This window comes from Strix uralensis, chromosome 5 (assembly GCF_047716275.1).
Source record: "Strix uralensis isolate ZFMK-TIS-50842 chromosome 5, bStrUra1, whole genome shotgun sequence".
In the NCBI taxonomy this organism is placed as follows: Eukaryota; Metazoa; Chordata; class Aves; order Strigiformes; family Strigidae; genus Strix; species Strix uralensis.
The window spans coordinates 75449229-75521317 of record NC_133976.1 but is presented as its reverse complement, the minus strand read 5'-3'; the positions used below and the strand labels follow the sequence as shown (position 1 = coordinate 75521317).

The 72089-nt window shown below is 42.2% G+C and overlaps 1 protein-coding gene across 1 annotated transcript; it reads left to right on the top strand.

Moving 5' to 3' along the window:
* Window positions 1-44107: 44107 nt before the first annotated feature.
* FAM180A (family with sequence similarity 180 member A) lies at window positions 44108-69801 on the top strand. Its single transcript, XM_074869467.1, has 3 exons — window positions 44108-44334; window positions 68391-68491; window positions 69448-69801. The coding sequence occupies exons 1-3, from the start codon at window positions 44259-44261 to the stop codon at window positions 69799-69801; spliced, it is 531 nt and encodes a 176-aa protein (XP_074725568.1). The 5' UTR covers window positions 44108-44258.
* The last annotated feature ends 2288 nt before the right edge of the window (window positions 69802-72089 follow it).

Below are 72089 nucleotides of genomic sequence, written 5' to 3'. Positions count from 1 at the left end.
ATGCCAATGCATCATTCATGCTCTATGAGCTTTACTTGAGTCTGCCTTATTTCATCAGCTTGGCAGAGTCTAGTTGCTTCATTAAGCCTCTTTCAGTGGACAAAACTAGATCTCAGCATGGATCTAACTCTCCATCCTGCAAACTGGCCTGAGGTCAAGGATCTGATAGTTCTTCTTTGTGTTTAAGCATTTTGTCTCTAAAATCCTATCACAAAGAGATTTCCTTCTTATATTATGTTATTAAAAGCAGCAAGGTGGTCTGGAGGTTGGCTTCCCGCAGCTGCAGGGAAATTACCAGGTCCAATGTCACAGATACAATTGATGGCCTCAAGAATTGAAGCCCCTGCTACCCACTGTCTTGGATGAAACCCTACAACTCTATGTTTGGCATACCTGAGGGCAGATGTTAACAGTTGCTCCTTTCACCCTGCTCCTCTTCTTGAACTCAGTGGCTCATTTAGCCCATTGTTTCCTCCTCCCTCTCAAGCTGACATCAGTGATTCATCAGGAGAGCCCAGCTCTGCTTCCTTGGCCCTAGTGGGAATCAGCCTGGTGAGCTGATACAGCCTCTCAGGTGGAGTTGAGGGGCTGCCTCTCACAGTCTCCTTGAATAGCCAAGGGTTGACAGGGAAGGCAGGCTGGTAACCAGGGAAAAGGTGCTGTGGAAAACTGTTTCTTCACAGCAGAGAGTGCTGTCTACTGCAAAGGCCAGCCTTGCTGCTGGCCCTCCTGTAATATCATCTGTGTCCTACACAGTCTTGCTTTCCTTGGGCTTGGGTAGGTATGGAAGGAAATCAGAAAGAAGACTGCAGTGTGGCAGCATGGGGAAATGACAAGGACTAGCGGTGTGTGCAGAGCTGGAGTCCAGGGGTTCCAGGAACACAGGGATTTTCAGTGTGCCTGACAGGTCCCCCATGCAAGAAAATGAAATCTCTTCTTATCTTCCCCCACCCTGAAAATAATAACCTTGCTCAGGAGGAAGCTCACTGCTTGTGCTTGAGAGACAGGAGAACAATATTACAATCACATTCATTCTTTTATCTCTCCATGACTTGAATACATTTAAATCCCAAGTGATTAGGATGAAGAAGAGCAGGAAGGAAAGACTGATTAAGGCGACTTAAAAAAAAAAAAAAAAAAAAAAACAAACAACAACTTCTCTTAAATTCAGATATTTTGAAGGAAAGTTGAAAATGGCATCTTATCCTCTCCACAGCCACTGTTCTCCTCCAGAGCTTGCTGGGAAAAATCATGTAGTAGCTTGTGTGGGTTGACTACTTGTGGTGGGTTGACCCAGGCTGGATGCCAGATGCCCACCAAAGCCGCTCTATCACTCCCCCTCCTCAGCAGGACAGGGGAGAGAAAATATAACGAAAGGCTCGTGCGTCAAGATAAGGACAGGGAGAGATCATTCACCAGTTACTGTCACAGGCAAAACAGACTCACCTTGGGAAAAATCATTTAATTTATTATCAATCAAATCAGGATAGGATAACGAGAAATAAAACCAAATCTTAAAAACACCTTCTCACCCACCCCTCCCTTCTTCCCTGGCTTAACTTTATTCCTGATTTTCTCTACCTCCTCCCCTCCCAGTGGCACAGAGGGATGGGGAATGGGGGTTCTGGTCAGTTCATCACACATTGTTTCTGCTGCTCCTTTCTCCTCCGGGGGAGGACTCCTCACCCTCTACTGCTGCTCCATCATGGGGTCCCTCCCACAGGAGGGGTTCTTCATGAACTTCTCCAACATGAGTCCTTCCCATGGGCTGCAGTTCTTCACAGACTGCTCCAGCGTGGGTCCGTGCCATGGGCTGCAGTCCTTCAGGAACAGGCTGCTCCAGCATGGGTCCCCCACAGGGTCACAAGTCCTGCCAGCAAGCCTGTTCCAGTGTGGGCTCCTTTCTCCATGGGTCCACAGGTCCTGCCAGGAGCCTGCTCCAGCATGGGCTTTCCATGGGGTCACAGCCTCCTTTGGGCACCCACCTGCTCTGGTGTGGGGTCTTCCATGGGCTGCAGGTGGAGATCTGCTCCACTGTTATCCTTCATGGGTGCAGGGCACAGCTGCCTCACCATGGTCTTCACCACAGTCTGCAGGGGGATCTCTGCTCCAGTGCCTGGAGCACCTGCTGCCTCTCCTTCTTCACTGACCTGGGTGTCTGCAGAGTTGTTCCTCTCACATATTCTCACTCCTCTTTTCATCTGCAGCCGTGCAGATTTCCCCCCCCTCTTAAATATGTAATCACAGAGGTGCTACCACCATTGCTGATGGGCTCAGCCTTGGTCAGCAGAGGGTCCATCCTGAAGCTGGCTGGCATTGGCTCTGTTGGACATAGGGGAACCTTCTAGCAGCTTCTCACAGGAGCCGCCCCTGTTACCAAAACCTTGCCATGCAAACCCAATACACTACTGATCCATATGACCTTGCCACAGATGCAAAGCAGGAGATCATAAACTGTTTCAGTGATGCCTGTATTAAAAATCTTATCCTACTATTTATTTTCATTTCATTACTCAGAGAAAAAAAAAAAATATGTGGCCATAGCTTCGCATGCTCTTTTCTCTGTTTTTCATAACATGTCACTGCTTATTGATATGCCTCTCTCTCCTGGGTCTAGAAAGAGTGTGGGATAGAAACAGTAGATGAGGGATGAAAGTATTGCTGAAATTATATGTGCAAGAGTCAAAAGCATCTTCTGAACATCCTTTTTTTTAAACTGATAGCTAAAAGAAATTTTAAATGGACCTTCTCTCATCCCCACCTCCCTACATCTTGCCAATGAAGTCTGGAAAAAGGAAGTAGTCTGAGGTCTATGACCTCAGATCTGTTTTGAATACATAGCTCTGAAGATCCTGGGATATGTCCACACTTTTTTCAGAGGATACTTGTCCTCTGCTTTTCCATATTTCATACAAACTTGTTCACTCCCTGGTTGATGGTTAGATTCGGTCAATTTGTTTCCTTCAGAAGAAAGGTAGAATGCAACTGAAAGGATCATTTGCTTCAGGCCCTTTCCTGTTAGAAAGATTTAACATTATCCAGACAAGTTTGGTTTCTTCCTCCAGCACCGTCCCTGTAGATATGTGTGGCCTCACATATGCCCTGCTATACATCAGGATACAGAACACACTTTTATCATGCTGTGAAGAGAACACATTGTTGGCTGCATCACCACCCTTTCATCACTTTGGACACAGGACCAACAGGGGCACTAAACAGAGGGATAATGTAGACCAAGGCTTAGACAGCATGTACATAGCCAGTGTGCTCTAGAGGCTGTGAGCTGCTAGTCTTTAACAGCCCTTAAGGGCTGTGGTTGTCCTTAACAATGGAGTAGGGGAGACAGGGCCCAGTTTGGTGACGCTCCTTTGTCTTTGAAGTTAGCTCAGCTCTCCTGAAAAAAAAAAAAGTCATGGTTGGTCTGTGAGTAAATGCATAAACCAAAGCCTTGTAACAGAAGAAAGGCTGGAACAAAGACAGACATGGAATTATTCGGTCAGTTACAGTTACCCAAAGATTTCAGACAAAAACACCAACAGGAAAATCTATAAACCCTCAAGAAAATACAAGCAGTGAGTCAGATGACAACAATTTAGCAAGACCAAGGATTAGACTGTTCTATGGAGCAATCAATAAAGGTCAACACTCCCCTGTCCCATTGACTTCTGCCTGGCTGGCAGTCTTGTGAGGGTGAGGGAAGGATGTTGCATCTCTCTTAGGCTGCTCAACCATTATCATTCACCTCAGAAAAAATATTCAAGGGGTTATATGGTGGTGGCTAATGCCTATATAAGTGCCAGAGATTATTAAAACCTGGACTGCTGATGTCATAATGTGGCATTACGCACAGTCAGTTGGCGACTTTGATACTGTCTTCTGTATTTGACCCTCAGTAGTAGAGGGCTTGAACAGCAGGGCTTTTTAATATTCCTTTCCTTCATTTTGCTCAGAAGGTCTTTTTCTATCTCATTCACACACTGATTCCCTTTTATAGATAGACTAGACTGTGAATCACCATTTGCATTCCAGAGGAATTGCTGATATTTTATCATTTTTTTGAAATAATATTTTGGAAAGCTGACATATTTTGTTTTAACATTTTTGACTGAAATGAATAGTGTTGATGTTCCCAAATTAGAATGTTTGGTTTGCTGAATTCAGCTGAAACTTTATTTGAAGTCAATTCAAAATGAACATACCTCTGCCAGTGGTACTGCAGGTCCCTGGCTGCCATTTGCTTTGAGATGAAGTAGCAGTGACCTAGGGGAAATACAGGGTGGGATAAAGGAGGTTGGCATGTAATGGAGCGTGAGAAATAAGTCATGTGAATTCTGACGTATTAGGGTTTGAAGTGTTCAAGTAGAGCATATTTTTGAATAGATGCATTATGCCCTATAGTCATTCTGTCTGGGAGACAGGATGCAGTGACGTGACAGAGGCAAAGGAATGGGACATTCCCACCCAGAGAGGAGCAGCACTGAGTCTCTTAACAGTGAAAACTGTTGCAGCAGGTTGGCATGTGTTTTGTTCCAAAAGGTATCCATAGCAAACTTTAAGGAAAAAAAGACAAGTTCATGGTGTGCAAGAAAAAAAGAAAAGAAAAACAATGCTACAAATAGCACCGACAGTGAGCCTGCTTTTCAGCATCTGTTACCAGTTCTGAGGGGAAAAAAAGACTTGCAAACAGTAAGGGAGGAGCTGATTAGCTGGCTGCTTCTCCCAGGTCCTTCTCCAGCTACTGAACATATTGATTCAATGTACTTATGCACTGGGTAGGGTGGTGCTGAAACATTAACTCCCTCTTACTCTCTCTCCTTCCATCTGATCTGGTTACTATAATCCTATGTAGCAGTTGCATAGATTTATTAGTATGTTTATGATGCTGCAAGCATATGATCAAAAATATTTCAGCTAAGTTAATAAGGTAGGCTAGCAGCTTATTTTATGATTATCTCTATTAAACTGGTATCAGTGAGGTCTGTCTTTATTTTCTCTGTACAACAGAATGCCACATATTAAAAACAGAGATATATGCCCAGCATATGAGGAGTGTGTACAGTAGAAACATACCTTGCATTATGTTTAATTACATAATATAGAGACAGAGCTATGCTGAGCTCTGTCTCTATATAGAGATAGGAAAAAATATTGAGGCATGCTGGTTGGCCATCTCCATTACATAAAAAAACTAAAGAAAGTGACCAGACCAACCCTCCACCCAAACATCTTAAAACATCTTTTTAAGACTTAAGGTAGACTTTAAGATCTAAGCTAGTTCTTTCTCACACAATGTAATTGACTCTTTTTGTCAGGGAAAATTAAGTGTTTCTTGAGACTAAAGGAGGAGAAAAATGTAATAAACTGTTTATGTAAGTAGAAGGACTGGGGGATGTAACAGCTTTCTCTTGAATACTGATACTATTGCAGGGTTCTGTATTTACTGTAACAGGGCTACGCAGTGTGCATGACTTTGGTTAATAACTTGTCCAGAACAGTGTCAAAGACTCACAATCCTATGACACATTCGGACTAATTTTGTCCCATTCCAAAGGGAAAAATAGTTTCTGAAAATTTCTGTGAGCATTTTCATGTTACTAGCACAATGCTTATTTTTTAAACTTTTAAAACTAAGCTGAACCAGGGATTTCACGCTGTGAAGTTCCTTCCTTGTTCACAACCCCGAGGACATCTAAGGTGCTAGTAACCAGTCCAAAAGTATATCTATGATGATGCATCATAAGATGTGTTCGTAGGGTGGTTCAGAGTATTAAGCCAGAAAAAAACAACTCTGATGGATGCTTCATAACAGAAACTAAAAGTCATTTCAAATCTATTTTTGTTTAAAGTAGACCATACGTCAAAAAAGATTCCAGTTCTCTCAACCAAACTGTACATAGATCATTGGTAAAAATATTGGATGCCAGTACCTTCCTGTGCAGACTATAACTAGTTTGTCAGTAAGTCTGGAGTATGTCAAGTACATTGCCACAGATGGGAAATAAGGGATAACTGGTGGCATGTTTTGCACCAGGAAAACCCCAAACAACCCCAAAACCAAAAAAACCCCAGAAACTACTTCCAAATTTTCTAAACATATTTTGATGAGGAACATCCTTGTTTCTGCTTTTCTCCCTATGCTCAGCATGGAGCTCAAAGTATTCGCTTCATTGAACACCAGAAATGGTTTGTCCTTTACCTACAAGAAGAAGCAGTCATCAAGCTAAAGGGCATGGTTCCCAAAATGTGTTCTTCAAGTGTCACACGGTGAAGTTCAAGCCTATGGGAAGCCTACCTTGTGATGGCATGGACATAGGTCCTCTGAGGCTGCAAAAGGAAGCAATAGGATGAGAACAGGAAGTTCAGAGAGAAGGCAAGTTTCTTTAAGACAACTAACCAGGGTAAATCAACTAATTATGAGCAAAATAAAGCACTGAACTTCTACAGAGTATGTTAATTTGCTGTATTGCCGTCATATGCAGAAAGCATTACTCTATGTGTTTTAGCATGCACTGAACAGTTATCGTAAGAAAAGCGTGCCATCTTGTGGGAAAACGGGGAAAATATCAAACCGTGCCTTCACATACATTTTGCATACATTATGCAAAACCAAGGGCAGGTGCCTCCATGAACAAATGTTTGAGGGAATATTCAGGAGGTCACTATCCAAAGGGAAGTCCCCAGCCTGAAGACCAAGACTTTCAATAGACAAGTTCAACTTTCTGACCTAAAGACTTAATTGGTCTTTGTAATTCTAAGACTGTGAAGATAAACGTAACAAGATTTATTACTGAAAAATATGTTTAGAAAATTTGATGTACAGTATACAGTACAGGTATACAGACTTCTCCCAGCCAGCTGTGGACTTCCACAGCAGGCTAACTTTTACCCAGAATAAATCAGCATAGCCCAGCTAACTCATACCATTCTTATCTGTGAGCTTTTTAAGGAAAGAATATGCAGGTTGATAAGAGATGGAAATGAAAACTAAGAGAAAAACAAATTCAGAACTTGCAGAACAAAACTTGTATCACCAGGCCCTCAATCTCCGTGATTCTTGGCAAAGAGCAAGCCAGCAAGACTCCATATCCAAAAGAATCCACTTATATTAGCAGTACAAAATGAAAACTAGACAATAGCAACAAATGTTTTGGTCAAAGATCAAATGCTCTACAGCTAATCCTTGGATTATTTATATAGTTTGGAAGAATGATGCTTTTCAGACATTTGGATGTGAGTATTACCGAGCTGCTGTTGCTGAGGAGTCCTGCTGTGAGGCATCACCAGGCAGAGAAGATGAGAGAAGAGCAACATACATCTGTGGGGTCAGGGCATAGAGGCAGAGAAGAAAGCCAGGGGAAATTGTCTTCTACCAAATAAAAGAATAGGTAGTAGAAATCTGTGAGAGAGAAGAGCTGTGCTTCATCCTTTCCCTCCCCAGTGGCTGGACTAAGTGTTTTGTTCTGTTTTGGAGTCCCCAAGGCCCTGCTGTTGTGGAGGGAGCTTGAAGCCACCTCTTAGCCCCTCTGCTCACAGCTGGTTCAATAATTGTAGTACAGAGCTTCTAAAGTATGAGATTAATGAGCTCTGTATAGCCCAAGCTGCTCACGCTTCGCAGCTGAGCTTACCCTTTGACAGGAAGAAGTGTCAGATGTGTCTCATTAGCTGCTCTGCTTTCCCATAGCCATTTAAATAACACAAAGAATGGAATAAAATTCGACTGATTTTAAAAAAAAAAAAAAAAGCCCCACAGGTTAGGACAAGATGCATTGCCATAAAATCGTATTTGGCACACACATGCTCTAAATTTAAGAATGACTGAGAGATGCTAGACAGTGGAAGGAAAAAGGATATTAAAAAAAAAAAAAAAAGACTATCAGAAGTCTTAATAAGCAGCAAAAAAGGAAGTCTGAAAACTTTTCTTTTTTGCTGCTTGGAAAGCTTTTTTTTTGTTATTAACAGTCCCTTCAGATATAACAGTGTCCAATGTAGCAGGGAGGTAATTTGTAGTCTGGCTTATTATTTTTACATTAAAAATGTTAATTACAAAATAAGGAGAATGTCAAGCATGAAAAAAACCAACAAGTTCATGTGATATGTCCAGAACGTTGGCAGAACCTGGTTTGAGTGCAAGTAGGTCCATGGAGTGGGGCAAGATCCACACCACTGAACTTTAAGCTCAGGTGCCAAAGTATGGAGCTCGGTTGCATTCTGTTCCCTGGAAGTCAATAAAGAGAGGGAGGCTCCAGAGAAAGAAGTTAAGGACTTCTGTTCAATGTCTGAAGTTTGGAAGGTTGAATCAGAACTTTACTGTGGCCATATTCACATCAGGGATGTTTGATTCAGGACACCAGACTATATCTAGTCCAAAGTAAAACTGCATGTAGTATAGTTAGAGTGCACCCAGCAACGTATTTTTCAATCTATTGATCTGCCCTGATTGTGCCAAACTGTTGCTTGTGTAAACATTAGCTGATGCAGCACTCAACAAAGTCAGCCTGGACAGAGTGCTGAGTAGACACAGTTATACTGTCCCCAGGCTGACTCATGCAGAGATAGCTCAGAAGATATTATTTTGCAGAGCACCTCCTTTGCCTGGGATTTCTAGGAAGAGCAGGGAATGCCAAACATCAGTCACGCTGTCCCCTCAACTTACCCAAAGCAGTTGTCCAACACCCTGCCTTGTGGCATGCAGGCTTACCCACTGACTGACATGCAGGAAAAGCAGGGCCAGTGATGGCAACAAGGCTACCCACAGTTGCAGCCTTAATACTCAGGGCAACGATGAAGGCTATTGCTTTTGCTGGTGCAGGAGAATGTCAGCCTCTACCAGCAACAAGTCTGACAGAGCAGAGTGCAGAAAAGCTTTGGTAAAGCAGATGGAATGGAAAATGAGCTATAAGGTTGGGATCTGGCCCTGATACTGAGAAGAGAGAGACAGACTACTTGTTGACTACTACTAGCTGATACCACAAGGAGTCAACATCAGCGCTATGTTGCAGTAGGCTTTTTTGCATGTAAAGATGGATTATGTAAATGTATGCTGATCACATCATGCCATTGGTGATCTTCACTTGAGAAGGCTCAGGCTTTAAGTTTTATTAATAGGGGCTTCCTTTGATAACAGCATCAACTTCAGTGAAGGAAAGGGGACTGTATTTGAATAAAGGCCTAATCAGGCCAGTAGGAACTTCATATTCCCACTGCTGAATGGCCTCTTTGTCAATTCAGCACAGATATTTGATTGTATCCTGGTTTCTTGTTTTCTTTTTTATGCACAGCTTAACTGGTGTCCTAAAAAAATTTGCAATAACATTCTTGCATATTTACTGTAAATTCCTCCCAGTTGGTTTTGACGTTTCTAAAAATATAACTTACATGTGAGTTTTGACTAAGGAACATATTTAATTCCTGCAGTCCCTGACTAGAGCAGGACATTGTGATCATTCACTGAACTTAGGGAGCCTATGGCAAGCTCTAGGAGTGCTAGGGAGCAGACAGAAAGATCTTTGGAGGAAAAAGGATATTTACCAGATGGGAACATATCCTTCCTTCCATTAGCATAAGCTGTCATAGCCCAGTAGGTGATGTGCACTGGCTACACCATGTATCTCTTGTTCTTCTTTGTTTCTCCTGGCAATAGATATTCTACTGGCCCCTTTCCCAGTCCAAGCTATTCAACTTGAGACAGCTCCAAACCACCAGATTTGATCCAATTTTAATTTCCCAAAGCTTGGAATAGGGCTTTAGTCCTATATCTTGTTAGAAAGTTGCTTCTCATAACAAAATTATTTCTTTCAAATATCTAGAATATACAAAATGTTACTGACAAACCCACATATGACATTATTTCAATGATTTTTCTTTGTTTTTACAGTCTAGCCCAAATTCCCAAGAAGAACTGACATATAACTCCACTGAAACTTGCCTCCTCTGACTTTTAGCTAGAATTATTGCTTAATTTTCCCTGGAGCCTTGGAAACTCCCAGCCATATGATTTTTAACAGGCTCACTTCTCTCTGCCCCATCTCTCTAGGAAATCTCCCCTCTACTCTTTCTAGTGACAAGTTCTGCCTGCATACCAGGTTGCTTAAAAAAAAAAACCCACACACAACGAAACAACTGCAGCTGCTTTACATGTGATGGACTATATTTTCCTCCTTGCACACCCATGCAGTGAGGTGGAAGAGGAAGGATATGAGGCCCTCCTCATAGCCCATGCTCATATTGCAGGGGAGCCAATTAAGGTCCCAGAGAGTGGGTAAAGGTGTGTTACTAATCGCCTTGGGCCAGTATGAGCCTAGAGCAACCACCATCAGGTGAAGGAAAGAAGTTATTGTGTGGTTTAAAACCAGTCCCTGGAGGTTTTAGATCAGAACTCCAAAACCCTGGCTAGCAATTTTTCATCATTTTTATTTTTCAGAAAGAAAAAGTAGGTGACCTTATTTCAGCTCCTAAAAGTTTTCGCAAGTCACAGCATATTGTGTAAGAAACCTTTTCCCTGCTCTGCACTGGTGACAGCATCTGTTTTCTGAACCTGGATCTAGTTGGTGCTAGGTTGTGTTATGGATGAATTGCACAGGCAGTTTTCTGTCTCTGTCCTTTAAACCACATCATTTTTAAGAAGTAGCCCACAGTATTTTTTTTGGCTGGAGTTTGCCAGACTGTCTTGAGATTTTAGTCTTGCCAGATATTGCTATCATGATCAGTGAAATATTTCACTGCACTTACTTTCCTCTATAAAGAAAGCAAGCTCAGGGCCTGTGCATTTCTAAAGACTGAATGCTATGTAGGATTTGTGCTGAAAAAACAGTGCTGGATTTGTATGTCATATGGACACTTTCATACCCACATTTAAACCTTTGTGCTATTTAGTGCTGTTCTGTGCCATTCCCCAGACCTCCTCAGACACAATAGATTATAGTATTTCCTTTATGTTCTCCTATCAAGAGAAACACTCCCTGCCAAATATTTTGCTTGCTTATTAGGCCTGCTTCCTCTGGAACCATGTTTCTCCCACATGGTGGTTCTCTGAGCCATATCCATCTATAGATGAGAAGAGAAAAGAAAACAGGCTGCCCAGCAGTGCTGCAACTATTCCCCCACAAGGCCATAAGATGATTAAAGCTAATGGTACCATACTCTCTCTCTTTGTGTCAATGCTTTCAAGTTTCCCCTTTCCATTTCTATAACCTTTGTCAGAGGCTGAGGTTTGGCCAGGAGCTGGCATCTCAGGTAAAGTTGAGCTCTGATCCTCTTTGAGGGATCCAGCAAAGAGAGATGCTTGGGGAGAAACTAGGAAGCTACTAGAGGCATTGCTCTGAAGCACACGCTGTGAAACTCTAATAAACAGGGACACAAACAGGGAAACTCTGTGACCAGACACTTAGCAAGGTCACTGATGGACAACTGTCCTTTAAAACTAGGCCAATCCCATTTATACCTCCTCATTCATTATCTTCTCATGCTTCCTGAGTGTTCAGGTCAGCCTGACTTACAAAAATAAATGCATTCAACTGAGCCTTTGATACCACATATTCAGGAAGGAGAGAAGAAGTGTCATAAAAATCCTCATGCTAATTAATGACAACAGTCTGAATGACTGAACCTCAACAGCCAGTCCAGATCAGGAGCTGGGGTAAGGGATGAATCTGACAGAAAACTGTGAATAATCTACATATTTGAACTGGAACTGACTTCAGTGGGAGTCTGGCCCAAGGAAGAGCTGGATTTGGCCCAAGCAATTTAAATAATTCAAGACAGCTTGGTCAGTTTCTCAACTTTTAGCTAGACAATCTCTTTAGATTCATCAAAAAGCCTCTCTCAGCCTACTGAAAGGCCTGGTATTGGGAAACAGAATGGCAAAAAAACATTTTTGGGATGTCTTCTCATCAAAATGATCAGTGATTGTGATTTGGATCAGCAAATCTCTAGATTTGCAAATCTCTAGACACTAGAAGGAGTGTCCATCCTTGTTTAGACAACACCCTGAGCCACTTGCTCTTGTAGCTGGCACTGCTTTGAGCTAGCTGAACTAGGTGATCTCCAAGGATCTCCAACCTTAATTTTTCTGCAATTCTATGAATCTAGTGTTACAAGAAAGCTCTAGCACACTATTAGTAATTTTTTTAATGTTATTCATGAATTTTAAAAGATGATGACTACACCATTTCAGAGCCTGTTCCAGGCTTCAGTACTTGTGCGACTGTGTGACTTCAGGAATTTCTGGAGAACCACTGAGTTAGATGATGCAGGGTACATGATGTACCTGCTCAAACAGGTTGGACAGGACCATCCTTTACGGTTGGACTAGATGATCTTCAAGGTCCTTTCCAACCTAGATGATTCTGTGATTCTGTGAAACTTCAGTGGCATGAAAGAACAGGCCAAGTGTACAGGATAATAAATACTAGTTTTGCATAACCATTTTTAATTTAACTAACATGGCCATATATAAAGCATGTGGTTTAAAGAATATGGTCACATTTAAAGGCCTTTCTCAGGCTTGCCTGGCTTCATCTCTTCTGTGTACTTTTTTAGTGGTAAGAAGCAGATGATGATGATGATGATGATGATGAAGATAATAAGAATAAGAAGAATAATAATTTCCCTCACTGTCCTTTCACAAAAATAAGACAAGCAGTGATAAAAATTATTTTGTTCATACAGAGATGACATTATACCTTCTGACCCAAAGACACCACCCCTAAACAATTGTCCTGATTTTATAAATGTTCCTTAATGTTTTCACATGTGTAATTCCCCAATTTCAGTTGCAGTGCCAATGTGCTGGATATTCGGTCTGCGAGATCAAAGACTTGAGACCGTCAGGAGTTGTGTGACAAATGAGAGAGTGTTAAAACTGTTTACATGACTTCAAACTGAACTTGATAAGTTATTTAAATATGTAAACATGAAAAGGAAGACCAAAGATAATTTTTGAAAGTCCCTCTATTGGTTGGGAACAAGAACACAATTTTTTAAAGGTCCAAGTCTGCAAAAGGATGTTCACATGTAAAGTGTAATTTAAGTACCTAAGTCCAAAACTTATGGCCTCATCATCTGCTACTTGTTTGAAGAAACTCCGACAGAGTTTCCTGACAAGGAGGTGTTAAGGTACATACTGTACAGTAGATTTAGTCAGTTCTTTCGGAATAACTGAACTATCCCAGGACTAGAGAAAGACAGCAAACATTATTCCTCACTGAGTTAACAGGGGCAAAGTGATTCCATTGAGGAAAAAAATGGATTTCCTGCCTAAAGAGTGAATGCTGAATCCTTTTGGTTACTTTATAAAGGAATAACTACCTCATCAAATTTGCCTAAGGACCAGTGTGAAAGTATAAGCACTCGGCTAGAAGAGATGAGACACCATTTCCTAACCCCAGGATTATTTTAACAGCTGCTTCTTTTAACATTAAAATCATGATGCCCACCCCTTGGCTTTTGGCTGGGTGAGCCAAGGCAAGGCTCATCTGCCTGTGTGAGGGGAAGGGCACATGCCATCAATCTTCCTGTATCACTGGACTGTTGTTGTGCCTGGGGCACGATGGGACTTTGCACCCAGGCCCAGAATAAGTGCCCAGCTCATACACAGTAGACCCGACTCTTCCCAGAAGCATCGTTCTTTGACATGCATGGAATAAATCAGCAGTCCTTGTTTTGAGGGCTTATTTATGACAATGTTAACACACATATTTTTATTGGCTTTCCAGTTAATTATTTATTGGTTTTCTATTTAGTTCCTGAGAGGGTGAAGTTGTTTATTTTCTCATGGCTTAGTGTCACTGAGAAGCTGCTATTGTTGAAAACCTTATTAAAAATATTTTCATATCTTTCTGTCTTTGTTTATAACAATACTAATTGTAGAAGTTAATAAGACAATACCTACTCAATGTTAAGGGCTGCTTTTTATTGTTGCTTTTTAAGCAACCACATTTAATCAATCCACATTTAATATCCAGTCTCTATGGTCTTGATCTCAGTAGGCAGAGAGAGTGAGAAACACCTGCCTTGGAGAACTCAGGTCTTTCACATTATTTACAGACTTACACAGACTTGGTAATGAGCAGTTGTAACAGTGGGGAAGCTGGGGGTTTTTTTGGTAATTGTTGGTGAGGTTGTATAAAGAAAGGAGTAAGGGCTTATTATCAGTGAGCATTCACAAGGCAGGCTGCTGAGAAATGTGTGTGGGTTGGGGATTTTTTGTTTGTTTTTAAGAGGAAGCGGATATAAAGTTCAAATATTAATTTCCAGCCTAATCCATGCCTGGCAGAGAGGTTTCAGGATCCTGTCTTGGCTTATTGCCCTGCTAGATGAAAATTCACAATTGCTCCTGTTCCCAGGAGAAGCAGGGAAAGCCACCCTACGCAATCCCCTGGTATGGTGGTGCTGCTGTCCTGCATGGCACCAAGTGTGGCAGCTTCGGAACGAGGAGCTCTTGGGAGAGGGGTCCTTGGAGGTGGCACATTAAATCCTGTTAACTCTGCTTCTTGAGGAGCAGAGCGAGCTAAGCTCTCCCATCCTGCTACATTTTAGACCAGTAATTGTATGCTGCAGGTGGGAGGGATGCTTTTGTAATCATGTGAGAACCCAACAGTAGGAAGGGAGAATGTGATAAAGAATAATCCTCTGCTAAGGAGCTTGCAATGTAAATACAAGCACATTGTTTCAGGATTTAAAAAGATTAGTGCAATGTAACATGGACACTGGGCTGGCTAACTCTGGCTTTCCCAGCTCACCCTTCCTAGCCATCACCTCACTTAAATGACCATGCATGGAGGAGAGGCACCACAATTTTCTTTAATTCTCTGACAGGTCTGTGCACTGCAGTCCTTGTATTATTGGCTGCAGTTATCTCAGCAGGTCCAGCACAGACTGAGAAATGCATGTCTTTTCCCTCCAACAGCACTGAGAGAGATTTTCAGTAGGCAAATGCCTTCCCCAAACCAAAATGTTCAGAATGAATTCCTGAAAACTAGTCAGTCTCTATGCTTAGCTGATACCCAACGACTTGGAGTTTCCTGCTTTTTGGAGAACTCAGCTTCTTCAGACTCCCTCTGGGTCACAACAGACCACTGCAGATCCTGTGCCCTTCTCATTCTCAATGAGACTCCTCAGCTTCATGGCCTCCTTGATGACTAATTTCAGTACTGGCAGAGCAGATGTCTCACTGTGGTTTGGTACCTGAAAATAGACTATCATTCTGCAATTATACACACACACTCCCTCTGCCAAGTTGCTGAGAGAGAATTTTTCCATAACATCACATTTTTCCAGCTTATGCCTTTCTCATCATCCATTAAGGCAGAACAGCATATTCACACAAAAGTCTTTCAGTCTTTTATTACTTTATCAACCAAAACTGATGAACAGTATTAAAAATTGTTACACTCAGGTTACTCCATAGTGACTCCATGTCTATCACAGTAAAAGTACATATACCTGCTTTTATAAATAGATCACATCAGTCTGTTGACTACAGATACTGTCCTGTTTATGGAGTGGCTCTGCTTAGGTAAGAGCTTCTGTCCCTCACACTATCCAAGAAACTATTCTTATGTGAAGCATCAAGTACCATTTCTATGTGAAGCATAAAAGTTTTCTTTTCAGGTTGTGAAAATGAGAATATTTATTTGTTCAGTTACATTTACAACTCTGCGGAAAAAATAAAATCTTGCAAGTCACTCTGCCATCTCTCATCTCAATGTACAAGTACATGCTATTATTTTGTATCTTTTTATATGAAGCAGTTATAGGTTATGTTTTCTGGATTGATAGGTTCATCTTGTTAAGTTCTTGTTCAAGTCTTTCCAACATTTTTTTTCCCAGATACTGGGCTTTCAGAGTTTGTTTGCTCTGTAACAGGTGGAGTCAGTGCTCTGTAGTTAGCTCCTCATTAGTTATAGTTGGAGTGACTACCCAGGAAAATACAGCAATTTTTAATAATAGTGCTTCAGTCAAAAGAATGGCTAGATTCACTACTTTATGAGGTTTTGTAACTTAATTACCAGCATGTGTATCAGCAGCGCTTGAATGTCAGTTCACATCCTCAAGCAGGTGAGCAAGTCCTAGGAAAAAGCCTCTCTGAGATCACGTCCCCACTTGAGGTTCAGTGCAAATTAGTATTGCAGTCAAGACAAACTCTCCATGAGAACAGCAGTGCAATGAAGCTTGTCCAGCCCATTAATTTCAGTGTATTTGTCTGTGTCAGACAACAAGGCAGTAATTATGACCTAATAAATAATTACTAAATGACTAAGTACTTTCATACACAGCAATGCATGCATATCTAGCAATATAGCAATTTATGCAAAAATTAATACAGTGGATTACTTATATATAAAATAAATTACTAAGTACTAAAAGGTAACAACAGAGATTAGGGTCCATTCTTCCATGAACATAATGGAGATGTTATATTTAGTTTCATGTAAAAGGCTCATGTTGGACTTCCTGGTGTAAAAGTCAAAAGGTAATTGCAGAGTAGCACTGTGTGCATGTTTGTATAATTACTTGAAATCAAGGACCTGTAAAGAACACAGTTACTTCCAGCTTTGTACTGCCTTAATTTTCAGTGCTGTTTGAAGAGGACAGGTACAACATGTAAACATTTTAATAGCCACTTGAATATCACAAGAAGGGGTGCCCAATATTATTATTGCAATGGGGCTTACAGTTGCTTGACAGCACATAGCAGATATATCTTCTTTCATTTCATTGTTTCATTTACTGAAACAAGAGTTTTATGAGAATTTGATATTGTTGTCATTGACCTTTCCTCCTGAAAATATTTACTACAACAGTCACTATCACTATTCCTGTCAGTGGCACCTCTGTATAAGGAAAAATAGATCTTTTATTTATGTTCTTTATATACTGATCTTTTTTTCCTGTTATATTTTGGATTAATAAAAGGCTTTTAAAAATCATCAGTAAACCATGTCTGTGAAATGTATCATCTGGGAGCAGAAACAGACCTGGAATGCAGAAGAGTTTTAAAAGAGGGAAAAAAGGAAAGCATTTTACAAAACAAACCAACCAAACAAAAAAGATGTTTTTTCATTCTACCACATCAAATATGAAAACAGCAGGCCTGGGGCAAGGGTAACTACTTTCCATTAAATGACAGAAAGGAGGGAGAACTAGAGAAGACGCTACACTAGTGAAAGACAAATAGCCACCTCCCTGTCACAGAAACGTCATTTTCAGATTACTTGCCATACTGCATCTGTGTTTTGTTCTAAATTTGTTGTGGAGTTTGTGTCAGCAAAATTTTTCCACTAAGATACTTCTTTAAGGCAACATTATCTAGGGACTTGAATCACTTCAAAAGCAGTAAGACGTTTTTCAACAAATGGTTTACAGGCTACAATAAGAGTGGGTTTGAAATTACACTTATGGCTTAAGGTGATCTAATGGTTTCCTACCACTGAGATGGGAAGCTCTCCTTTCCCTTCCCTGCCTCCCAAGCTGCATCTCTCAGTCTGCACCCCCCAGTCTCAGCTGCATACTCCCAACCCCAGGCCACACCAGGGTGGGGTTCCATGCCTGCTGGCCACACAGAGGACCAGAGATCTCATTTGGCTCAGCAGAGGGTCCAGTGAGCACCAGAAGTGGCAGGAGAAGGGGAACAAGCAGTGCTCACTTGGAAGCAGTGGCAGTGGGAGTCGGTCCTCCTCCCATTTCAGCCTGGAGTGAACTGTTGGACTGACACAGCTATTCATACTGTGTAACTTAGACTCAGCGTTATGATGCAGGAAATACTTAACCCTGCTGTGATTCAAGGCTCAGATGAAAACAAGCAAGCCATCTGATTTAGAAAGAAATAAATCACTTTAATTTCAGGCTATGAACTGTGGCGCTGATGGGAACATTCTCTGTTTCTGCATTTATGATGATTCTTTTGCATCACTATAAAAGAAATGTTGGGCTATCAACATGACAATATATGGCAGGCAACAAAAATAATCTTGGAACACAGAAGGACTATAGGGAAAAATGGCCTCACATGAAACTGGCTATTACATCCTGGATTTCTGTCCAATTCTACAGCATCCAAGACACCCCTTAAGAGAGTCCACACTTAATGCTTTATCATAACCTAGTCCTATTACACTCTGAGAGCTCTGAAAATGCTCTTCACCCCTGTGTGTTCAGCAATTACTGCTATCACTAAAAGGCAGTCATCCCTGACATGAAACACTGAGGCCATTTTGTGCCATAAAAACAAGCATCTGCTGAGTGGCTGGAAGGGATAGTAAAGGTTTGCTGTCACGGAATAGTTCAACACAGTGCAGTTAGCCTAGGAATGATTGTAATCAAAAGCAACTGATTTACCTGGTGGAAAATTGTTAAAAACTTTTGTGCTTACCATCAGCCTTACAAATGCTGTCAGGCACTGTCATGAGGAGAGTGCCTTTAAATAGCTCATGAGATTTCCTGTGTTGGTGGCTATTTCCCATGTTTCAGAAGGATCTTTCTCAGAAGCATCATGTGAATCATTAGCTATTCAAGGTGTATCTTGATAAAAGGGTAATTTCCCATGCAGTAAGTATTTATCTAGGAAATGTAGTCATTTGTTCTTCTTTGTGCTCATGCAATTCCTCTATAATACAAAAGTGTGTACAATCAAAAGATTTACCAACTACATCAACAGCTAAAAAGTCAGAAAAATTGATGCATAACCTGACAGTTTAGACATTTGTTTTGCTGATTAAGGATACCAATTAAACTCGGACACCAGAGTGAAAAGGCGTATTTTACTAGTGATAACCAAATAATGTAACAGCATAATACAGAAAACATGCAGTAAGAAGAAGCAGAGCAGTGCACTTAAAGCAACAAACAGGAAAATACATGCTAATGCATCAAATCATTACTACACGAGAGAGAGAGAATAGCAATTAAGAGAAATACATCACCACTTGCATACGTTACCATCACCCAGATCCGCAGTCGCTGGGCAGCCCCGGTTACAGCGAGGATTTGGAGAGCCAGTCCCGGCAAGTGGGAAATCCTACGCGGTGCATCCACCCATAGGTGAGGCATCCAAAGTCGCTGTGAGCAGGTCCAGCCTTATATACCAGAGATTGACAAGCCAGAATAGCTGGCACCTTCGTTTTGAGCGGAAAATTTCTGGTTTCATTCTCCTGTTGGATTCCACCCAAAGCTTGGCCAGGGCTCGGGGGGGGAACCAAGGGAGTTTCTAACAAGGTCAAATACTTGGGTTCTCAGCCTTGGACAAGACTGCGAAAGGAAAGTTGAATACATTCTCTCCTCACTACTATATTTTTTCTTTCACTAGCGAGTTTACATATTTTATTAATGACTACATGCTAAGTTAGCAGCTTCAGCTTGGGGCCTGTTGTTCAGGCTGCAGTATTTCAATACTTTAGCACTTTTTACACCAGCATAAATGGGTTGCTATAACTTAGTACAATACCTACTAGCACAATGGTTATCAGTTATAAAATATACAGGATTCATCTATAGGTCAATTCTGGCTTGGGCCTGTTGTCCAAGCCTTAGCACTTCAACATTCTAAAGTTGGGTCTCTTCACACCCCTCACTTAAAAAAATTAGGTTGTAGAATCATAGAAAAATTCAGGCTGGAAGGGACCATGGGAGATCATCTAGTCCAATCTCTTGCTCAAAACAGGTATACCTCCAAAGTTAACTCCAGAGACTTCTCTAGTTGTTTTAAATTTCACCACAGATGGAGATTCCCCAGCTTTTCTGGGCACCTCTTCCAGTAGTGTACAATCCTGGGGAAAAACCTTTTTCCTTGTTTCCTAACAGAATTTCCCTTACTGCAATATGTGTCCATGGCTGCTTCATGGTCTCCCACTGAGCATCTCTAAGAGGTTGGCCCCGTCTTCCCCATAGCCTCCCTCTAGGTAGGGAAAAAAGCATTTCGGTTTCTCTAGATCCCCATTTAGGTTTCTCTTCTTCAGGCTGAACAAGCCCAGTTTCCTCAGCCTTTCTTCATATCTCATGTCCTTGAGCCCCTTGGCCGTCCTCTGGATTCTCTCCAGTTTACTGCTTTCTTTTGTGCTGGTGTGCTCTGAAATTGGACACAGATTAGATGTGGCCCCACTGGTACTGAGAAGGAAATAACTACTTCCCCCTACTTGCTAGCTACTCTTCTGCTAATGCAGACCAGTAAATAGTTCAGTGTGTATCTTATTTCTTTCAAATCATCTGAATTGGAGATTTCCTGTTTGTGTTGAAGGCTGGTATTTCAGGCTTCTTTATACTGCCATGAAGACTGCAGAAATGGTGTGAACTGGTTTTGTTTTATGTTGACATTAAGGGAAGCTGGATTCTCAGGAGAACATCAGACCCTGCAGTTTGTGCATTAAACATCTCAGATATAACTATTGGAGCTGACACCAAGAAACATCTGCTGCTGTAGACCTTGTAAAAGGGAAAAACAAAAAACACCTTGGAAGGAAAGTGAAGTTCTATATGTGGTTTGAAAGTTGTCGTTCAGCTACTGGGCATACCATTTGATCCAAAACTATATTCTCCCCTAGGATGCTGGCCAGTCAAGCTGTTCCATGCAGTGTGTGTCTGGATCCTGACACAAACCCCCTTTCTGGGAAACCAAAGAGCATAATGAGTCCCTAACTGTTAAAATTTCTCTTCACTCATTCTTTGGCCCATAAGTGATGTTTTCTTTACTGGGAACTGCATCAAAATGCCAGTACTCACCAGTAAGAATGGATTAACAAATGGAAAGCGTAACATGAGGCTTGGTCTTCAGCCCATCATAACAAAAGCTCTTCTCATCAATACAATGTCCCTTTTTCCTACATCAGAAGTGAACCATCTCATTTTTTACACAGGCAGGTTTAGTACTTCTTACAAAGATTTTGGAGCCTCAAAGGCAGTAATAATGTAGTTTCACAGTGACTCATGATGTAGATCAATACTGGAGCATCTGTTCAACTGAGGCACAACAGGATTAATCCTTGTCCTCCTCTTACCTACCAGTACACCACCTTTTCCATGCTCTAGCATACCTGCAAATTTTCATGATGAGGTGGCTTTCCATAGTAGTCATAGCTCTACCCTGGGGCTGTATTCATCCTGTCTTGCTGAAGAGTCCCAGAATAATGATGTATTAAAGGCAGGGAAACATGTCTGAAGTCATGTCTATGGTCCCAGTCCAGAACCTTGATCACCACAAAATTACTATTCCCCCAACTTGACAGGTAACCTCAGTACAGTTTATCTGTGTTAAATGTACACTTTCTTCATTCAGGATAGATTGCTACTAAGTTTCCTTAGCAAATTTTTTTACTTTCAGTTTAACATTTTTCTTCTTATTTATTACAAAACATGAACTAAAGTACCACAGAAGTCCTAGTACACCAGAAATGCACAGTAAATTATCTCTCTGCTTAAATGGTGTTAGTAATTACAATGCAATACGTAAAAAGAAAATGCAGGGGTTTTATGTGTATGCTACCCAATTATAAGAGCAGTTAATCAACTTGAGAGATTAAACATAAGGCATTTACAAATTAAACAGTGTATGTGGAAGGGAAAAATCACCAAGTACAGTACTTGCTGTTATTTCTGTACTGAACCATTTCTAAGTTTAACTTGTCCGTATTTGGGTCAGTAATCAAAGCAAACATTAAAACACTCGACAGCTAAATTATCCAATAAACCAACATGAATTCAGCCTTTTGCTCACCTACAGGAGTTTGTGATTAAGACAGACCCCTTAACAGTTTCTTCCTGGAATAGCCCTGGAAGTCTTCATTTAGACATCAGTTTTCTAGGAAACTTTAGCAATCTTAGGTTAAAGATAATGGGCAAAAGTGAGAATGCTCTTGTAAAAAGTATGTGATTGTTTATAATTTTATTCTTTCCTGGATGGCTTCAGATTAAAGCACTGCAGTCTTGATAATGAAACATAGCTTTATGAGGTGAATTAATCTCAGCTGCACCATCTGAAAGTACAGTAGCTGTAGTTAAGGCCTGGTTTGCTTTGCATAGCCATAAAAACAGTACAAAGCTGATGTAAGATATTATTCATAGGCAGTGGCAGAGTCAAAGGCACAGAGTGAACTCTGAACATGTGAACTCATCAGGTTTTGTGGTATTGAGTTCATCTTTTCACTACTACTACTGTGAAGGGTACCTTACCCATGCCCATTTGTTCATATGACTGTGCTCTGCGTCTTGGTGTCCTCTTTAGCCTTTCATTTCAACTTAACACCCATAGGGCTATGTAAGTTCCATTTAAGCAGTGATTTTCTTCATTTTCAGAAAGATTGAAAGCTTTTTCATGGTGACACCTATTTGGCATGTATGAGATTAGATATGGTCAAAGATATTCTGGTAGATGATATCTTCCTGTTGCCTTTCGCTTTGCCTCATTTTGGCAAGAATTTCTGGTTACCTGGAAGATGTACAAGGTGGCTGTAACAATGAAGACAGTGAATTTTGGAACAAATTTAGAAGAGACTTGGCAAATTCACCATAATTTTGCATAATTTTACCAAGACAGGACAGCTTCCCAAAGGTGTAAGTCAACCATATCTTTTCTCAATGGAACAAACATGGAAAGATTGGATCCAAATTTGTGACTGGTGCTTTGCTATAGCATCTGCACTCCTGTTACCTCTCCTAGCCTCTGCCTTTTAGTAGGAGGCTCTTTTTCAGAAACTTTCCATTTCCGTGCCCACCTTCGTGCTTTGGCGGTGCCTTCCGTTCTGGGTTTTTTTAAGCTATAACATCAATAACTTGATACTACTTTTTTTTCAATGGAGAGAAATTATCGTAACAAAGGCGTTGAACCCTACAAATGTATTGTTTCCAAATTATCAGTCTCACTTCAGTGCCAGGTAACATTATGGAGGTCATTCTGGGAGTCATTGAAAAACATTTGAGAGACAATGCCGTCATTGGTTGTAGCCAACCCGGTTCACAAGGGGAAAGCCCTATTTAACCGAGAACAAACTCTGTGGACTTCCCGCAGGCTCACCTGCAACATCTCCCACCAATAAGCAGTTGTTTGGTTGATGGTCAAGGATTGCGTGGGCCCTTCTTTCCCATCCCCCCCCCCCACCCCTCGTGAAGAGGTGCCATCTCTTCTGTACTGAGCCCCGAGGGAGAGGGGAGGAGAGGGCCTGGCTTCCATCGAGCTCCTGCCTTCCCCCAATGCGAAGGGACATCCCCAGCAGCTGTCCTGCCTTCCCCAGATGGGAAGGGACACTCACCACTTCAGTTCAAGCCAACTGAATTCTCCAAAGAATAAATTGGTAGTTTGCAAGAGATGATGACTTCTTACAACAAACAATTATCTTTTAAAAGTGTATCTCTGATCAAGATCAAAATACATTGGTATCATATGTCTTTCAGCACATTTTTTGCCTGTGTATCTGCCTGATAATTCCTTCATGTCCTCTACCCTCCCACCCCCAAAATATTAATCAACTATATTGGACATGTGCCTCCTGAGCTACTTTGAATATTGGGGAAGGCAGGACAGCTTATGTTCAAAGACCCACAGAAGCACAAAGGTTGGGAGAGACACTTGGAGGTCTCCAGTCCAAGCTCCTGCTCAGAGCAGCCCCACTTGCATGCCGTTGCTCGGGTCTTTGTTCAGCCATGTTTGGATGCTCTCAAGCACGGAGGCTTCACAGCCCCTCGGGGCCTCTGTGCCATGTCTGAGCAGCTTTATGGTGACAGTCTTCCCTTTATCTAGCTGGGATTTCTCCTAGGCCTAGTGCCGCTCGCTCAGCTGTAGTCACCAGTCAGGTCTACCCCTGAGCCTTCCTTCTCTTCTTGATGCAGACCAGAGGACACTCCCTTTGCCTGCCCTTGTACGTCCCTCACCATCTTAAGGGCTTTGACCTGGGCCCACAACAAATCTTTCCTGGACTGTGGAGACCAAGAGGGGACAGAGGAGCCCAGATGATGTTGCCAAAGTGTCAAATAAGAGAGGAGGCATTTTTATTGGGTTTTTTGGTGGTTGTTTCACTGTTTGGGGTTTTTTTAATGGTGTATTGCCCAGTCTTGAAAAGAACACCTAATAAAGTAGCTAGAAGGGACCTTAAGGGTGAAGTCCAGCAATTCCTTCTGGCAGAACTGCAGTCTTCTGCTTTTCCAAAGCAACAGCTGTCTCTCTCTAATGTCTTTGCATGATCTGTTGCTACTCTTTGTGCACTGCCATGGAGTGCCTGGCTTCATCTTCAAGAAGCTCTCGGTCTTCTAAGACTTCAGACACCCAGAGGAGAGAGAGAGATGCAAGGAACACCTTTGCTCAGGGTGGAGCTTCTCAGCCTGGAAGCGTAATTCAGCCTTCTTAGGCTTCTCCTGGGACAGGGAGGTAAAGGGAAATGCAAGGGCTGGCATGTTGCTGGTTTGGTCTTTCACAGAATCATCTAGGTTGGAAAAGACCTTGAAGATCATCTAGTCCAACCATTAATGTAACACCGACCGTTCTCAACTCCACCATACCCCTCAGCGCTACGTCAACCCGACTCTTAAACACCTCCAGGGATGAGGTCTCCACCACTACCCCGGGCAGCCCATTCCAATGCCTAACAACCCTTTCTGTAAAGAAATACTTCCTAATATCCAGTCTAAACCTTCCCTGGAGCAACTTGAGGCCATTCCCTCTTGTCCTATCGCTTATTACTTGGTTAAAGAGACTCATTCCCAGCTCTCTGCAACCTCCCACCAGGTAGTTGTAGAGGGTGATGAGGTCTCCCCTCAGCCTCCTCCTCTCCAGACTAAACAACCCCAGTTCCCTCAGCTGCTCCTCATACGAGATGTGCTCCAGACCCTGCACCAGCTTCGTTGCCCTTCTCTGGACACGCTTGAGTAATTCAATGTCCTTTTTGTAGTGAGTGGCGCAAAACTGAACACAGTAACCAAGGTATGGCCTCACCAGTGCCGAGTACAGGGGTAAGATCCTTTCCCTGTCCCTGCTGACCACGCTATTTCTGATACAAGCCAGGATACCATTGGCCGCCTTGGCCACCTGGACACACTGCTGGCTTATGTTCAGCCGGCTATCAGTCAACACCCCCAGGTCCCTCTCTGACTGGCAGCTCTCCAGCCACTCCTCCCCAAGCCTGTAGCGCTGCTGGGGGTTGTTGTGGCCAAAGTGCAGAACCTGGCATTTGGCCTTATTGAAACTCATACGGTTGGCCTTAGCCCAGCGATCCAGCCTGTCCAGATCTCTCCTCTCTGTAGACCCTCCCTACCCTCGAGCAGATCAACACTCCCATCCAACTTGGTATCATCTGCAAATTTACCCCTCGTCTAGATCACCAATAAACATGTTAAACAGGACTGGCCCTGAAACCTGGCATTTGGCCTTATTGAAGCTCATGCAGTTGGCCTTAGCCCATCGCTCCAGCCTGTCCAGATCTCTCTGCAGAGCCTCCCTACCCTCGAGCAGATCAACACTCCCACGCAACTTAGTGTCATCTGCAAATTTGCCCTTCGTCTAGATCATCAATAAAGATGTTAAACAGGACTGGCCCCAAAACCGAGCCCTGGGGGACACCACTCGTGACCGGCTGCCAACCGGATTTAACTCCATTCATCACAACTCTTTGGGCCCGGCCATCCAGACAGTTTTTTACCCAGCGAAGCGTGTGCCCATCCAAGCCATGAGCAGCCAGTTTCGCCAGGAGAATGCTGTAGGAAACGGTGTCAAAGGCCTTACTAAAGTCAAGGTAGACAACATCCACAGCTTTCCCTCATCCAATAAGCAGGTCACCCTGTCGTAGAAGGAGATGAGGTTTGTCAAGCAGGACCTGCCTTTCATAAACCCGTGCTGACTGGGCCTGATCATCTGGTTGTCCTGCGTGTGTTGTGTGATGGTACTCAGGATGAGCTGCTCCATCAGCTTCCCGGGCACCGAAGTCAAGCTGACAGGCCTGCAATTTCCCTGATCATCCTTCTGACCCTTCCTATATATGGGCGTCACGTTGGCCAGTTTCCAATCTGTCGGGACCTCCCCGGTCAGCCAGGACTGCTGGTAAATAGTGGAAAGCGGCTTGGCGAGCACCCCAGCCAGCTCCTTCAGCACCCTCGGGTGTATCCCATCCGGTCCCATAGACTTGTGTGTGTCTATGTGATGCAGTAGGTCACTGACTATCTCCTCCTGGATTGCGGGGGGGGTCGTTCACCCAGTCTCTGTCTTCTGGCTGAGGAGGCTGGATTCCATCAGTACAACTAGTCTTGCTATTAAAGAGTGAGGCAAAGAAGGCATTAAGCACCTCAGCCTTTTCCTCATCACTTGTTACCATGTTTCCTCCTGAGTCTAGCAGGGGATGGAGACTCTCCCTGGTCTTTCTTTTGCTACCGACATACTTATAGAAACATTTCTTGTTGTCCTTGATTGCTGAAGCCAGATTAATTTCCAGCTGGGCTTTAGACCTCCTGATTTCCGCCCTGCAGAGCCTCACAGCATCTTTGTAATCACTGTGAGTGGCTAGCCCCTTCTTCGAAAAGCGGTAAACTCTCCTTTTCTCCCTGAGTTGCAGCCAAAGCTCCCTGTTTGGCCAGGATGGGCTTCTCTGTTGCCAGTTTCTCTTACAGCACCTGGGGACTGCCTGCTCCTGAGCCATTAAGACTTCCTTCTTGAAGATTCTGCCATGAATCAGCTGGAAATGCAATGATAGTCAATTAAGAACGGAAACACTTGAGTATTATTTAAAGTTCAGATTTTTTAAGCTATTTTTTAGATCTTGTTTATTATTTCCTTTTTTTTTTAGAACACATTAAAACTTCAAAAGCCTTAACAAATCTCATCTGTAGTGAAATCCACTTTTTTTTTTCTGTTGTCATCCAACCACAAGGAATGTAGGGTAATTTCTTGTCTCCTTTAAGTGTTTATAAAAGAAATCATATGACTCTGAAAATTTAGCAGAACAGAATTTTTTTGTCGTCCAAATGTCCAGCATATGCATCATGTTTCATGACAGAGAAAGTATTTCATATTAAGTCATTTCACATTTTAATTAAGGTATTTTTTAGAAATACTTTTTAAAAAGCTTTTTCGTCTTTTCAGAAAGCGTGTTTATGGTGGTGTCCAAAATAATAATTCAAATAGCTTTTCTTCTTTTCTCTTTTATAACTCATGGCTTCAAACTGATGTCTTAAAGCTTACTCAAACTTTGAAATAGGAGAAACACAACTGGTTCCTTCTGTTTCAAGAAAAAGCTAGAAGAAGTCTTGGTAAAAAAACGGAAACAAACTTTAAGGAAGTCTTAAAGTCTGGCACTATCAGAAGATGGGAAATGCAGCAGTGAAATGAAATGTGAACTTGTGCTTAAATTCAAAATCCAACCTCTTAAATTTAATCAGGCTTTGAAAATTTCAGAAAAAAAGAACAAAATGTTCATGATTTTTTCTCTCCATTTTGGGGCAATTGGAAAGCAGATCTCTTTCTGGCAGAGCAGAGACTTCATTGACCAGACCCAGCTGTGCTGTGTTTCATGGCCCTCAGCCCTGCTGTGCATTGGTGGAGGCAGGAATGCTCACAGCCCCACGGCCACTGGGCAGCCCCCAGGGCCAGCTGGGAGATCTGCCCACCTGTGGGAAAGGTCCAGTACCGTGCCCCATATCATTCGTTTGATACAGGCAGCACAAGCCCTAGGAGAGAGAGGAAAATGTTGCTAAGTCTGTGGGTTCCTGTGTGAGGTTTCCTCCTCCTCTAGTGTTGCAAGATTCAGGTCTCTACTGACCCAGGTCAGATCTAAAATCTTAGAAGCAGCTAATAAAAGTGATACTCAGGTAGCAACACCAGCATTTCACCCTTTTTTGATAACAGCCATCTGTCCCAGTGAGGCATTTGGGAAATATATTCCCAGTGCAGTGCCTGCTCACTTGAGTTACACTATTTTCTTTCTACCACACAATTTGAGATTTGCTTTTACAAATTTTTCACAGTGTACATTAAATTTCTTATTTCTTAACCTTTTCCAGTGCTTCTCCAAATATTGATCTGTACTGAGCAAATATTTTCTTTCTCCTAACAGATACTGTTAGAAGGACTTTTACCCTGTTGGCAGAATTTTAGTCTTGCAATCAGTCATACATTGAAATTTTTCTTTCAGAAAACAGGAATATTTTGCCTAAAATTGTGGGGCAAGGCATTTTATGTACAAAAATAACTCCAGTCCCAGGCTAATGGTTATAAGGCTCTAAAGAATATGACATTAATTTTCTCAAGACAATTTAAACCAAATGCAATTCATATCAAACAGCAACATACCTTCTCAGCTAACACAGACACCAGACATCAGTGGTGTCATTTTCTTACCACAAACTGCTAATTAAAAAAAAATAAAATCTATGTAATGCTCCCTTGTTAAGAACAAACAGTTCATTTAAATATGATTCATAGCTTTCATGACAAGTTTGAGAATATGAAAATTTAATTCCTGTGTGGGAGGAAGAAGTGTGCTTTTTTTCCTTGCCTAATTACAACTTTCCTCATTTTAGAAAAGGGGCCTCTGAACCACGGTGGAACTTCTTCCTGTGGCCTCCCAGATGACCAACTGTGGTGACAGTGGGAACACGTGTTCACTTCCCAGGTGTTACTGTGGCTGCAGAGCACCTGAGCACAGTAGCTTCTTCAGAGAGCCTCTACTTCTCCAGTACAGACTGTTTCTGCCACTGAAGTGTTATACTGCTCCTTCCACCATTGTATACCCCAGCTGCACCAGCTGAGGTGGGCCATGGTGTACAAGGACACAGCAAATGCTGGTCGGTTTGCTTTGACTCCTGGGTGTGCAATTCTGTGTTAGCCTACTATGGGTGTCAGCGCTCCTCAGCAGCGTCCATGGTCCTAACTCCATGTCTCTTATAGGGGGTAGTCTAGAGTGCTTTCCCAGCTGATTGCAAGAAAACTATTCTGCCCTTTGTGGGGATGGGAGTGGAAAGTGAGCTGTTAGGAAAAGGCTCGAGGGGCTGCAGATGTCCTTCTGCATTCATATATGTTGTTCTGTCCCCACAGAGCAAGGAGAGGGGAAGCTAGCCCAGGCCCAAGCAGATCCCAGGGTTATCACCACCAGGCACAAAAATCTGCTAATTCAGGTCAGAGGCTGCTCCATATAGGAACCCACTTTAACTGTTCAGAGAAGATTCAGGCTAAGACACAGCCACAAGCTAAATAAAACATATTTTCCCTTTCCCTGTCACAATGGTGAAAACTAATTTTAAAATTATGTGCTCATTATGAGCCTGACAAAGAGCTCATTGGGCATCTTGCTAATTATTCCAATAGCCTTGGGTGGGGTCTTGGACATTTTGGTTAACTTTTTCTGCCAATGGGGTCAGCTGCTTCCTCTGTGATGATGTGTGTGCACATGGGACAGAGACAGCATTGGGAAAGCATTGGCACTTATGACTTCTCTGCCTCTCCTGGAATTCAGTAATGCCTCAGAAGACTATTTTCAAGCCACAGGGAACCACAGAGGGTAAGCCCTTGTGGATATTATAATTAGGAGTAAACTAATGAGAGCATTTGGACAAAGAGGGAAGCAGAGTAAACAACCACAGGTAAACTGCTCAAATCCACAAACTTGGCATACAACACTTGGCTCCCAATTCTCCTCTGCTCCTGCCATTCCCCTAGCCCAGGGGCTGATACCATGAGGAAGCAAGACACTGGGTCACTATAAGAGGAGGCTGTGAGACAAGGACGTAGAGAGGTAAGAACAACAGGCAGAGCAACCATAGCTGCTGGAGAGAATGTAAATCCTCCCCGCTTTGTGGCTGCTAGCGGGTCAACACACTGGGGGAAGCAGTCTCTACTTCAGCGTCTGAATATCCCAATTCCTTTCCAACAGTCAAACACCAAACATAAAGTTCCTCCCCATTCAACTATCCATAAAGGCCTAGCAACTCTGTTGCAAATATTATTCTGTGATTAAAATGGGACTCCTGGAATATGTAAGGGCCCCTTGCCCAAAAGGGTGTTTCAGGACCAAGCCCTAGTTTACTAGGAGAAAATTAGAATAACGTCAGAGCTATTATCTCCCTGGGACACATGCTTGAACCCATTTATCTGCTAAGTTTCTTTCTGCTTTCCAACTAAAGACAGCAGGACATGCACATCCCCAGAGGGAGGGGGCGGAGGGAATAAAAGAGGTTATTGTCACAGAGGCAGTAACCTGTAAAATCTGCAAAGCTGCTTTCATCTTTTCCCTTTTCTGTCCAATGTTTCAGAAACTTAGCTCTGCTGTTGGTGTTTTCCATTAGGCTTACTGTCAAAATAAAAATAAAAAAGGAAGATAGTGGCTAAAAGAGAGAGAGAGAGGGAGAAGAGATCAACCATCTTTATTTTATAATTTCAAAAAGGATTATGTTAAATTCCTTTTTTTTGCTTCCCCAGTTTGCTAACGCTTACATTTAATCTCACTTTGATACTTACCAGCATCTGCTTCAGTATAATCTGTCTCCTTCTCTTATTCTCCCATTTTGACTAAAATGTGGCATAACAATTAGATCCAGCTCTTAAAGGTACAGAGTCATATTTTGCTTTTCCCTCAGTTATGCTGGCAATGGTGAGCGTTATGAGAGGAAACAGAGGGACCTTTTAGAATGAAAATGAAAATTTTGGAACACTCCAGTTGTCTGGTTGTGTTGTGTTAATATAATGATCAAAAAGTTATACGGGTCACAAAAGGAGGTTACTTAGTATGTAACCTAAATTACCTTAATAGTGATAGACTCTACATTCAGAGATTATTGGGGCATAGAAGTGGTCTCAAGAGGACTGTGTCTGGACATTTTGTCCCGCTCTTTTTTCAGGTGCTGTTTGGTTCCTAAACAACCTGCTAGCACACACTAGGCACGTTTGTTGCTATCACTATAGTTGTACCTACCTGTTTTCAGATAAAATTTGCCACGCATGCTTTTCGTATCCAACCACCCTGCACCCCTTTGTTAAGCACAAGGCATGAGATCTGTCCTGGAGGGGAACAAGCTCCAGGCCAGTGAGGTCAAGCAGTTCCCAGCTGCACCAGCCTGACCAGTGAAATGTCCAGGAAGACAGACCAGTTAGGAGCCCAGAGTTGTAATGAAGCTACAGGATTGAATGAAGCCATGCTGGATGGAGCAGCAAAGCCTGTCCTCATCCCCCAACATGGAGGACAGGCTTCCCCTGGTGTCTAGGAGGGATGGGGATGTTCATGGCCCTGTAAAGCCCCTTGGTAAATCAGCTCCTGTAATAATCAGTGGAAACATCAGGCTGGGAATGCCCAGTATCCTGAGGCTATAAAGCTCCTGAGTCATGTTGTGACTAAATCGTCAGAACATTGTGCTAAAATGGATTTTCAGGTTTTTCTTCTCATCTCCAGCCATGCTCTGCAGTTTGGCTCAAACCTTTGCTTCCATGCTACAACTGCACATGCATTTGTCAGGATGTTACCTCTTCTCCCTTTTACTGTCTGCCCTGCAGCACTGCACCAAGGGGTTATTCCTCATCTCACAGTACACCTCTGTGTGCTCTCCTGACCACCTTATTTCTGCATGAGAGCATCGTAAGAGCTTTCCAGCTTCTGCTGCATCAGTTAATCCCATCATAACAGTAGCATTGCATAGCTGTCCTAATGTGGGCTCCTACAAGTGGGGACCTAGTACAAACAGTGGGATGGATCTGGTGTGGTTTTGCCTAGCTCCCATCATACCTTCCTCTGACTCTGCTGATGACACCTAGCCTCTGCAGCTTGTAGGCCAGATACATTTCTCTTTTCTGCACTCTGGATAGCGGTACCAATGCACTTTCTTGATGCTGAGTTCTTCCCAGCAGATCCACATTATTAGAGAGATAAATTCTGCTTGATGGAACCTAGTATCTGAAGCCTGGTTTAAAGACAAGATGTCACAGCCATGTGAACACAGATGTATGAAAGAGAGTCAGATAGATAAGCATCTTGTTTTGCATTAGTCATCTGCATGTTTCTCCAAAGAGGATATTCATAAAACCTGTATCTGTAGATAAAAACCTACCACTGCTTTCTGTGGAGCCTGACATAATGATGTGGCTCCAAGAGAAGCCAAACTGGTAGCATTTCTTCAACTGTCTTCATAATCCTTTTCGGCTTTGTGAGCTTAACTAAAAGAAGTACTAAATCCAAGTAATTCTTGGTTTGGATTTTAGTACCCAAACTTCACTTAGAGGTTTATTGAGTCTAGTTCTGCTTATCATATCTTCTGTAACAGAGACACAAGTAATGCTGAGTGGAAGCAAGACTTCCTGTCCTGCAAAAGTTTTTCTATTGTCAACAAAGTTCTGTCTCTGTTAAGACAAATACAACACCTTTCAGAGAAGGTTCAGCTTCACTCCTTTTGTTAAAGTGGTTTCACTTTGTGTAAGCAATTACTTTTTAAAAAGAGTGAGGAAGGCATTAACTAGGGTTATAACATTCTCGTGGGATATGGAAGAGCCAAGTTGGGATACCTGCTTCAGTTAATATTGGTTTACTTGAAGGAAATGAAGTTCTTACAATGGAGGAGCCTGAAGGACTCTCTCCTCATGTAGTCAATAGACTCTTGTCTATAGGCTATACTCATATAGTCAATAGGCTCTTGTCTCAGATGTGGAAGTTACAAGGACTTGAATCCAAGTTTTCCATACCTTGTAGCAATGTGCAGTAAGATTTCATTCATCCACTGATGACTGGATGCTCTCTAAAGTTTGACCAACTGATCCATCTGGGGTTTAGAAACCTCCTAGAATTTGCACACACATTTTCCCGTACCTTGGAAAATTTCAATTTCATTTAACTGATATTTTCCAAGAAGAAACAGACTCATCATACAGTTACTTACCACCTCTAGATTACCTGAACCTCATTGATTTTACAGTTTAGAAAAGGGAGACAGTATTTTTTCCCTCTCTTCTGCAGTATGGCTATCACTATGTGTAAACCCTTCTCTTGTTTTAGTCACAGGTGATGTACAAGAAATGGGGTCGGTGTGGCCTCCATTACAGTTTTTGCTTCTGTGTACAAAAACAGTTGGGAACAACTGTAATGGTTCAAGTCCAGCTGAACTAAAGCAATTTAGCAATGGGGATTTGTTAAGCTTACAGATAGGAGATAGGTTTCTCAGTGTGTCAAGTACTACTAGTTCACTGGAGGTTTGGTGCAAGTCTGGAGCTAATTAGACTGTTCTCTGGGTCTCCTGGCACATGACAGCACGGCTCAGGATGCAAGGAGCAGCTGATACAGCTTCTGATGAATAACAAGTGCAAACATCAGAGTGATAAGGTCTCTGCAGTGCAAGTGATTCCATACTACCATGCTTCACAGGTATGAAAGACAGCTTTCCCTCTCACTAGGGAGCTGCTCTAAGCAGTATGCTCTCTCCCTCTGTTATGACCTGGACTGGGAGCCCAGGGAGTCGTAAAGGTCCTGTGATCCCCTCCAGTCAAATTAAGGTGAAACGACACCAAATGACTGGTTAAAATATTTTACTTGCAGTAGAAACAGCTTAAACTTGGAAAAGGATAATAAGCAATGTGGTCTCTTATAAATCGATAAGAAAGAAAAGAAAGGAAAGAAAAGAAAAACAAAAGAGAGAGATTCAATGAAATCCAGTCACTACCCCTGGATCCAGTGTTTTCTCAGGTCTGGTAATCTTGGGTGGTGAGTGCACGCCCAGCAAAGTTTTCTGTCATCTTTTAAACTCATCTTATCAGCTGATTAGCATACTAGATGAGGAGAGGCAGGTACTCCATGAATTCATTTCCATGAGAGATGAGGAAAAAGGTGAAGCATGGGTTCTGCGCATGCGTTGAGGGGGAATGGGGTGCACCAAGCCCTTTGTCCAATTCAGTCGATAGTGGTGCTCACCCCGCTGCCTTTACTTCTGCCTCAGTTCCCACAGATTTTTGCTGACTTTCTGCTTCTTGAACAACCATCAGGCTTCTGGGGCAGAAATGCTCACCTCGTATCAGTCCTTATCACCTCTTCAATGGCAGTGCAAGGCCTGCATGGTGTCAGTCTTACACAACAGAGCCACAAAGTATCCGGCTTACACAGTGGAGCCAGTGATTAGCGGTCCTTGTGCTTGATGAGAAACATTTGGTTCCACTCAGTCCACATTTCCCCACTTTGAGGTTTATCCAAGGAGTTTGTCAATACAACTGCAAGGGAGTGGGGACATGCATCCTTCGATACACTCTGCGCTTCCTTGGGTGGCATTCCTTAGACTAATCACAAAGGCCACAGCTTGTCCTGAGGTTTTCTGTGTCAAAGCATGTTTGAGGTATTACTTCCTTCAGTTCCTTACACTATCCATATACATATACACACACACATGCATATACGTATAGTTCTTCAAGGAAAAAAAGGAGGTGAGAATTTGCTGGTTTTTCCATTACATGTGCTTTCAAGCTTTTGTGCCAAGCTGAGGAAGGAAGAAAGTAAGAGTCCTTCACTGAGAAACCAGCCCACACCCTTCTTAGCAATGAGAAAGGTAATTTGGTTGTGTTGTCACCTGTGCACTGTGCCGTACACAATCAAGAAATCTTGGCAGATAATAAGAATGCTATGCTATTAATTTTGGTGGTTTGTGGGTGCTAGGCACAAGAGAGGCAGCCTGTTCTGGAAGGGATCAGAGAAATGTAGCAGGCAGCAGCACCACAAGCTAGATTTTCCCTTGAGGCAACGTGTCTGACACAATTGGCAGCTCATTTCTCCTGCCCTTGGATGTGAGCTGCTTCTGAATGCCTCCCTTGTGCTAGGACTGGTACTGAGCTAAATGTGGGCCTGGTGCCAATGATTACAATTCCCATTAGCTGGAATATACATTAACTTCAGAGGTTGTGGACCTCTCCAGCAAGGGAACAGCCTGCTGTATGCATCTGTTATTTTTCTGGAGGAGAAGGAACTCTGTTGTGCACCTATTATTCACTCACACAATCTGTTTGTTTGGTTTTCTTTTGTTTTTCAGGAAACTGGCACTACTGAAAATAGTTTTATAAAGGCCCTGGGCCAGTTTCATCACTACACTGTAGAGTTTTAAGTTGTCAAGCAACATGAGATTGGGCGGCTGCAGCCTGCTGGGGATGAGGACATGCCCCAGCAACAGGCAGCTCCTCGAGCCCAGCAGGATGGCTGAGAAGTTTGCAGCTACCTCTGCCCCATCATGTATGTACACACAAAGCGAGAGGACACCCTGAGAGCCTGAGCAGAGAGAGAGGGATCGCAGCTGGGAAGAAAGTCTCTTGAAAGCTGCAATGGTTTAAAACGGCTGTGAGAGCTGTTTTGAATCCAGGGCATTACCTGTGGTTTACACTCACCTTTGCTCCTTTATCCTTGAATGAATCGGCCATCCTGGACAGATTTTAGCTATAAACATGAGTTGTTAAATCAATGAGCTGTCTCTCCTCCTGAAGCCTAAGATACAGTCTAGGGCTTTAAGATCCTATTTACTTTATAGTTGTTTATCAAGAAAAATCTTGGTTCACAAGGGGGGAAAGTGTGTCTTGAACAATCATCCAACACTTCATGTGTTTAGGGTATTGATTGCTACTCTAGTCTGTGCAGCTGAGGAGATTTAATTGGTTCTGACCTCCTTTTCCTCTCCAACCTCTGTGTTATTTTCTGTGCTGTCAGTAAAACTGTGTCTCAGCTCTTATCATTATGATCAAGTTGCTGTTTTGCAAAAAGGAGCTGAGAAAAGGCCTAGAGAAGTGAGGAGCCGGTATCTGCTGCTGTTTTTGTGTGTGCTCACACCCTTCCATCACTGAAATAGGTGTCTTGATTTTTAAGTTGGAGGAGCTGGTCATTTTTTTGCCCCCTAAGACTGCTGAACAAATATGTGTGCTAAATATCTCTGTTGGTTAGGTCATTCAGGAATGAATCAGGATATGACCTGTTTGAATAAAATAAAGTGAAAATTCCTTTCTCTCTTCCTTTGTCTTTGTGGCTCACTACAATCAGAGGCACAGTGTGGTGGATTGATAGAACACCTAAAGCACCCCAGTGCCTCAGCAGAGGTGAAGGCTCATGTGTGCTTAGTATGGCACAGACAGTCTCTGGCCAAAAGATTTTAGTCTAAAGAGATAAACAGATGAGGAACAAGGGCAGCATTGTCTTCCCTTTTCTGTACACAGGGAACCAAGGCAGACAAAAGTCAATGTGGTTTACTCAAAGTTTGCCTTTTGCCTGAAGCCTGCATCACACAGAGAAAGAAACAGAAGGGTCCCTGAATTCCCCTTGAAGACCTTTGCCACAAAGTTGTTCTCATATTTGAAAACTTTGCTGCTTCAGAAAATGATTAATTGCTTCTCTGGAGATCTGACAGCCAAGCATACTGGTAGCATGGAAAAGTAACTCTTGCATCTGTGAAGATCTGCACGTTCTCAGTGGATCTAAGGTGTCAGGCACATGTCAGACCTCCCATTTTTTGAGAATGTTTTGACTCCCTGCATTCTCCCTATCTGCAAACTGGTTTAAGGGGCTTATTTAGACAACTAGAAGCTAGCAAGATTTTATTTTGCAACAGAAATACATTTGCTTTGTGAGTTCTTAATGTAAAAAAGCTTGATGGGGTGGGGAATACTCATTTGCAGAGGGGAATGTTCAGTCTACAGACTAGGATATCTTAAGGTTCAGACTTTGCTTTGCAGGTCACCGGTTGCATCTCTCATTCCTTTGCCCACACAGCTGCTCAAGGAGAAAGGAAAACCTGGACTGCTCTACTGCTTCCATCTGGAGGTAATAGGTTGAGTTTTCCTCTTATCTCACTTGTGTTTTAAATCACCCACATGCCCCAGAGGAACCCCACCACTGCTACACTGGAGTAAACAAGTGGGAATGTCAGTCTGTTAACTGGTAGAAGCAGTAGGTGGAAGAAGTTTTCAGAGCAGGAACAACTGGGATCTAACGTTCATGTTGTACCTCCCATTGACTCAAGTTTTATCTCAGGCCTTTTAAAAAAGAGCCCAGGTCTGTTCAGTTCCTGTGCCTGTATGCTAATGCCATAACCTCACCTGCATCTGGCTCTCATTCTTAATCCCACCCTTCTTCTGTCATCCTCTTTGTATGATCCAGCCTCATCCCACTCCCGTTTGATTCTTTATGTAATGCCACTGCATTACACCCCACCTCTAATACTATCACCACATAATCCATCTTTACTGTGTCTCTAATCTCTTAGTTTTATAATTATTAGCCAGAGCCTTTGCCTCTCTCTTTACCCCAGGACAATTTCCTTCCACAATTACAACAAACTGATGAATCTAGGGTTATACTCTAAACTAAAACATAAAATCTGTAGAAACGTCTGGTCTGGCTGGTTTTGGTAATAACTTGTGGTAATGAGCTTATGTTTATCATTTGGTGTTTCTCTCTGCTCCAGAGATGGCATCAGTTATTTTTAGATTTGTATTGTCAAGCTCTTATATTTTTTGTGTTTGGATTTAACTTTTCATGGCTACGTTTACTAAAGAGACCTTTTTTCTCCTGTTCTGAGGATTTAGTCATAAAACTCCCCCTTTGAATGTTCACTGCTGTCATTATTGACTTTCTAGTCTGAAAGGCAGGAAATTCTCTGCATAGTTGACCTTCCTTTATGATATTAGCAGTGATTTGTGACAGAAAAATCTTGTCTACTTCATTTCAGACCTTGTCCTACAGTAGCACTGCTAACAGCATTTTCTGCTGCTTAACTGCAAGTCATGGCCTTGGTGTTTGCATTGGCTTTGTGCCACTGTAGCTTACAGTGGCAGCCAACAGGTTGCAAAAAAGCAGAACTGATGGAATCTTTGAAAAGTTTAATTTTCCAAAAGGGTTATGCTGCATTACCCAGCAAGAACTACATGCTTATTAGCTGGTATAAATCAGCACAGATTCTCTAAGGTAGGTGTAGTTCTGGTGATTTACATCAGCAACTGCCCCAGCAGCCTCAAGGGAAATCATCAGTCTGTATTTTATAAGGTGCAACAAGAGAAAGAAGTCAGACTCCCATCCATGACTTTCCATGCTAGCTTCTGCTGACTCCTCTGTGGGTTGGTGTGAGTAGCACCACCTTGACTGATGCTTGAGGAACTGAAAAAAAAACAACCTTGCCTATTGTCTTGAAAATTTTGGGAAAAAAATTGGCATCCTTAATTTTTGTGTGGTGCAATACACTTTTGATCAAAGCAACCTTACTAGCACATCAATTTTATGAAGTCTTGATTTAGGAGAGACCCTGGCTCAGCATTGCTAGACTTAACTGTAAGCATGCTTAACTTCACTCTGAGCTGTATTCACAGCCCCAGTTTCAGTATCTGGGCTATCTGTACAGTGCCCAGGGACCTGATGTCTGAGGATGATTCACATAATCCAGGCTGAAACACAGAGACTATCTAAGCTAGTCAAGAGGAAATACCAAGAAGAAAGGGGCATATTAAATTTTGTGTCTCTTTGGAGCTTAAAGCTAGTGGGAGTTATTTGTCTCTGCTCAGGTTTTCACTGTAAATATGAATCCTCTCCTGATTTTTTATATCTAAAACAGGAAAGGGATCTCTTCTTAATTAGTTGGTGTACTCAACTAGGATCCAAGAACCTGGATTCAAATACATCTTCTTCCTGAGGCAACTTGAACTTTCATCTATTATATGAACCTGGTAAATAATGAAATATTAATGGAATGTATCCTGCTTCCAAATAAAAAAGATGGGTAGGTAGTAAGACCTGCATCTCATGTGTGAGTGCTGCGATCATGGTGAAAGAGTCATCCTCACATTCTTTCTCTGGGCTACAACAAATATTTAATTACCTCCAGCAGATAGTAACAGAATCAGCAGTAGAGCTGAAAATCTCCATCCCAGAAGATACTGTAGTTCAGGTCTTAGAGTCATCTCTTGTGATATGTATTCACATCTCAGACAGAGAAAGGATCTGAGCCAGGACACCTTATAAAGCAGGCAACTTCCCAAAAAATCAAGTTACAGAGTAAAATGTGTGCTCCATCTGCTTCCTGATTATGTGGAAAAAACCTGAAATGTGCAACATGGGACTTGAGAAGGGGCATTTGCAGTCATATATTTTTGTAAATATTAAGACAAGTCTCAATATTTTGTTTGAAATATGAAATAGGATGTGAGCGGCTCAATGTTTTCAAGGTAGATACAGTGATACAAGCTTAAGGAGCCTCACAAGGGAAGCTTAGGCACACAAGGAATTCCAATATCTGCAATGCTGCATGGGCAGAATTTAAATTTTGGTTATTTAAATGTAGATCTGTAAAGTGTCAGCTCAGCATCTAAGTGCTTTTGTGAATGTGAGCTCAGGCAGCTAGATCAAGGTAGCAAGGGAGCTCTGGGGCAGAAGCACAACTGAAAGGTGCCTGAAAGTCCCTTCCAGCTTACAACTCCATTGCACTGTATGGCTAGGTAAGGTCCATCCTGGCTGCTGTTGCTCTGAGTGTCTGAGATTCTGCCATCTAAACTGTTGCTGCAGGAAGCTGCAATCTCAGTTGAGGTCAACTCAAGCAAGAGTCATCATGGATAATGAGGTTCAAATGCCAGTAGTCTGGTTTTGATGGACTACTTCTTCTGGGAGCTTGTGTACAGCTATTTTTTTTTTTCTCTTTTTTATCTTTGTGCTCCTAGTTATAAGGGTACTTCTTGCCTCTTGTGGAAGTTACTTGATCTTATTGGTTGATGACACTGGTGCTCTATGAGCTGCTGCAGTGCCAGATCAGGGCCTTATATTTGGGGCAGAGGAATGGATCAGCTTTTGGTTTCTAGTCCCAGCTCTACCATCAATTCATTCAGTGAGTGAGTCACTTTGTGAGTATGTCTCCATTTATCTATCCCTCTGGTGGGAAGGGGACCAATGTCTGTGTCATGCATCAATATTGTTCCACTGCACTGGCACAATAGCAGGCAGATGCTGCATGGCCTATGGAGCAGGGCAGGGCTCTGACTGCAGAGCAGAGATTCTGGTTCAGAGGAACTTCCTCCCCACACACACTCTGTGTTCAAACTGAACAAGGGCAAATCTAAAAAATACATCTGTTTGATAGAAGATTTGCAAGGGACACTCACAGTGACTGAGGCGTCAGGGCAGACTGGAACCCTACCTTGTGTTTGGCAGAAGCTCATCAAAGCCAAAGCTGGACTGACATCATGAGCTGGTATTCTCCAGTGAAAAAGAGATTATTTTTCTTGGAAGATTGACAGGTTGTTGATCTTGAATCACTTGTTGCCTTGTTTCCCCTTCTCTTTTTAGACCAGTTACTTCACACAGTGACCTACTAAAGAGGACATAGAGGCACCTCACCTGAAGCACTGGTCACTCCAGAGCATCCCCTGGGAAATACAGGGTTTCTACACTCCCAGCCTGTTGAAGTTGTCCTTTCACCATGACAGCATATGTGATGGGAAGGAAGGACAGCTTTGGAGTACCACTACCAGCTCTCTGCTCTCACTGTCCATGGGCTGCAAAAAGGCAGCTGGCAGCCTCCCTGTTCAGTCTTCACCCACTCCTTTCCTCCTTGCCCTATTTCCATATGTCTTAAAAAGACTGTGTGGGAGAAGCAGGGTGTACAGACACTCACTGACAGCAACAGGATGGAGGAATCAAATGGAAAAGCTGCTCCCTTGGTAACTCATCATATCGCTGAGAGTTGCGTAAATGTCCATTTTGACCTCAAGCAGCCTGCAGTCAGTCACAACTTTCCTGTGCCTGTTTCACAGATACCAGGGGCACTGGAGGACTTGCAGATTGAACACCTAAATTTATGAGAATTTGCAAAACATAAATATTCACCTCAACATAACTGTGACAGTGTCTAGCACTACACTGATTTAAGACATGAATACTGACCAGCTGGCAGACCAGCTCTCAGCCTCCTGGCTTCAGCACCATGGTACCGACTCCTACCAGATGCATCTTCAGGATGAATTCTTCACCATAAAGCTCCTCTGCCTGATACTTCCAAAGCAATCTAGGAGCATTTAATATTTATAAATAGTGAGGATTTCTACCCTGCTTCAGCATTCATTATAGTTGCAGTGATTCAAACCTCTAGCAAAGGCAGAAACTGCCTTGAGCTGAAACAGAGCAACTATCTAATAAAATATAGTCAAGAGATGAATAGAAGCTGTATAGTTGAAGTGCCCTGAGCATGCTTGAAAGATTTATTTCCTGGCTTCATCTGGAGGGCTTTTTAATAGGGAGGATATGACTCTCTGTATATATACATCCATACAGGACAGAAAAAGATCTCCAGTTTTAAGGGAGAAAAGGGGCATTTACAGTTCTTGATGAGATGCCACAGGGAAAGCATTCTTTATTTTACATGGACCTGTTATATTTACAGCTGCATTTCCTGTAATAAAACACATGTGAGTGCATCATTCACAGTCTTAAATTCAAATTCGCCCTACAGTTGTGGTACATGAAGGCAGTCAAAGCTGGAATGTCTGAAGACTGCACTCTGGGGCCTTGAAGCACAGATAGGGAGAGTTTGTACTTGAGCTCAGATAAGGAAAAGGCTGCTAAGAGAGGATTCTGTAACCAGACTCAGATCAAGAAGAAATAAATAATAATTTAAAAATCACATTTAATGTAGCTTCAGAGCAACATCAGGGTCTGAAACAGGAGAGATCAGTAATCATTTCATGCCCTCTTATCCCTTTGATCTGTATGCCAGTCTTATCACACATCTCTTCTGTCTCAGCTGCTGCTCTTCTGTTGCCCCTAGGGTGCTTGCTCCAGAGGCTGGAGGTGGAGGGGAAGATTAGGGAATGAAATTCCTGGGATTCTTCTCCTCTCCCTTTCTAGGCTGGATATATAAAGCAGTGACAATGAATGAGCAGAGGAAGTGTCCTGTTGCTGGCAGCCTGGAGGCAGAGCCATCCTGTAGCAAACTTTCTGCAAAATAGTTCCCATTCTGGTTTAGAGGAAGACAGACCCTGTCTGGCCTTCTTCATCCTCTCTTATCAGCTGCTATTTCTCTAGATGCAAACAATGAAATGATACAGCACCGCAGAAGAGCTTCCATCACTGAAAATGTGTTCCTCTGTTACCCCACAGGATTTAAAGTTTTCTCATAATTTTCTTTTATTTTTCAAGCCTGTAAACACACATCCTAAGTGCTGCTTCTCCCTTGCCTACCTCACTTTGAAACATCTTGTTCACAGACCCTGCTGACATTAAGATTGTCATGCCAGGGTAGCTAGGCTGATGAAGTTAAGTTAATGAAACCATCTATACCCACTGTGTTCGCTTGCTAGAGGGCTTTCACTAAGGTGGTTTACTAAATTAAAGTGTACTTCCTCAAGCCCTCCCTACTGGTTGAAGTCTTTCCAGTAGGAGTTATACCACAATGTTTTTTCCTCAGCAGTTGACAGATCATTACTCCCTTCCTATGGTGCAACTTGCACCTTCTTGATGTAAATCATCTTGATGCACATCCTCTCAGAATTGACCATGCTGATGTCTGGATACACCTCCTCCAGAGAGCAACTCATCCTGTCCTAAGTGACTTATCTGAGCTAAGTAGGAATAATCATCCTCTTGTGGCATCTCTCCTTCTCTCTTCTCCTCTCTAGGGAATGTAAAACTAGTTTACTCCAGCTCCATAATTTCCAGACAGATATATGTGAGTGACCTCACTCCTAGCTTTAACCTTTCTTTCAGACCCATCTCTAATGTTACAGTAACAAGAAGAGTATATAGCAAGAGAGTTAGTTAGCCACCCTCTGCTTGAATTATACATTTTTTCATCTCCTTGGAATGTAAAATACTGTCTTACATTCATGTGCTGTTCATGTGGGAGTAACCTGAGGCAGTCTGAGCAAAGGAAAATCTGTACATGTAGGAAAAGGAGTAGAGTTGCCTTAAGCAAGACAACCTTATTTGACCCTCCTCCTTCCTTTACAGCTGGTGTTACTTGAAGCTGGGACAGAAAAGAATGAGGGGACTGAGGCTAAGGCCAGACTTTGGCATGAGGCAGACAGGACCTGAAGAGGTTTTCTCCATGCCTTCCTGCCAGTGCCCATTAATCCTGAGCCACAGTGTCCTCTGTCATTCCAACTCTTGGTCCTTCCCCTTAATTCTTCTATTTATACCTTCTGAGCTGGAGTCTCCTTTCTTATGTGCCAGTTTTACACCAGTGTAAATTCATGGATGTCTTTGGATTTGTTCCTGGCTTACAGTCACCTTTAAAAGAAGAAAATGAGACAGATTACTTCTAGGCACCAAACAGAGTGTGCCCTCTCCTTTGATTCTGCTAAATACTGCTTGTGTTCCTATTTTTCTTCGGTCTGTTCCAACACACAGCAACCTGCTGTTATTCCAGTGCTGTATTCCCACAAAGAATCCCCTGATGCTGCTGATGATGCTGTGCCAGAGACAGTACATACCTGCAGCTTCCTCTGCGCTGGATCACTCTGCATGGGATAATCATTTACAGTGTTGTCTTCTCTGGGGATAAACATTTCCAGTTGGGGATAAACATTTCAAGTGTTGTCTTCTCTGGGGCTGGTGTCAATGAGAAGATGTCTTATCAGTAACCTTTTTTTTCAGCATCACCTCTCCACATCCAGCCTGGCTATTGTAGATTGTCCTTAGAATTGCTCAGTACCCTTGAAGAGAGCCAGTTAAGTATTTGGGCCTTCCTGTTCTCTGCACTGGCCAAATGGAGGAAAAAGCCAGGTCTTGAGTTGCAGAACTGAAGTCTAAGCACAGCATTATATGTTCTTAATAAAGGAGTGATTATATGAATCACAGTAGCAAAATGTTCTTGCAGAGCACATGCCCCACTCCCTAACGTAAGCGTCCAAGGGCAGCTGTACATCATTCCAGAGGAGCCTTTCGCCTTAGACACGGGTTAGTGTATAGCCCACTAAGTTACAGAGGAGTAGCTACAGAGCTAGGATTCCGGAGTGTGCTTTAATGAAGTTACTTGTGGCTGTTTATTGGACAAAAATAAATTCCAACTGGCCCATATAACAAACGAAACTCAACTACAAAAATGTAATGATATTTATTCTCACAGCTGCCAGCAAACTCACATGCACCATGAGTCATTCCAGATGTGGATAAAAACAAAGTCTGTCTGTGAAAGTAAGTTTCCTGATCCCGAGGAGACTTGGTTTGGGAGAGGAGCTGCACACTGACTTCAGCTGTACTCAGGAGAACAGACAGGTTCTCCTTCAAAGGGGGAGGGGGAGAGGAAAAGCTATTTATTTATTCCTAAAAAGAAAGGAGGTAGGAAATTTAAAAGCTACTATAGAGCTAGACATACATATTTTAAAGAGAAGGATGCTTTGGAAGACGCTGCTGCTGCTGCTGTTCTATTACAGTGCTCATGCCACTATGACCCACAGATGGAGCAGAGGTAAGATTTAAACATGAAAATCTATTTAAGAGAAAATTTTGAGTTTGTAGATTTGCTCTGAAATTACATTCCTTTATACATATCTATACATATATATAAAATGCATCCCTCCCAACTCTGGAATTCTTTTTCTCCATTAAACAGGTCAACTAAATAATCACATAGACAAATAGAAATATACACATGCATAAGCGTATAAAGGTAAAATGATATATGTATTCTATTATAATACAAATATATAAAAAATATCCCAAGAACCAAACCTACATTTTTCTCACTTTTTCCTTTCTCTCTCCTTCTCCTTTTTCTCCTGCATTAACAAAAATTGTTAAGTCATGAAACCTTAAAGCAAAAGCCTTTGCAGGCACAGGTGGTGTAATCTTCTGCTCCACCAGGCAGATACCCAGTAATAGTAAACAAAAATCTGCATGTGCAAGGTGTCTGGGAATGCCTACAACCCCACCCTGACAGACTAGCACATACAACATAGAGAAAGCTACCTGTGGTGTTATCAGGTTTCAGCTGCCATTATGTGAATATATAGTTGTGACATATTTGTATTTAAGTGTGTGATAGTAACATATGAAGTGTTTTGGGACTATTGGATTGCGTAGAAGATGCTTGCTTAAAAGCTAGTGATGATGTCCTTTCCTTTTTTTGTTTTATTCTCTCCTCTGGTATTTGGCACGGGTTTGGTAGATGCTGGAAGTAGAGAAAGGAAACACCTCCCAAAAAATTTCTGGTTCTGACACTGAAATTCACAGATATTTAAAGGAACCAGAGTCTGCTAAAAAAACAAGCATTCAGATGCCCCCCTCCCCACCCCAATGTCCCATGTCTCCCTCATTATATCTGGTTCCTTTCTAGTCTGCTATTTGGGTTTGGTTTTGATTTTGTAAGGGAGGGCAATGGCTGAATGAAGCAATGAAGAGCTATGCAATTCTGCTAAGGCTGTATGAATGCTTAATTGTTCCTTACCATTACTGGGAACTCACTGACAAGGCATTGATCTGGGGCTCAGAATGGCGGGTTCTTGACGAGTTTTTCCATCAGTCTCTTGGATGATACTGGATGAGTCATTATACCTGCATGTACCTTACTTTTCTCTTACTGTATAATAGAGGTGACTTGTGTCTGTTACTGTATAATATAATGACACCAACTGTCACCATAAAATCTCTTAATTCTGTAGACAAGAGTTTGTCTTTCCAAGGATGACACATAAATAGGTGAGGAAATCAGAACTAGATCTGCATATGTGAAAAAAACATCCCTACCTTTTGGAAGAATGACATCACCTTATCTATGAAATGGAAAAAAAGCAAAAAGGGGTTAATTTCCACAAAATAATCACTATGCAATTTAAGGATGTTCTTCGCTTTTGCTAACACACTTATTTTAATTAAACAACAACAACCCTAAAAGGAATCCATGCAACTATTAAAGTCCAATTTTAATCAACATAAATATTTAAAATAAAATATCAGAACTCTATTGTGCCTTTTGGGAAAGCAGATTGTTTTCAAGCTGTAAGCTCTAGAGCTTGTTTTTGGAGACTTCAGAGGGAAGAGAAGATTCATTCCCTGTTGTGATAAGGAGTTCAGTTCTCACAAATACTGTATACAGACCTCTACTGAGGAAGAAAACAGATTTCTTCTCCACAGCTGCTGGGACTATTCAGCTCCAAATATGTTTTAGAGGCATGGCTCCTTCAACAACAGCTACTCCAGAGAACCTCCTTCACTAAAATATCTCTGTGTCAACCTAACCAATCCCATCCTAATCTGCAGCATCTAGAGGGCCAAACCACTGTCCTAATTTTTTAATTCCTTAGAAACCTAAGAGGAAATTTGAGTACCAAAGCATGACACACCCTTCTGCAGACTCAGAGCTCTTCCTTCCCTCCATAAATGGCAACTGACTCTTGTCTGGGTTAAACCTCAGTCATTTATGTCTTATCCAACTCCCGATCTGAGTTTTGCAATGGAAAAGCAAAGACAGATCAGCATCTGGTCTGATGGAAATGAAGGACAGATCTGCATATCATCTCCATGTTGACTAGTAGTCCAGACTGTTTACAAAACAGTAGGACAAAGGGTTCTGCTTTAATTGCCAACAGTTGTTGTTTGCAATAGAAATGAACAGTCAGTATTGGATAAAGCAAGATCTACTTTCACCGTTTTTTCACTAGGGGGCATTGGGGCAGCCCTGGGTGCCCAGCCTTTATAACCGAGTAATCTTTGGCTCAAGAAAAAAGTCAGATGTGAGGAAAGATGAACATACTTGTGTTGACTGGTGAGTGGGAACTCCAGACTGTCACCTTCCTTTTCCCTCTGCTTTTATGAGCATCAATGAATGGGAAAAAAAAAAAAAAAGCATTTCTGGCCAGAAAACTGAACGTGGGTTTTTTTCACTCCCTTAGCCATTTGTGTTAAAAGTCTCACACATTCCTCAACCTGCCTAGATTGAGCTGTGGACATTGGTCTAGAAGTCACAGGCAAAGCTTGGTCCCTAGGGTGGACATGTTCAGAATGATAAAGAAAAGATCCTGAGTGGCGACAAAATAATTTGCTTGTCATCACCTCAGGTTTCTTTGAGCCTCTTGTAGGCTTAGCTGTATGGTATTACCCTCTCAGATTTTGTGAAGCACCTATCCAAGGAGACAAGGTAATATTAGATCTCTAGTGAGACCTATGTGATGGTAGAAGTGGTGTCATAGTCATTTCTGAAGGTACCAAATAAGAATTCCAGATCTTAAAAAATATTTTTTCTAGAGAAACCAAGGAACAAATCCTGTTATTTGACAACAAAAATAAACAAAAAAACCCATGCAGCTGTGGTAACCAGAGATAGTGGCACTGCTTGCCACCCAGTTGCTTTCATCAAACTGCTCTGATGAGTACCGATACATTGAAGAGCAGAAGTTAGCTTCAGATCTGTATTATAAGAATTGCCTGTTTCCTAAGGAGAAACCCTAAGGCAATCCTTATTAGCACATTTCTCCTCAGCTGGCTGTAGTTTATTTTCTGTAAGGGCTTCCCAATTCAAATAAATGGCACACAAACAGTAGCATGGTTGCTCAGGGAGTGAAGATGCACTATGATTTCTTGTGGTTGTGGTTTCTTGGACAGCGGGGAAGCAGCTGCACTGGTAAGTTTATCCCTTACTGGAGGTTGGAAAAGGAGATGTTGAAAGACACAAAATAAGAAGGTAAAACTGTTTTCACCCATCAGTCAGAAAAAGGATGTATTAGCTATATTAACACCACTGAAATTTCATGGTTTTGGGGAATGGCTGTGCTCTGCCTTCCAGACCTCAAAAAGCAGTATTAGAGTAGCATCCAGATCTGTCTGGTCCACATGCATTATTTTGTACCTAGACTCTAGGGTTCGGTGAAAGTCAGATGGTTGTTCCATAACACCAGGGGAACAGTTTGTTCTCCTGAGAGGGTTTCTGCATAAGGAGAACAGAAGGCCCATCCTTCTTGATTTCCCCACAACAGTGCAAACTTTTAGTATTTGCTCTAGTGTTGTGGCAACTGAGTTTGTGAGTTTGATGGAGCAGCTGCTACATGAGTAACTTTCGCAGGCTGCTTCTGCTTGTGGGCTTAGCTACAGCAGGCTGGCAGCTCTTCAGTGCCAGGAGAGGGAGGACTATGTAGAAGGGAAAGAGAGACTGGCTGTTGCTAGAAAGCCAGCCAGACCTTTTATAAGGAAGCAGTGCTTAATGTATTCTATACTCTGTGATCATTTGCTACATACCAGGTTGCTGGTGATCTTGCCGTGTGGGCGAAGGATGAGTGCCTTGGAGATTAGGGCATGCACTGCAGTCTCAAACCTTTTGACCTTATTTGCCTTTCTACCCTTGCCTTCTCATATTGTATCCTTGGAGTCAGGCAATCCCTTCTCAAGCAACTTCTGTGATTCCACCTCTGACAGTAACACTCATTTGACATTTTTGGCTTGGACAGAATGAACAAAGGGAATGTGGCCTGAACACAGCATGTAATTACAACACAAATGGTCAAACAGATATATGGACATTTATATGTCCAGCAGGCATTGAGTATAATCTTGGTTTATTTAGGACATGCTGAGGTTTCCAAAGGTCTGGTCCAAGGGTAAAACCAATTGCACCAGCTGGACCAGCTACAAGAACTTTTTAAAATGCAACATCTATTTAACTTCCTTTAATTTCCATAAAAATACCGTTATCCAATTCTTAAAATATGTAATGCACATAAAACAATGAAAGATATGAAATGTTACAAAACAGAGCCAACTCCGTCCAAACCCGGCTGTGTAGAGAATGTTTCTTCTTATGGAGAAAATGCAGTATTTCCCTTTTCTCTTGCTCCCACATGATCACTTGGAAAATTGCCTCAACTGCCCCAAATTCTCTGCTTGTTGGACCCATTCCAGTGACCTCACTGGAGCTGCAAAAGGCTTGATCAATCTGCTGCAGAGGTTTCCCCCACCTACCCCAAGTCTGTTCCATAAGTCTGTACCAGTTCCTGGGAATGCATGTTTGTAGGGTGGAGTATCCTGGTCTTGGTCTTTATTTGTCTGAGGCAAATTATTACTGCAGCAAGTATTGCAACTGTACCTGTAAAGAGAAGAAGGCACTGCCTGGAGGGCAGTCTGGGATTAAAATTCAGACAAATTAGCTTTGCAGCTGAATGACCTGAAGAAGACAATTTATATACCTAAGCTTTTACTTCCTGAATTCCTTTGCAAAGAGCTGTATAAGAGATGAGCATAAAAGTATGTCATAGACGTAAAAATAGATCCTTAAAAACCCAAATTGTCCTACACTGTAAGTATTAGGAAGGAGGCATTAGAAGAATATTTTTGCCCTTTAAGAAATTAGAAGAAAGCAAAGGCAAAAATACATTTTCAAGCAGGTCTGGAAAATATTTTAGTATTAATGAACTAAAGAGGCAACTAGATTATCTGTGTGATACAATGGTGTGTGGAGCAGAGACCACAGACCCAGGACTGAGGCAAGCTACCCACTTTGCATGTCACAGGACAGTGCAGGGACTTTAGCTGGTGTCCCAGCAGGGTGATAGGCATGTGCAAAGCGTGTGCCCAAGGGAAAGAGCTCTGCCTTTCAACAGAAATCACCTGGTTGAACCCAGTGCCACACTGATGTGGCCACAATGCTTCTGGCTCTGATATCTCTGCCCTGTGTTTTGCTGTGTGGTGCAGACATGGCCCTCCTGTTCCTTGTGGCAGATCCCTTGGGCATCAGCTGTGGTGGCAGTCTGAAACTATTGCTATTGCTGGAAGAGTGGGGAAGAGAACTGAAGAGGAGGCTGGAAAGGGATTAGTAATTGGTACTGGGAAAGCTGCTTGGTGTTGTGAAAGGTACCTATAATATAATAGCCTCTGAATGGATTTAACCTGCAGAGGATAAATATCAAATAGGGTAGGGCTGCAACTAATCAAAATCCTTTCTAACATGTCCTGATTCCCCAAATGCTCCTTTAGGGGCAGACTTAATTAATTCAACCTGCATGGAGGGTGATCCCTGAATCAGAATTCACAGTGGATACCTGAAACTGAAAGACATACAAAGGATGTTTAAGAAAAATCAAAGTTTATAATCTCTTCTAGGGCAATGATGCTAAACTGTGATGAGATCAGAGGGAGGATAGATTATAGAAGCTTCCATATTTTAGTTTTGATCACAGATGGATATTGTAGTCTATAAAAGCAGTCATGCTGTTAGCAAGGAGGGATCTAAATGATTCTGAGGCTCTTTTCACCACAGGAAGCAGCCAAAAGATGGCTAAAGCTTACAGCTCATACAGTTGTAAACTGGTTGACAGAATCAAAAGTTAAAAAGAGAAAGGAGCTAGACAACTTTGAGGAAATCTGGGTAAACAACAAGAGGAAGATACATGAGGTAAAGTTGTTTTCTCTTTGACATGTGTTAGCCTAAGTGAGAACTATGTGCTGAAAGTGGCACCAGTAGACTGTTTTCAGTGATTCCAATTCCATCCCAGCACTGAGGACTGACAAGTCAGTAAGACATTTGCTGCCACTTTGGTTGTTTTTTTAGGATTCCTGCATGCCAAAATGTCCCATCTATTTGCCTCAGTCCCAGTTATAGAACTATCATGGGATCTGGATGAGTTTGCACAAGGGTCCTCATGTCCCAACCAAAGTCTAGCTCAGAAGCACCTCCTGCCATTCAAATCCCTCCTTACACTTTCATATGGAAATAGCTCCCCTCACCTTAGCTTTAACAAACATATTACTGCTCTTAATGCATGCTGTTAAGCCAATGTTCCCTTCAATAAGCAAAGCAGCTCGGTTACAAATTAACTCATGTACACATGCAAAGACTGTAGAGCACTCTGTGAGTCCCCTCCTGATTATCTTATACTCAACTGCTGGGCCCAGAGACTTCACTGGTACCTGGAATTATGCAAACACAGAGTGAAAAAAATCTTTCATTCTCCAAAGAACTTTCAGTGTAATTAAGGAGAGGAAACGTTAGCATCCCCTTTCATTGTGAAGCACAGAATAATTAAATCACTTGCCCCAGATCTCTTCAGGATGACTGTGTGCGTGTAGTCCTGTATGTTGTTAATAGTGGTGATTTCTTTTATTCTGTTTCTGAAGCATAAAGTGCTTTTCTTGTTTTCTTGGGGTAGATCATGCCAGATTCAGCAGGAGCGTAATGATGTCTCGGGCAGAAAGAAATCCTGTCAGAAGCACTGAATAGTACAATGTCATTGAAAGGAAAGTCAGCAGGTCTTAATGAACATCATCAGGCTGCAGATGCTCTGATTACTCAAATAGTGACAGGCAAGATGTAAATTGCTGAGGTAAAGCACTGAGTGGTGGAGCAATTAAATTTGCACACAGTGCCTATGCTTGGGTTCAAGGCAGGGCAGGCCTAGGGTGCTGGAGGTGAGCACTGGTGCTTGCCTGCATGAACAGCCCGCACCCATCTTGAACTGGGACGCTGCAAAACCACACACTCCCCCTCTGCACCCTGGAGGGTCTGCTGAAGGGAGCTGAGTCCATCCAAGATGCAGAGAAGCTAGCAAAACTGGGAGCTGTGCGAGTGTCCTGGTTTGAAGTGGGCAAACCAGTCTGCTCCTTGCTCTAACTTTAAAAGCACTGAAATGTGCAAACCAGCACCACTGAGTTTTGCCACTCTCAGGAGTGAGGCCACAATCTCAGTCATTATCTGGAATTTGGTTTCCTGTAGTAACCATGATTGTTAAAAGCTTCCACCCCAAACGCTGGAAAGCATATTTCTTGGTTAAAGTGTTTTTCAGCAAAATGGCACTGGCATGGATGAAGCTCGTGCAGGTCAGCTACATGGATAACTGATGGTGGGAAGCAGAGGAGGGAACATATCAAAACATCACAAAAAGAAAAAAAAAAAAGGAACTTGAACATAAGCTGCAAATAAAACTTGTGGGAAGACACATATACAAAAGTCCCCAAGGGGACAGCCATCTACGGGGTTTGCTCTCCCACTGAAAGGAAAGAAAGCAGAGGACGGGATCCTGTATGCCTCTATTGTCCCTGTGTCTCTCATTACCCTGAAATCCTGCTTTATTTTGCTACTGCTATGGCAGCTTTATGATATATTCTCCACAGCATGCTTGCTAATACAGAGATGTTAAACTAGCCCAAGCCTCCACCACAAGTCATGGGGCTCCCTTGCCTACTCAGTGGCTAAGACTTAGGTAGTAACTCTTTTTATCCCCTCTCAGGTGCTCCAGGCTGCAGCAATAACCTGGGTCCTCTTGTCTCACTATCACAGTGCTTGTGGCAGGGCAAGCTCAGTGCTGGATTTGAGACTAAGAAGAATGTGAGAAGGAGAAAAGTGGAGTGAAATAAGCTCCACTATTCCCAGTTTCCACAAACATTCCTTTCTCCTGGTGAATGTGGGGCCTTTCCTGGCCCAGTTTGCCAGTTAGGTTTGGCAGCTCCCCAGTTCCCCTGAGATCAGCATGCATACCACTCGTCTTCTGGAAATTCCTCCCTGGCCACACGGAAACAGGTCACCAGCCAGGAGCCAGGCTCCAAACTCGCTGAGTCTCAATCCGCTCAGGAGGAGCCAGGTGGGTAGCTGGAAAAAAGTCACTGAGAAAGGGAAAAATAAGTTGTTAAAAGCTCAGAGGTTATTTGAGAGGAAATGGGGCAGTAGAAGGGGGATGCTGCACTGCAGTCTCATGTTGGAGACCCAAATGCGCAAGGTCATCTGCGATGCCTGCATGACCCACCCCACCCCCTCGCATGGTGCTGGGGAAGCAGACCACTTTAGTTAGGTTTTGCTTAATTGTGAAGAGAGTAAACTGTGCTGGACTGGATGTGGGTATCTGTTGTGAGCCAGAACATTAGGATTTAATTGTCTCCATCTATTTGGCAGGTGGTGGCATGCCCCAAACAGAGCCGATGCTTCTAATCTCTTCTCTATCTTGGAAAGAGTTTCCAATCTGGTAGGGCTTATTTGAGCCACAGAGAGTGAGACAAGAGAGGCAAAGGCAAAAGGTAGAGATGCTGAGAAACAACAGAGGAAAATGTTAGAGGTAAAAATGGCAAATAGAAGAAAGTAGTATGAATGAGAAGAAAAGAGAAAGAGAAAGGAGAAGTGTGGAAAGAGAGAAGATGTGATAAATGTGGATCAGAAAGATTAAAGCACACATACATTTAAGATTAGGGTAGCATTCACCCCCTTGCCAGCATGGTATGCAACCCCATTTGAACCCACTCTTCAGAAGATGTCCATCTGTCACAGCTGGTCTTCACCTTATCCATCTGCTTCTCAGGCTCATGGGATGGTTGCATTTCTCTGGAGCTGACACTGCCTTTTTCTCACGTAAGCTGGACTCATGTTTGCTTCTGGTCCCCACCAGCCTCTCAGCACACCAGGATAATGAGATACACTTGTCTGGACAATTCACCACTGGTCACAGTATAAAAATTAAAGTTATTTCTACTGAATCAGCAATATGTGGAGGTCTCTGCGTATCTCTTTTTCCTTTTGTTTCCCTTTGAGCTTTCTAAACTATGTAGGTATGAAAAAAAGACTCTTCCCACTGCCCAAGAAACAGCCTTTTTTATTCCATTAATACTAGTCATAGTAACAGTGTCACAACTGCACAAATCCCTGTTTCCCTCCATCAGTCCCTGGAGGAATGGATCAAGTTCTGCAAGCTCTCAGTTTCCTCCTTGGTTTTCATAATGCTCACAGCCATGACATTACATTTTTGTTTGTGCCTGGCCTTGAAGAAGCACAAAGTAACTGTTTATTGAATTTATTTATTAAATGCAGATTTTTTGTCAGAGGGAACTGTTTGTGTCTTAAGACCTCTCCTAAAATAAAAGACTTCTAGGGCATGCCTCATTTTTATTTACTGTAATTGTTTATGGCTTGGCACTGAGCAAACTCCATTTTCAGTTAAACACTATTTGTAGCCATCCTAATATAGTACAGTATGTGTTAAGTGAAGCCATTGATTTGTCATAATCTTAGTGACTTCTGGTTTTCTGGATTGCCATGGCAATTTGGCAGAAAGCTTTGGAAGGTAATAAGTCTAATGATAAAAATGTATATTCTGCTTGTTTTGTTGCTTTCCACCATCAGGTTTTTTAATAAACAGAGCTCAAAGAGTCTGACCTACCTCGACTTGTACTAAGCAAATCTAAAGCTTAGTTGGGTCCTCACAAAGATACAAGGCTAGAAAAGTACCCAAAGAATTTTCCACACTGGGGTGTCCCATAACAGGAATCAGATACAATCAATAAAAATAAGATACAATCAGGCTTAATTAGGCTCAAGTAACAAAGAGCGGTGTGTGACTGCTGTGTTGCGTTCTCCAGCAGAAGAAGGATGATGACATGGCCCTGTTTCCACACAGGATGTCTGGGAGAAGCCAGGGTGAAACGAACAGGGAGCACAGTGCCTGAGCTCAGCTCAGAGGATCCCAGTTTTGGTGAATGGACTACAGATAACAGGTGTCCTCTGTCAACCATTAAGAACAGCCAAAACCTGCTTTCTGACCCAGGCTTGGGGTTTTTAGCTATGTTACCTAATCCTCCTGCCTTCCTGTACCAGGTACCTGTCTCTCACTGTGCCCCATCTCTCCCTAAAACCAGCCCTGCTGCACAGAGAGAAGTCAGCAGCCACTTGGCTGAGGTCTAGACAATGCTGCATGCTGTGGATGGAGGAAAAACTCCAGGAATGCAGAGAGCTGAGAGGGGGATTGAGACGTTTAGCGATAGGATTGAGAAAGATGAGGCAGTCACAAGCTGACAATTGTGCAGATTTGGGGCTTGTCTTGCCACAGTGCTGTGTTTCTCATGTTCACAGCAGGGAAATGCTGTGGGCTCCAGCTGATGAAGCCTGTTTTTAAAGAGTCTGTCTGGTAAATAGCTAAATGTTAGGGATACAATGAGAAATTGTATTTCCCTAGAAAGACACTCCTTTTCTAGCCAGAAATTGTGTTTCGGGAGCAGGCTGTTGGACATTTACTGGGAATTTCTGGATGCCCTTCAAACCCTGAATGACTAACTGCATGTGCCACAGACCATCAATCCAGCACGCATCTGGTTATGTCAGCCCCAATCTCTGGGCGTGCTGCTCCCAGCTAGCGTGGTCCAGCTGAGGTGAACTCCAAAGCTGAACAACATGTGCACATACATCCTCCAAAGGAACATCTGGGGACTCTTAAGCAAAATATCACCATCAAGGCAAAGTTTCTATTTGCACAGATTTGTCAGTGAGGTAAATGTAACCAATGTGTCACATTTCTTAAATACTCTATACCCCTCCCACCTTTCTGTTTACGTGATCAAAGATGGAAGCGTGTATCACGTCCAGTTGGCTTTTCAGACCTGTCTATGATGTCCCCCAGGATCTTTTCACTCCTGGTTTAATTCATGTTGCCAGGCAAGACATAAACTGTCAAAGAAGCAAATATATCTCCTCTGACACCTCTGTATATGAATGCTGCTGGACCCAAGGCTGGACCTCAGCACCCCCTGAATATCTGCCTGCTGAGGTGGAAAAGAGTGCTAGTCCTCACTGCAATTCATCTGGGAGCAGCTACGTGAACATACTGTGGTTTACTTACCTGTTTTCAAAACTCAGTGCATTTCCTTATGGGTGCTTTTGTTGACAAAGTAGTGCATGCATTATTTAAACAAAGTTGTAAACCACCTTCTGAGTGTCCCTTTCACAACAAACCGGAGCGCTCATGCCATCCTCTCTGTAACCCAATGCAATGGGTAACAGCTACTAATTCAGTGTGTCTGAGAAGCTCAGCCATGACAAGCTGGTATGCATTCTGCTTCCTCAATATCTGCACACTCATCAGAGGTCAAAACATACCTTAAAGGTTACTGGGGCTAGCCTTTAGAAGTATAAATAGGGGAACAAGTAGTCCCTGCCTTATTTTGTGGCCATGCTAAATGTCAATCTGCCTCTGTAAATGATTAGTTTGTTGTATTAGTGTGCTCCAGTATCTCAGACAATGTTTACCTCTTACCTATAGGCCAAAGATAGTAATAAAATTCCCCTAATATAACAAAAGGAAGTCATATGAAGATGGCATAAGATGAATATCAATCACGTGTTCATAACCAGATGATCTCTAAGCTTACCTGGAAGATCATCATCACTACCAAGCTGAGGAAGAACTGTCATGCAGAATTATCACATGATGAAGTCTAGTTTTTGCAAGTAGTGCTTCTCTAGGCGCCAGAAAGCAGATGTCAGATTGACCAAAAGATTTCTCATTAGCAGCCTATAATGACAACCCACAAAGTGTGTACACGCTGGCAGAAAAATTTTTAAGTAAGCACATTTCATTATGCAAGCTTCAGAGTGTTTGAATTAGTAAGAAGAAAGCTCAAATCCAGGAAAAGACAGGTTGAAATTTACAATGTGAGTGTTACAGCAGCTTATTTAAAGTGCTTCTCTACAGTAATAATGTCTTCTTTACCAGTCTCCACACAGAGGAGTTAAAGATAAGAACAAACTCCCAGCTGGTTTCAGTCATCAACATGCTAGAGGTTTTCACTGGAGATCAAGTCTTCCTCCCTTTCTCCAAATTTATTCTTCCTAAGTTTAGAGCATGAGGTCATTAACCTTTTTTTCCTTAAACATTTACTTAGACTATTTTTCTGTAAGCCAAAATTTATTTTAGAAGTTCAGCTCAGAAGACTCCAAGAGAAGAGAAAGTATGGTAAGGAAGAATAGCATTGAATCAAATACACAGGACAAATTGGCAGGGTCCTCTTGGGCTGGGAGCCATTGAGATGTGGCATCCGTAGGGGCAGGAAATGCAGCAGTGAAAGATGTTGAGTTTTGAATTTCCATCGATTTCAGGAGCAACTATCAGCAGCAACCTGCCTTTCAGGTTCCAGTCCTCAGAAAACAAGATATTTGGATTATCTTGTTGGCTGTAAGATTCCTGAAAGCCTGAATCTAACCACCTTCTCTCCCCTGCAATCCCAAGCATGCCTTTCACAGCCCAGGGCTCTCTGTGACCTGGCTGCCTGCAGAGCAGCATCACGGGGCTGGTGGTGCCAGCTCAGGTCATATGAGGACCTCGTCCACAGTGTCCAGCTGCCTTTAGCAATTTGCAATACTCAAGGTTCTGGCAGGGCTTTCTGTATTTAATGGTGAATCCAGTTGTACGTCAGTCTCAGCTTTATTTCAGCAGATTGTGAAACCTGAAAGATCTAGGAATAGTCAGATTTTAGGAGAGCATGAAATAACAAAGAACAGTGGAAAAATGACAGCTTTGTAAAATGGAAATCCCATATGTGTGTTTGTGGAGTGGGGAAGGCAGCTATAAAAATAATCCATTTTGCATTCATCCTTCAGATTTCTTTATGTTTCCAGCAATATCACAAAGATTGTCTTGGCCCACCATTGCATCTGTGCACATTGAAATCCACTGATCAGATTTTGTGGATGATTATATTTGAGTTCCATTAATTTTTTAATATTATTTTCATGCAGATGTAGAAATTAACATAATGAGGCTCAGACATTCATGCAGGAGTGAACTTGTCAGAATAAATGCCCTCTCATGGTGACCCTCACTCACTGCTCCAGGAGACACTGCTCCCCTGCCTCTTACCCAGGCATGCAGCAGTTTTTCACCCTTCATGTTCTGCTCAGGTGGCAAAACAGCTATACCTGTCAAGATCAGAAACATACCTGAATCTACCTTCATCTCTGACTTTCTCAGACTTCTTGTCTTCATCACTACTAGAAAACATACAATGTTTTGAAAAGGCATGGTTTCCAGAAATAGCTCATTTTCTCACAAAACGGACCCAGCATCCCCCTGCTTTATACAGGGTGATTTATACACTTTCTCCATCCAGCACATATTCATGTCATTATGAAAACCAGCAGCAGGTGCACTGACATTTGGAGCTGAGTGAACAGCTGGAAAGGCAGCTGGGGTTTCCCTGGTTTTGAAGAACAAGTGAAATCCCAGAGCAGGGGAAGCAGAAAACTGGGATTTATGTATTCTCCTAACAATTTATTTCAACTCACATGGGGATTTGAAGGAAAGGGGAAGACAATTCTGTTTCTTTCTAACCTGAGGGAGAAGAAATGGTCAATATAATGCTTACTCCTACTTTTGAGCTGCAATATTGACACTCACTGAGTTTGAGTAGCAGCTTGTTGTTTCACACGTGTGCTACTATATGTGGGTGAGCAGTTCATACACAGATAAAATAATAAGTAGTTTTTATCAGTTCAATAACAGTTCCTAGAACAACCGCAAACACTTGAATTTATTTGCTAGTTGAAACTATTCACAGATGGCTTAATTGAATAATTCAAGGATCCCCATAATTTCTTCTGTTTTTCTTCACCTCAACTAACAGCTCCATGATCTCAATGGGACAGTTCCCATAGGATAATTCAGCACAGGACAATTCAGTCAGCAATAACAAGAAACCCTCATTATTTTTCTTAATCTGCAGATCATATGGCCATAGATTTTAAAGTCAGAACACCCATGTATTTTTTCAATTTGGCCACCTGCACAGAATTTCATGTAGTCTCCCTTTCAACAGATCCAATGCATTGTGTTTCATTAATGCATATCTTCTGAAAGGCAGACAGTTTGAACTGGAAGACATCGTGAGACAGAAATCTGCTCATTCTTTTTTTAACATGTAGTAGGGCACTGTCATTCTCCCAGATAAAAAGGCAAGGTAATTTCAAAGAGAGCGCCTAAATCTACATAGTATTGTAGATACTTAGATAAAACACATGATATTGTTCTTACTCTCTGAATAGACATTTTATAGAACTAGTCAATGAGGACAGTTAATACGTGGACTGAAGAATCTGAGATGTCATTCATGATAATGAAACAAAATTCATACTGCTCCTTGCTAGGTCTGTGGTTCAAACTGGACCTTTGATTCCTTTCTCACCATCCAGTCATCAAATAAATTTTAGATATTCTTTTTGAAAGTTGAATTTACCCTGTTAAAAGTTATGGGGGATGTAAGTATAGAAGGGAAAGAAGAGTTTGACAGCTAGCTGTCCTGCAGCTGATCCTCAGATCTATCAGGAGCAATGACTACACCACTTGAGGTGGCCATCTACAGGAAGGAGCCCATGAGCTTGGCGGTAGACCAAGGGTGTATAGGCATGAGAAGTGGCTTCTGTCTTTTCTAACCAGGGCTAGTGTCCAACCTTATGTCATCTGAGAACTGGAATCATCATCAAATGTCCTAAGAGCTGTTGGACCACACTTGTACTGGGAGTTTCTCACATACACGAGCGCTGCTGGTGTAGCAGCTGTGATGAGGAATGAGACAGCTAAAGTCTACCATTCTTTTTTTGGTTTGCTTTTCCCCTTCATTCATGACCAGACAGATCTCTGGCTTAGCTCACTGTGTGGCCACACAAAGTGGTGTCAGCACAAAGGGAAGGTGGGAGAGCCTGGCTGAAGGCAGGCGTGCTGGACTGCCCCTTGCAGCTGCAGCTGTGATTAGGTCAGCTTCAGCAAAACCCTAGCTACTCAGTCGCCTTTGCCTGCCAGGAAACCAAGGAAGCCTGACAAAAAGAAATTACAACAAAATGTGAAAAGGCCAGTCTTAACTACTGGATGCCTCTCCTCTGTGCTCAGTGTCTCAGCTCTGTTAAATATGTACCTGGAAGGTGGTGCAGGGCTCAAGCCCACCCCTTTGGGCTCTGTGACAATAATGTAAAAAGGGCAGGGAACTGGAGAGAGAGATTTGGTTTTGAAGGGTTTTCCTTTCAGAGCAGCAATAGCATAATGCACAGAACTCTTGGAGCTGCTGCAGCTCTGTCTGTTCCTGTGAAGCAGAGCTCTGATTTCCATTGTTCTGGCTCCATCATTCAACAGGAGAGTGATCTACTTTGCTCTGCTCCTAAGGTCCTTCCCCATGACTCAGCCCCAAAATACTTCACTCTGCTTCACCCTTCTCCACTCCTTCCTGGGAGAAATGGAAGTAGATTGGATCATCATTATATCCCTTCACTTGTCCATTGTGAGAAAAATTTTCAAATGTGTTTAATTAAGATTGCTTTGTGTCTTCCCCTTGCATAAGGGCTGTTGTGAGCAACATGGATAAGGAAAGAGAGGTGACCCTGAAATGAAGACAGGGATATAAAGCACTGTTTCATTTCACAACTCTGCCTGAAATTTTGAGTTGCTTATTGTCTCTATGTTAAACCTGTGGAACAGGGTTGATATTTCCTTTGTTTATTGCTGCCTTTCACTCATATAGTGTTCACCATAACCTATCTCCAGTTCCTGGTAATATGGCAGCAAACTGAAGGATAATATATTTCACTTACTTCTTCATTCCTTCAGTTTCTCTGTGTGCATTTTTTCTCTCCACACCTTCTGCAGCAACTTTACTCCAGCATGTTAAAGGCCTCTGTTGACTGACTGCATCTTTTTTTGTGAGCATAAATAATTCCAGGTAGGGACCCCCTCCTTATGACCATGGGAAGAATAAATACGACAGCATATATTGCTCCAGGCTGGGAACAGGTGAAAATGCTGCATAATGGAAATTCCATCTGAGGGAATAAATTCTCAGACTATTTTCGTTGGTTGATGCTAGTCATATCTTTGAAACCATTTTACTTAAATCATTAAAGAAAAAAATATCCTCTGCTGCTCACAAGCACAGGCTCAGATGCACCATTTCCTTCTCTAGCAATATCCATTTCTGTAAACATAAGGTTTTTTTGGTCTTTCTAATATACCTTTACCTTTCTTACTCATGCTAAGTAACTAGAAAGGCTATTACCACTCTAGTTTTTATATAGAAACTCTGTTGCATGTTAATCCAATCTAACACATCTCAAGATATTTATGAAGCACGGAAGTGTAGGCTGGAGTGGGTTCTGTTTTCTGGAACTGAGACACCCTTTCAGAATACATGTGTTTCTTAAAAAGGAGATAAATTAGCAAGAGGTAACTTTGAAAAACCTGATTATGTCATGAACTAAGGAACTGAATACAATCTGTTATTAATTATAAGTGCTTTAAACTGATTTTTTGTTTGTTTGTTTTTCTAAGAACAGTGTTGTCTGTTGCCAACTTCTGTAGGGACATCTACTTCCTACATCCTTATTGACAAAACTTAGACTTTCAAGATGGAGTTTTTTTCTTTTAACCATCCTTTTTATAATTAAAGAAGAAACAAATGTCTATTCTCACTTTTAGCCAAGAGGCAGGAATAAAGAGAGACCATTGTTGCTATTAATTTTAGACATAGGAGCTAGGATAGCAAGGATATGGAGCTGAAAGTAAAAAGAGGCAAATTCTCTTGGTAGCTGTTTTTAAAAATGTGCTAGTTCATGTTAGTAATTAAAATGTCTTCTCTATCTTGCTGCTGTGTTCTCCTAAGGGGCACTGGGATTTAATCTCCCAATAATGGAGATTTAAATGTATTGAAGTTGGAATGCATCAGCCTTTGCATTGCACTTGTTGTCATGGGAGTTACTTATGTGAGTAACTGCAATTCCAGATACAAGTTTCAGAAGCTAGCCTATAGCGCTGCAGTGTTTTTTCCTTGTCTTTCTAGGTTTTTGTGTGTGTTTTCCTTATTTTATTCCTCTTATTCTTCCTCCAGCTTCCTGCTCTTTCCATTTCTCCTGTACTAGGGCAAAGTGCTCAATCATTTCTAATATAGCAGTTTTGATACAGAAAAGCAAAAAGTCAGGAAGCACAGAGGAGCTATGCCTAAGCATGCTCCATTGCAGGGCTGTCCAGCCAAAGTTCAGGTTCTGCCCTGGCAATGACTGCAGATGGTGAACACGCATCCTGGGGATGAAGCTAATGCAGGGCAAGAGTAAAAAAAGATGGGATTACTATGTATAAAACCTGTTCATCACTTATTAACACTGCACTTTTTGTGCTTTACATTACTACATTCACTGCCCACCACACTACTTTCACTGCCCACCACACACCTCTCATAGGTCAACACCACTTGTCCCTGGAGGAAGCAGTGCTTCTGGTACCAAGATCTGCTGTAGGCACAAACGAGGTAGTTGCTCAGGGCACCAAAATACTTAGTGACTTTGACTGCAGGATGGTAAGGACAGGTATTTCGCAGTTAGCCTGAGGTAGTAAATTGGAGATAATGAATTGTTACTCTAGCAATGGAGCAACTCAGCATAAAGACCCACCAAAGAGTCATCTGACAGAAATAAAACTGTATGTATAAAATATACTTCTGGTCTGATTGTAAACCCTCATAAGCAAGGTGATCAAAGATGAACATGCAACAAAAAGGCTTTATCAAGACTATGCAAACTTTGACACTCATGTCCTCTTCTGTAGTGCATGGTCAAGGAGAAATGTAGAGAGTGAATTCAAAACAATGCTTCGCCTACACTGTTAAAGAAAATCCTCTTGTGAGCATTTCAGGCATTTGCCCTAAGATCCAAAGCAACAATGACTTCTAGGAACTGCCTGGCAGTCTCTGCAACAAAATAGGTTCAGCCAGCCTAGACCACTCATAATTTTTGCATGGCATTATAATGTCTGCTGTGTCTGCCATATTTGTGGACAGTGATGAGTTCGTTTGCTTTGGCAAACACTTGAATTCATCTTGAAGAATCATCTTCATCTTTCAATCAGTGCTAGTGAGAAAATCTGTTATCAACAAATGTCTTCTCTTGACAGGAGCCTCTGCATGTGCTAAGATCCATTTTGTGCAAATTCCAGGCAGGTTAGAGAAAAATGTCGTGACACAAGAAAAATTTCCAGCTCACTAGAAGAACTAGCTTGTGCTCCAGGCTGGCTAACAACAAGCTTAAAATGGTTATGCATCTGGCTCAGGAGATGGCTTTTTTGACTCTTGCAGAAGCTGGCATAAAAAGTATGGCCACAGATTTTTTTAATTTGTTTTTCTAGCCATGTGATGTTTAGGCTAGGGAAAAAGACCACTGGAGTATAATTCAAATGTTTTTTTCTCTGGGCTTGTTATAGGACAAAATAGAACAACACAAGCTAACTAATTTATAAAAAAAAATTTACATACTTTACCATGTCTTCATGAACAATAACCTATAAAGTTTTACATTTTCCTATCCTTTCCTTTACAGGTCAGTATGCATATTTGTTTCAATGCACAAATGCACTAACAGCACTGAACAATGATTTTATAGTAAACACTTTTATCCCCTGTTTTACCAATAAGACAAAGCCAAATAGGGAGAAATTGCTGTAATTATAATTTGGGATGTATTAACTTCTTTCTATTGAGGTCTAGGAGTCCTGACTTCAAAAGCTTTGAGCAGGAAAGGGAAACTTTTGCTGTGAGGGACCAAGCTGGATGTACTGCTGAGCTTGTAGCAGTTCCTCACTACTAAGGGGTGGTGGTGAGCTTGCAGTAAAAAGATGGTTGTGGTGGTCTGAGATGATATGGTTTTGCAGAGCCCTGTTAATCCCCATTACAACTGCTGGCAAACACATAAAGGAGTTTCAGAGATCAATTTTCTTTTTAAATCCATTGCTGAACAGGAACTGCTGCTGCCTGTACAACCGCTCCCTGCCTTGCACTCCCAGAAATAGGGGGCTGGTCCCAGGAAACCAGGGATGCCCAAAGAAATTGTTTTCATGAGTTTCTTTAGAGTCAGGCCCTAGTAATCTAAGACAGGGTACACAACTGGCATCCTGCTGACTGAATTTGGCTTATAGGGCAACTCCAGCTGGGCCACTGCCTTTCCCTATGCCAAGGCGACTCTCCTTTGCTTTGTGTGCAGGGAGTCAGGAGTTTTGGCTCACAAGTCCTTGTTCCTCTGCTCCTACCATCCTTCATGAAAGTGGACGTACTGAAGCAATGAGATAGTCCTTTTCCATGCCCCTGAAGTTAATCAAAATAATTCTTACTGAGTCATGACCCCAGTTAAACTGTGTTCATATTCTAGAGCCCCAGGGAGCTGTACGTGTTTTGGAGCAATGGCCTGCACAGGGCATGATTCATGCTCTTGGCTTCATACCTTTTTGTAGGAGAAGAAAAGGGCATTGATGATGCACAAATAATTGAGCACTCCTGCAGCTACGCTCTCTACTTATTGAGCAAACACATCACAGGCAGCAGTTGGGAAATCATAAGCAGGAATGTGAACTGGAAAGCAAAACTAAACTTCTGTACCCTCACCAGTGAAACTGCATGGAAAACTTGTGAGAGGATCACAAATGTTTGTCACGTGGTTAATGAAGTCCAGAAAATTCTGGCACAGTTCTTAAGAAAGATGAAAGCATCTTTAAAATAAAGCTATTGTCAGCCTCAGATGTGTTATATTTAAACCTTCTAAGCTGTCATGAGCTAAAGAGTTAGAAGCAGGCCAACAAGTTGGAAAACACGGCTGCAGCTTTTGTTTAAAAACCTAGGTAGTCCTTAAAGAGAAGTGGAGTTGAGTCAACAGAGCCATAGGAGACTGAACGGACTCCTGCAGTGAGCAGTGCAGAAAAGAAGGACTTCTGCATCACATTCTAATGGGCACTTTTAGCAACCCTTAGGACTAGTCTTGTTGGCTGCACACCACCTTCAGGCACAAGCAGTGGTGCACTCCAGGGTACAGGATGAGGCCATTCAGGGTCGGGCAGGTGGGCTGGGAGCAGGTGGCTGTGGCACACTGCTCCCATCCACCTCCAGCCCTGAGGCCTCAGTGGGCAGCGATGGAGGTCAGATCAGGGAGCACTCCCAAGGCCCCTCTGAAGAAGAGATTTGGTAGAGGATGAGCCTGGTAGTACACAGATATGAAATAGAAAATGTTTTCAGTAAGGATAATCAAAACAGTACTTTTCCTACCTCATCTCTGTGGATCATAAGATTTTTGTTATGTGACTATTTAAGCCCCTAGGACAGAAGAACCCACATGTCCATTGGAGATGACTTGACAAATTTGTAAAAGAATTAAAAATAGCAATTCAATAGGAGTCTCTCCACTGACTTCAGAGATCACTGGGTTGGGCTTTCTCTGTCAATACTGAATAGGGATCTTTGCTCCTCAGACATTCATGGCTACCGCCATTGAAATTAATTGGCCACAATATCAACATAAAATGATGCACATTGTTCTGCATCTTCCTTTGAAATAATTGCTTGATAGCTTTACAAGGAAATGCCTTGGGAAAGAAAATAGCAAAGAGATGGTAAGTCATAGTAATACTCCTCTGCTGTTCATTTTTACTGCCCAGCTAACTCATGTCAAAAATGTAAGTAAATGCAGGAAGAAGTAAAGTCAGCAGAAAAGTTTCAAGTGTAATTTGCAAACACTAAATGCAGAAACTGTCTGCAAATCTTTTTATGTCTCATCTTTTATGCTTAAATTACGTGTGTGTTAAGTCAGTGTAATGAAAATCAGAGAGTACTTGCTCTAAATGCTCACACAGTCTCAGAGGAACTTGTGAATTCATGGAAAGGACTGTGAAGGGAGTGATGGTAGAAGGATTTGACTACTGTGCAGGAAGAGAAAGAAAGGGAAGGATTGAAATAAAATGTGAATCAGGAAAATCAGATCACCATGACAAATACAAATGAGCTCTGAAAGAGTTTCTGAGTAGAGTCTCTAAGAACTGTAACGAAGTTTGATATGTTTTAGGAACAAGATAATGAGATGAGGGAGTCAGTGCTAGCCTGGTCCCTACAGAGGATGGCAAGTTTCTGATATGCATACAAAGTCCTTTCTCACAATATAGCAGCTCAGGCTATCCCTTTGAATCTCCTAACCTAATCCATGTTATCCTGGGAACAGCTGGAAAACCCAGCTGCTTTCTGAGGTGTTACCTGTGATTCAGCAAGTGGGTCAGTACTAACTCGATAATATGGCATTCATTTTTGTGCAAGTCCTTCACTGAGGCTTTTCTGGGTGAGTAGTGATGCGCAGAATCTGATGACTCCTAGCTCAGGTCTATGGTGGGAATCTGCACTTGGCCTGCAAGATAAAAGCAAATGGTGTGATGACAATAAGCATGACAGCACTGAAGTAAGATGCCGCAGACACCTTTTCCATGGCTCAGGAAATATCTGAGATGTAAACCATCTGCATATGCAGAGGTACTCTGTACTCTGAGGCTGTTTCCACTGAAAGGGCATCTGAAAGAGATAAAAATGAATCGTCATCATTATGGACTGGATTTCTGCCAGCTGCTTAGTAATTAGAGTTTTAATTGCCCAGTAATAAAAGTTTTAATTATTCAGCAATTAGTGCTTGAAGTTTCAAGTGCTGCACATGCACTCAGTTGCATTCTCAAATTGCCAAGAGCAAAAGATGGAATAGCTCCAGTTGTGTCTCAACAAAGCTCTGAGTAAGATGGGTGAACATCAGTGATGGAGCAGCAGCAGAAAATGGGTATAGCCCCAGTTGCCAGTCATCAGCCAGCCAAACACTCTCACAGAGCAGAACCTACAGACAGCTTGTGACCTTTCCCAGACTCACCACCTCTTTGGCTGGGCCAGAAAAGATCATCAGGTGGTAAAGGCATCATGCTGGGGAAAGGCTACTGCAGAGACCAAGTCCTTTTCAACGTCTCTGTTCTTTCACCTGGTGCATTCATTCCTTCAGGGTTTCAGTCACATAACATGCAAGTACTATTCAGTTATTTAAACAAGTTTTAATCTAAACTCACATGGATCCAATAGGAAGCTCATAGCCCTGTAGGTGTCTTACCAAAATGCCCAGAAAACATCCCTGCAGGATGCATTTACAGTTAGGAGTATCCAGCTGCTCTATGTTTATTGCAATTCAACAAACTATTTTACCTATGCTATATTCCCCAGTTAATTCAAGGCCAAATTACCCTTTGCTGGATCAAGCATGAATTACTTCACACCTAGTATTATCCCAATTAATTTTCCTTAGGCTAGATAGTAAAAGTCCTAATTAGCACAATGTCTGAGGGCCTGGTTTCTTTTTCCTTGCATTACTAGAACTGACATATCATTAACAAGTCAAACTTCAACAAAGTCAACAGTTGGCAATGGCCCAGGAAGCAGGACTGCATTTAGGCTACAGAGTCTAAAAGGAACGGCACATTTGTGATCTGCTTGGGTAATCAAAGAAGCAAATTGTCTGAGGAACCATGTAGTTGGGGAGCAGGGACAACTTTTCCATAAAACAATTGCAGTTGCTTCAGCTTTTTTTTACAGGCCTAGAAGAGAGAGCTTTAAATTATGTTCATGTTTTCTACAGGCAGCATGCAAAATCCATCACAAGAACTTTGGCAAAACAAGGCAAAATTGATCTAGTAAAAATATTTCATGGAAAAAAATCTGTTAGAGAGAGGGTGGGATGAAACTTTTCAGAAATTCAAAGTTGCATGTACTACTAAATGTTACTCATAATTGTAGAACTCTAAGTTTTGAGGGGAGGATCATAATGCCTTTCAAAAGTGGTTTTTCGGGTTTTTTTAAACTGGTTTACAAATTCATCTATTGGTACACCACAGTTAAAGTTGAGAAATGAAGTTTATGAGGAAATGTACCAATAGTCACATGAGAACAGCTTTAAATAAACTTCCTGTTCCTATTAGAAAAAATCCAACAAATCCAAACTATAGCTACCTAAACATCAACATCTAAATCACATATACAGCATTAAACAAAACACAATATTTTCCCTCTGCTCTGAAGGGAACTTACACCTTTTAATAGTACCTAGTTACCTGGTTAGTAATCTAGTTAGTAACTCAAAGCATTTAGGTGGTCTGTAATGTAACATCAGATGTTTTCTGTACTCCAGACTGTACAGGTCATTAATTCCACAAATGCTCTACCTCACTGGGGTGCTGAGTTCAGGGGCTATAAATACTTTTTCTGTCTCATCTCCCTAAGACAATATCTGTATTACACTTCACAATGGTGAATAAATACCTGCTCATATCAGACTTTGTTGTTTCTAGCTATAATACTGTGAAGTATTAAAGTCATAATAAATTGAGATTTACCTCATTGAATGTAGCTGTCTTGTCTAAGCTGGTAACAGGCTCAATGAATAGACATAGGCATCTCCAAAGGGTGAGTCCCTTCTTCCAGACATATATATGCCCAGGAGAGATGAGGTGATCTACTCTCTGGAGGAGCTGTCTCTATCACCTAAGGAGAGATCAACCTTTAGACAGCTGAAACCAGGAGAAATGTAGGGTCTGAGAAGTGTGACAGTATTAGAATAGCTTGAAGAAAGTAGGCTTTGTTGAGGGTCAATATTGCAGAGCCAGGAGAAGAACATGTATTTCAGGCATTGTTGGTGTTGCAGTTACCATTATTAATACTTACCCCATGGCTACACCTCAGAGTCCCAGGCTTGGATTATAAACCACTCTGTGTTAGACACCATATAGATACAGGACAAACAGCTAACCCTCATCCCTAGTAGATTATAGTCAAAGAAATCCATGCAGTCCATTTTATTTACAGTGGGAAGTCATACTGTACCATAAGTCTTAGCAAAAGGTAGTTCTTTGATTGAATCTACTATTGAAAAGTGCTTCCTTTCTTCAGTGTTTGCCACCCCATGGAATCTCTTTTCCCATTATTATTTTCCAGCTATGCTTTTCCCAGCTGCTCAGCGAGTCAAGAGGACCTCAGCTGCCTTCCTTAGCCCAGTGCTACAAAACTCGCTGGAAGATGTGGTCCTGCTTTATGAGGTTCAGTATATGGGAGCAGATGGTACCTTAAGCCCTAACCAAGACTGGGGCTACTGTCCATACTGGGGCTATCCATTATCTGTCTTTATGTCACTTTTACTCATCCCAGCAGTAAACCCATTGCTGACTATGTAATAGCTCACCAGAAGGGAGGGAACAGACATATATATGACAAAATTGGCTCTTTCAGCACTTAAGCAGGCAGCAGTTGCCCACAGTACCTTAAATGTGGGTTCTAGCTCACTGACAGGCAAAGTGAAAACCAAAGCAAATGCCTTTCCACTGAAAGCAGCTGTCTTCCAGAACAGTTATGTATTAACAACACAATGCATTTAAACTCTTTGGTCTAAGTCTCAGTCCCAAATTATTTGCTCAAATCATTAAAGCCATGAGTATCAGTCATTGCAAAGTAATCCCAAGGGCATGACTGTTTCACTTCAAAATGATTCTGGTTCCCTCTTTCACAACAGTGGAGACTGCAAATGTAACACACAGTCTGGAACAGTGTCATATGGTTAGCTAAGGGAAAGTGGCCCACCTGAAGAAGGTACATGGGTCAAATCTATATATCCCACAACTTGAGAAACTGAGATTGGATGTCAAACAGTGGAGATGGGCTGGAAAGCCACTGCTATCCCTGGTAAGGCAAATGGCCTTTCCCAACTGTGCTGCTGCCTTCATCTCTCTAATCCCCATGTGGCACCAGCAGCAATCCGTGCCTGTTTTGGACAACAGAAGACTACCTACTTTCCCTAATTTTCCCAGGTAGGTAACACAGGAGTCCAATGTTCATATAGAGACCTTCTGGTCTGCCCCATCTCCAGCCAGTGCAATGAGAGATTTTTCTCCATTTGACCTGAAGTAATGACCTAGGGACAGGTTTTTAATTCACATTTACTCTACCTAGAGTCTCTTGGAGAAGATAAATAGCTTTCTGTGTTCTGATTTTGTACCAGTTTCTTTTAGCTGAGCTTGACATTGATAAAGGCCAGAGGATCTCCATCAAAGATGAGGAGCTCGCTTCACTCAGGAAGGCTGCTGAGTTTGACATCATCTGCAATGAGGTTATTCCCAAGAGCATCACAGAGATCCACAGGCTCAGTAACAGGCTGTCTTCCTACCCAAGGGTGCTCAAGAAAGAAGACTTTGAAAGGACAGTGCTGACCATGGTCTACACGGCCTACAGGGCTGCTCAGTCCCAGGGGCACCAGAAAGACGTTTGGGCTAAATCCTTTGTCAATCTTTACAAAGCCCTGAAGCACGACTTGATGTTCCCATACAACAAAGAGCCATCACAGTGGGAGACTTGATGCAACGGCAACTCAGCCTCCTCTTCTGGTTGATACGGGACACATGTAGCACGTCCACCACTTTATTCTGTAAAGAGTTTAATAGCCTGCTTCATGAAAGATTATTTGTTTTCTAGCTCCCTCTTGTGGAATCCGCTTTATAGTTCCATGTAAAATGCGGAAAAATGTTCAGTCCTGGGGATCTGATTTTTGTGCTGCCTTGGAGGCACATTCTGTGACAGGCAAAGAAGGGAGTCTGGTGTACACCCCAGACAGACATGTTTTTGTTTCATCCTGTGGGTTTTCTGTATAAGCAATACATAAGTATACTATGCTTATGCTCACATGTTTATTGTGTATGTGCTGGAGAATGCTGCTTTCCTAGCTGGGGAAACAAGTTCGTATTTTGGCTGGCCAGTAAAAGGATATTATAAAAAGATGCAAAGGCCCTCTGTAAAAGAAAGAGGTTTCATAACTGCCAGCCTTCAGAAATTATGCCACATATTATTCATTCCAAATAGTTTTGTAAATAAGCACTGTCTGATTCACTTCATTTGACTGAACCAGTTTTTAATTGAAATAACATTTGCAGAAGTTGAAGGGCATTGTGAACACCAGCAGCAAACAATGCCTGTGCACATATTCCCTGCTTCCTAGAGCCACCCTCCCAAACAGTCTGCAATGATTCTTTCATTATTTGCACATGACTTTGCTTTTGCTCCTTGTTTTTTGAAGGCAACATGGATTTGTCCTCAACAGAGTCAAAGGCAAAACAAAGGCCTTGTTTAGTTTAACAATGACACATTTTTCCTGATTCTATCACTTGAACGTAGGTCATCTAAACCCCTGCTTCAGAATCCCCCTGAGGCAAGGGAGGAAGGTGCATTAAAACATACCTGGTGCTGAATTTAGAAGTGTCGCTCATTTTTAATGGTAAATTATATATTCACTGTATATATGTGTGTGTATGTTCATGCATGTGTGTGCACATAAGTGCTGAGTACCTGGTAGAATCCTAAACTGTTCAGTCAGGGAACGGTTGTATTTGACCACTTAGCAGAAAAGACCATTCACCAATCCAGTGGTGGGAATTATGAATTTTGGAGCAGTGGAAAAGCAGTACTTGTTTACAGCAAAAATTTTTTGTAGAAATAGTGCAACTTGTTATTATAAGCTGCAAAAGAGTCTCAGATAGAAAATGAACAGAAAAAGGAGGTATATCTTGTCAGACAGATGACTAGCAATGACAAATCCAAACTCTTCTAAAGCAAATTCCCTAATTTCTGTAAACAAGTTATACGAACTCTGTTTCTCTATTGATATTAGAGGTGCTTCTACCCAGAGCATAGGAAAACAGCTGAGCATTTATTTCATCCTTTCACACCAGCACTCTCTATTTGCTTAATATCTTAAGGAAACAGGCCCAAATCACAAATCCCTGAGGCTGTAAAAGAGAATTGAGGACTCCAGCCCCAGTTCTGAATCACGTTTAACTGCTTTTGCATCACTTGAGCAAAAGGAATGAACTCATCTGTGTCCCTTAACAGGGATACTCCAGGGAATGGAGCTGAAAAAATCCATCCAGCACCACCTTGATGCAGCAAACAGCAAATAGTGCAAGCAGTCAGAGCACACTGGGTTTGGTAGTCACCCGTGGGAATGTGGAACCACAGCAGACTTAGGGGCAGGCTGGCAATGGCATAAGCAGCTGGACAAAGGGCTTATAATAGACAGAGTCAGTCCTGTTTCTCTCAGCAGTTTCTTTATGTGTATGCATGAGTGTGCATGTTTGCATTTAGATACACGTATGTGTGGGTACACTTTTATACCTGAAGGTCTTTGTTGTCAGTCTTCAAAGCCTGGCTGGCATATGGCAAAGGAAACTGAAAACCTCAGCCACAAAGCTATGAGTCACAAGTATCTCTGTCTCCACTACTTGCGCGCACAGCTCAGTGCCCACAAAGCAGCCTTGCCACATGCTCTTTAAGCCTTCAGCATTAACAGTGATGATCTGTTTGTGTTTTCTTCCCACACCATGATTTATAAACACATGGAGGGGAAATGCCATGAGTGCACTCCTGCCTTTCCAGCTCTGCTTCTTGGCTCCCTGAAGCACCGCTTGCCGGAAGAGCCTGGAACTAGGGCAATTCATAAATCCCTTACAGCCAGTGACTCCAAGTCTGCAAAGATAAACAAGAAAGAGCACTACAGCAAGATTAATTGCTAGCAGTCATCATCCAGAGAAATACCTCTCAGTCACTATCCTCATCCCACAACAGGACTGTCCAGCAGTCAGAGTTTATGCATCA

Excerpts from the sequence above, each read along its gene's own strand:
- FAM180A (XM_074869467.1), top strand. The coding sequence starts at position 44,259 with ATGCTTTGGAAGACGCTGCTGCTGCTGCTGTTCTATTACAGTGCTCAT. Across the intron at positions 44,335-68,390 it reads GACCCACAGATGGAGCAGAG|CTATGCTTTTCCCAGCTGCT; the intron begins GTAAGATTTAAA and ends ATTATTTTCCAG. Across the intron at positions 68,492-69,447 it reads ATGTGGTCCTGCTTTATGAG|TTTCTTTTAGCTGAGCTTGA; the intron begins GTTCAGTATATG and ends ATTTTGTACCAG.